The sequence below is a fragment of the Grampus griseus genome, assembly GCF_964374135.1.
Source record: "Grampus griseus genome assembly, chromosome: 4".
Lineage (NCBI taxonomy): Eukaryota > Metazoa > Chordata > Mammalia > Artiodactyla > Delphinidae > Grampus > Grampus griseus.
This window is the reverse complement of record NC_138997.1, coordinates 57660201-57732289: the sequence shown is the minus strand read 5'-3', so window position 1 is coordinate 57732289 and position 72089 is coordinate 57660201. Positions and strand designations below refer to the sequence as shown.

The 72089-nt window shown below is 34.2% G+C and overlaps 2 protein-coding genes across 2 annotated transcripts; both read left to right on the top strand.

Annotated features, from left to right (window-relative positions):
* Window positions 1-35660: 35660 nt before the first annotated feature.
* CSN3 (casein kappa) lies at window positions 35661-40039 on the top strand (the record flags this gene model as incomplete). Its single annotated transcript, XM_082654009.1, has 2 exons — window positions 35661-35717; window positions 39581-40039. The coding sequence occupies 2 exons, from the start codon at window positions 35661-35663 to the stop codon at window positions 40037-40039; spliced, it is 516 nt and encodes a 171-aa protein (XP_082510135.1).
* Window positions 40040-67589: 27550 nt separating this feature from the next.
* Window positions 67590-68779, top strand: CABS1 (calcium binding protein, spermatid associated 1; the record flags this gene model as incomplete). Its single annotated transcript, XM_082653741.1, is given in 3 exon segments — window positions 67590-67754; window positions 67758-68676; window positions 68679-68779. Coding segments are annotated over 3 exon segments (1185 nt in total).
* Window positions 68780-72089: the final 3310 nt, after the last annotated feature.

Below are 72089 nucleotides of genomic sequence, written 5' to 3'. Positions count from 1 at the left end.
GTAAGAGCTTCTTACGTATTCTAGATAACATACTTGGCCCAATAAATGTTTTTGTGAATACTTTTTCCAGTCTGTAGCTTGTCTTTTCATTCATTTCTTAGCGTGGTTTTTGAGGATTGGAATGTTTGGTTTTTTTTTTTTGGTGTAGTTAAATTTGTCAGTTTTTTGAAGGTTAGTGTCTAGTGTGCTAATAAAGAAGTCTTCACCTACCCCAAAGTAATGAATATATTCTCCTATGTTTTCTTACAGAATTTTTAATGGTTTAGCTTTTACATTTAAATCTATAGTCATTGATTTTTGTGTAGAGTGTGAAGATAGGGGTCAAGGATAATTCTTTCCATAAAGATATCTAATCATTCCAGGATAATTTGTTTAAAAGGTTATCTTTTCCTTATTGAATTGCCTTTGTATCTTTATTGAAAATCAATAGACTTTATGTATCTGCATCTATTTTTGACTATTTTATTCCATTTAACTGCTTTTCTGTCTTTGCATCAACACTAAACAGTCTTTATTACTATAACTTTATGTCTTTTGCATTTCTATATAAATTTTAGAAGTGGATTGTCAATTTCTACCCTGCTAAGTTTTAATGGATAGTGTTGAATCTCAAGACCAAACAGGAAATACTTGGCATCTTAACCATATTGAGTATTCCAGTTCAGGAACATGGTATATACTTATTCAGGCAATAATAAGAAAGAATTTTTTGACTTTAAAATGCTTATATAAAAATAGAAGAAATGTTTAGAATCAATGATCTAAGCCAGGGGTTGGCAAATTATAGGCTGAGGGTCAAATCTGGCCCATGTCTGCTTTTTTGTAAATAAAGTTTTATTGGAAGAGAGCCATATCCATTCTCTGACATACTATCTATGGCTGCTTTCACCCTACAATGTATGAGTTGAGTAGTTGCAACAGACTGTTTGGACCACAAAGACAAAAATATTTACTATCTGGCTCTTTCAAAAAAAAAAGTGGCCAGATAGTAAATTTATATTTTATATAAATTTTTATATTTATCTCTGAAACGTTCTGTGGTTCTCAGTGTAGAGGTCTTGCACTATTTGTTAATTATTTTTCTAAATATTTTTATGTTTTTAAATTTTATTTTCTATTTTTAGCATATAGAAAGGCAGTTGATATTTTTTTTATATATATAGCAGGTTCTTATTAGTCAACCATTTTATACACATCAGTGTATACATGTCAATCCCAATCTCCCAATTCATCACACCACCACCACCACCCACCACTGCTTTCCCCCCTTGGTGTCCATACATTTCTTCTCTACATCTGTGCCTCAATTTCTGCCCTGCAAACTGGTTCATCTGTACCATTTTTCTAGGTTCCACATATATGTGTTAATATGCTATATTTGTTTTTCTCTTTCTGACTTACTTCACTCTGTATGACAGCCTCTACATGCATCCACATCTCTACAAATGACCCAATTTCATTCCTTTTTATGGCTGAGTAATATTCCATTGCATATATGTACCACATCTTCTTTATCCATTTGTCTGTTGATAGGCATTTAGGTTGCTTCCATGACCTGGCTACTGTAAATAGTGCTGCAATGAACATTGGGGTGCATGTGTCTTTTTGAATTATGGTTTTCTCTGGGTATATGCCCAGTAGTGGGATTGCTGGATCATATGGTAGTTCTATTTTTAGTTTTCTGAGGAACCTCCATACTCTTCTCCATAGTGGCTGTATCAATTTACATTCCCACCAGCAGTGCAAGAGGGTTCCCTTTTCTCCACACCCTCTCCAGCATTTGTTGTTTCTAGATTTTCTGATGATGATGCCCATTCTAACTGGTGTGAGGTGATACCTCATTGTAGTTTTGATTTGCATTTCTCTAATAATTAGTGACGTTGAGCAGCTTTTCATGTGCTTCTTGGCCATCTGTATGACCTCTTTGGAGAAATGTTTATTTAGGTTTTCTGCCCATTTTTTGATTGGGTTGTTTGTTTATTTAATATTGAGCAGCATGAACTGTTTATATATTTTGGAGATTAATCCTTTGTCTGTTGGTTCATTTGCAAATATTTTCTCCCATTCTGAGGGTTGTCTTTTCGTCTTGTTTATGGTTTCCTTTACTGTGCAAAAGCTTTTAAGTTTCACTAGGTCCCATTTGTTTATTTTTGTTTTTATTTCCATTGCTCTAGGAGGTGGATCAAAAAAGATCTTGCTGTGATTTATGTCAAAGAGTGTTCTTCCTATGTTTTCCTCTAAGAGTTGCAGTTGATTTTTGTACATTGAACTTGTATGCAATGATCTTGCTAAATACACTTATCAGTTTCCACAGTTGCTTTGTAGATTCCATATTATCTTCCACCAAAAAAAACCCAAAAAACAAACAGGTTTTCTGGAAATAAAAATAATTTCACTTGTTTCTATTACTCTGTACATTTTTTATTCCTTTCCTCACTTTGTTACTCTGACTAGGGTATCCAGTGTAATGGTGATTAGAAAGAATAAAAGTGTATATACTTGCATTGCTACTGTTATTAGGAGGAAAGCATTCATTATTTAACAATTAAGTATGATGTCAGCTGAACATTTCCCATAAATTACCTTTAAGGATTGTGGAAATTCCCTTTTGGTGAGAAATCCTAGTTTGGTGAGAATTTTTATTATGAATGAGTGTTGACTTTTGTTAAATGACTTCTCTGCATTTACTGAAATAAAAATATGAATTTTCCCCTTGATTTGGTTAATGTAGTAAATTATATTGTTTCACTTTTAAATGTTCAATCAACCTTTCACTCCTGGAAAAAAAAATGCTAATTTGTTATAATGTGGTATCTTTTAAAAATATTGCTTTATCTTATTCACTAATATTCCATGAATGATTTTTGCATCTGTGTTTGTGAACACTACTAGTCAACAATTTTATTCTCTCATAATGTCCCTGACAGTTTTATATTGGGGTTTGGTTTCATAAAATGAGTTGGGAAATGTTCTATTTATCTATATTTTAAGAGAGTTTGTGTATTACTGGTATTATTTCTTCTTTAAATGTTTGACAGACCTCACTGGTGAAACCATTTGAAACTAGAACATTCTTTGGGGGAATATTTTTCATTATAATTCAATTATTTTATTAAATATAGGATTGCCTCAATGCTTAATTTCTTATGTAGTTTTAGCAAGTATGTCTTTCAAACAACTTGTCCATTTCTCTAAGTTGTCAAATTAATAGGCATGCAGATGTTAATCAGGCAACTTTATTTTCCTTTGAATGTCTGTCAAATCTGTAGTTATGGTCTCTTTCCATAATCTCTACTTCCTCTTCTTTTTTATTTATCTATCTAGTTAGGAGTTCATCAGTTCTGTATCACATTTAAAAAAAGTTTTGACTTCATTGAATTTTTTGTTTGCTCAGTTTTTATTTAATTGATTTTTGTTTCTTCTTATTTTCTTTATTCTATTTGCTTCTTAAGACAAACGCTTGTAATAGGTGTCAGTGAACTTTTTTTTGAAAGGGCCAGATAGTAAATATTTTTGGCTTTGTGGTCCAAACAGTGTGTTGCAACTACCCAACTCATACATTGTAGGGTGAAAGCAGCCATAGATAATATGTCAAAGAATGGATATGGCTGTCTTCCAATAAAACTTTATTTACAAAAATAACAGACATGGGCCAGATTTGACCCTCAGCCTGTAATTTGCCAACCCCTGGCTCAGATCATTGATTCTAAACATTTCTTCTCTTTTTATATAAACATTGTAAAGCCAAAAATTTCTTTCTTATTATTGCCCTCCTTTTTAACTCATGAGTTAGAGAGAAATATGTTGATAAATCTCTAAATACTTGGGGATTTTCAACATATGTTATTGTTAATGATTTGTAATTAAACCCATTTAAATCATATTCTGTATCATATGAGAACATATTTTATACCATTTTATTCCTATGAAAGTTATTGATCCTAGTCAATGGCTCAGACTTTGGTCTGTCTTGGTGACTATTTCCTGTGCACTTTAAAAACAATATATATTCTGAAGTTGCTGATCCCCATGTTCTAGAAATATCGCTTAGATCAACTTGATTAATTGTGTCATTCAAATTTCCCCTATTTTGTCAGTTAAATATAAAAGTGAAAGTCTGAAACTGCAATTGTTGATTCATTTATTGTGCCTGCTTCTGTCAATTTTTTCTTCATATATTTTGAAGCTCTGATTTTATGTACACATCTGGGACTAATATGCTCTTGAGGAACTGACCTTTTAATCATTATGACATGACCCTAATTAATCTCCAATAATATAATTCATTTTGAACCTTATTTTGTCTAATATTAATGGTGACATGCAAGCTTCTTCTGATTAGTGTTTACATAATATATCTTTAGCATCCTTTTCTTTCAGTTTGTCTTTATATTTAAAGTGTGTGTCTTATAAACAGCATATAGTTGGTTCTTGTTTTTTAACCAGCCTCAACATTTGTCTTTTAATTGAAATGTTTAGTCTATATAAATTTGGTGTAATTATTGGTATGATTGGGTATAAGTACACCCGTTTGCTTTTTGTTCTCTATTTGTTACCTGTGTTTTTGTTTTCCTGTTTCTTTTTTGAGTTAAACATGTATTATTATTTTTCCTATCCATCTCCTTTATAGGCTACTTAGCTAATAGATATGTATCATTTAGTGTTTCTATGAAAATTATACTATATATCCTTAACTTATCATGGTCCATCTGGAATTAATATCCTCTCTCTTTACAGGTAACAAAATTATTTTACAATAATATAATACCATTTACATCTCTATTGTCCTTTGTGCTAATGTTTTCATGTATTTCACTTTACGTCCATAAATTTTTAAAGATTTTAGAAAAAAGAAAAAATATGTTTATACTTACTGACATATTTACCAACTTTAGTGCTATTCCTTACTTCCTATAGGTATGAATTTTTATCAGTATAATTTCACTTTAACCTCAAGAACTTTCTTTAAATTTTACTTAGTTTGTGTCTGATGATTGTTAATTTCCTCCACTTTTATTTCTCTTAAAATTCTTTTATTAAGCCCACATTTTTATAGATTATCTTTCTGAATGTAGAATTCTAAACTTACAGATTTATTTCTTTTTACACTTTGAAGATGTCATTACATTATCTTCTGGCCTCCACCGATTCAGATAAAAAGTCAAGCATCAGTCATACTGATGTTTTCCCATATGAAATTGCCTTTCTTCTTGAGCTGCTTTTGAGACTTTCTCTATATCTTTGGTATTAGGTGGTTGATTATAATAGGCAAAAGTGTTGTTATCTTTATATGAATCCAAATTGCTGTGCACTGACTTTCCTGGATTTGGCATTGGTTTTTGACCAAATCTGGAAAAAATTTTCTCAGTTCCATTTTGACTATTTTTCTGTTCCATTTTCTCTCTTCTCTCATTCTAGAACTTCAATAATGTGTACATTAAATTACTTGATATTATCCCTCAGATCATTGAGCCTTTGTTAATTTTTTTTTTCTGAGTGGTTCAGTTTGGAAAATTTCTATTGACCTTCTTCAAATTCATTGCTCTTTTCATCTATTATATCTAATCTGCTTCTACTATTAATCTCTTCCAATGAATTTTCATTTCAGGATTTTAAAATTTAAGTTCTGGGATTTTCTTTTGATTTTTCAACAATTTTCTTATCTTTTCAGAAAATTTCCAACATTTCACTCAATACATTAATCATATTTCTATAAATCCTTCAACATGTTTAATCCTATTTACTTGAACATTCTTATATGTTGATTTCAATAGATTGTGGGTCTGTTTCTATTGACTGATTTTACTTTAGAGTATGGGTAACATTTCCTTGTATGATGGCTAATTTTATCTGTCAGCTTGACTTGCAGCAGAGTATCTAGATTAAATATTGTTTCTGAGTGTATCTGTGAAACTTTTTCTGCACAAGATTAGCATCCAACTCAGTGGACTCAGTAGAGTAAATTGCCCTGTCCAAAATGGGTGGGCAGCATCCAATCTGCTGACACCCTGAATAGAACAAAAGGCAGAAGAAGAATACTTTGTGGTTAGTCTAAATCTTCTCTTACTCAAATAAAAATGTATTATCTTTTTAATATATAGTTGTTTAAAGTATATAAAACTAAAAGACTATCTTTTTTACATGTTGTAGCCTTTTGTCCAAACAGGTTGGAATGTAACCCCTTTTGATATAAAAACAAATTTTTAAATAACAGATTATATAACTATTTAAAATCTCTACAGCTTCCTTATGATTCACTAAGTAGATTTTTCCCTAATTCATTTCCTATTACTTGTGGTTAGGAACTGACTAATTCTGTATTCCAGTTACACAGTTTATTAGATTTATGATCTTAGATATTTAACTTCTAAGCCCCCTTTTCCTCATCTGTAAAATAAGAATAATTGCATAGCTTATCCCATAGGGCTATGGTGAATATATACAATGTATTTCATGTAAAGCATTTGTCAGCTTCTAACACATAATCTTTTTGACAATGGTAATAGTGAGTAATGTAAAGCTAACAGAACATTTTCTAATTGTGTGGATCCTTTAGGATTTAGTATAATTAAAATCTTTATTAAATACAGAAAACTTTTTATATTTTGATAATTCAAGAATAAAAATAAGGGGGGAAACTTGAAATTATGGACCATGAACATGGTAAAGATCAGATATGTATCTGAAGGAGATTCACAGTTTGACTTTTGATTGTAACACACTGCCATATAGAAAACAGCATTTTTATTTAAATTGTTAAAGCTATGAGGCAAACAGGAAACAAATGTTGTCATTGTTATTTTAATGCTGAATAAATGTGTGGTTATAAAAGATTAAGAGACTTGTCCAAGTTAAGTGGAGGAGTATGATTCAGATCCTGGATGCAAGACTTTGTAGGCCACTTTCTTAACCTCTACATGAGAAGAACCATCGGCAGAAAATGTCTACTCAAGAGGAACCACAGGAAGTGTCTACAGAGCTGTGTGTAACACAGACAGGGTAGCAGTACTGTAAACCATGTTTTATATCAAACTATTTAGGTTCTGCTTAAACGGTTTAGAAAAAAATGTAATAGTTCATAGAAGGAAGTCATTGATTTTTTAAGGTTTCTTATTTAACCATTACTAAGTTGAATTTTAGAAAAGAAAATATTTATTTTACAGAGGGAAAGGGAAACTTTTGGAATGGGCTACATAAGCTGTTTGTAATATAGGTCAAATACAGCAATGTGGGCTTTGTAAGCCGTTTATTACATATATCAAATATGAGGATTTCCATCATTTGATCCACACAAAAATAACAAATTACTAATAGAACTTGGTATAAAATTCAAATTATCCTGATAAAATTATGTCTCATGAATATAGGGCAAAGTAAATAAACAGAGATTTTCAGCAGTTGGCCTTTGGACTTCAAGCTATGGTGTAATTGATAAAGAACACCAGGAAATAACCAAAGCAATTTCTGAAAAACCTAACTTGTTCTCTCAGTAAGTATTTATTAAGCACATACTGGGTGCTAGTGTGAGCCAGGCCCATTCCAGGGAACAGCACGGTGGACATGGGGCTGTCCGGCCATGACTATGCCACTTGCTGGTGCTGACTCCAGGCATAAGAACTCTAGGACCACTTTCCTTTTTAACAGCTGGGGGTCAGGTGTGCCATAAAGACTGGGGAATTGACAACCACTCAATTCTACAACATTGACACATAGATTCTGATTCTATTACAGGAATCCACAGTCACTAAAGTCACTTTTAGTTAGATGTATAACATTTTCAGAGGCTTTGAAGAGAATTCAGATTTGTCTGCATCCATTCTCTTAGAGGGAAGACATCCCAGACTTTTTAATATAAAATTCCTCCTGAGCATTGATATGTATGCAAGCCTATTAATAGTTAGCTCATTTCTCATGGCTTTCAAGTCACAAAAAAAGAGAGATAATGCCTAAAGAAAATATATGTACTAAATTTCTACAAACTATTTCTAACATATAGCAAATTTATATATATTACAAGATGTGGAAAATAAGATGTGGAACAAGATATTTTTGCTCTCTTATTGAAGTAATAGTGAGTTAATCCACTGCTAAGCCTTCCCATAGTGTGGCTTACAATGTGTATTTCCTTACCACTAATTCTAATCTTTGATGAGAATACACCTATGGGATTTTTTATTTTATTAATTGTTAAACTTGTTCTAGCAGGAATTTTCATCTCTGTTTAACACCCAGTCTGAGAGTATTATAACTGAAAGAGTACAGAGAGCTCATCTAACCAATTCCATTGGCTACGCAAAAATCCCCTCTACTACACCTCAGCTTGTGGTCACTCAGCGTTTCCTTGAATATCTGCAGAGATAGGTGGTTTTAACTTAAAACAATTTTTTATAGGTTATTTTTAATATCTTGATATATTAATGTTTCACTTCTGCCCTCTGAGTTCCCCACAATGAACCTAAAGTCTCTTTCCTACGATAGACTGTTCGGCTTCTGAAGACCACTCAATGGACAAACATTCAGGTTGCTCTTCCTTGGGTTATCCTTGCCATTTGAAGGACAGCCAGGTGCTGAAGACTTTGCACAGGAGATTCTTGTATCTATAATTTTTGTTCTGTTAGGCAAGGGTGATTTCTGTTTATTAGATTCTAGGCATTTGAGTTCAGATTAACACGAGAAAGGAACAGCAGCTTCGATTGCCTGAATTCAGCCAGCGTTACAGCTTGTTAATACGTGGTGGGTTGCTGTGTGGAGAGTAGTTAGAGCACCAACCAGAAAGAATAAAATTCCCTCCTGATACTGCTTGACTTCAAAATTCCCTACTTATTTTCAGATTTAACTAACATATCAAGCCCTTATCTGGTTCTAATTACTACATAAGGTGCTTCCATATACCTTGATATTAGCCAAAAAACCTAATCATCTGAGGAACCCTAGGATGTGTGGCAGGAGTCTGATTTACTCAAAACTTCAGATCTGATGCTGATGAGCCATCATTTATGAAGTCAGACTGCATGCTGAGTGTTTTTATACATTTCATTTCACTTAATTCCCAATTCCAGAGGTAATTATCTTTATCTTCACTTTAAAGATAAGAAAACTGAGACTCAGAGAGTATGACTTTCCTACTCATAGCCAATAAGGAAGATCTAAAAATATAAACACCAGTCTCAAATCTACAACTCTTTCTAACTCATGCAGCTTGTGGGTATTTATGGCTGACATCTTCATTATTCCTGCCACATAGTAGTAGCTAGAATTTCAAGAACAGGATAACCATGGCTTTATGCAACTTGCTAGCTTAATCAGGACTACTTGTGGGCCTACACAAATGGAAATCAAAGATTAGGAAAGAAAAAAGTTCTCATTAGAAAGGCAAATACTTCATTATCTTGCTTATATGTGAAAACTAAACAACAACAACAAAACTCACAGAAACAGGACTATCAGGGGTTAGGGAGTAGAGGAAATGGGCAATGGTTGTCAAAGGGTACTAACTTTCAGTTGTAAGATGAATAATTTCTGGAGATCTAACGTACACCATGGTGACTACAGTTAACAATACTCTCTTGTATACTTGAAAGTTGGTGAGAGAGTTATATCTTAAATGTTCTCACAACACAAACACACAAAGCTAACCATGTGAGGTGATCCATGTGTTAACTAACCATATTATGGTAATCATTTCATAACATATACATATATCAAACCATTACATTGTACACCTTAAACTTACCCAATGTCACATATCAAATATGTCTCAACAAAGCTGGAAAAAATATTATGTATTTTAAAATATTTATGAATGAAATTATTATTTTTAAAACACTTTTTCAGTTGTGTGTGTGAGTGTGTATACTCAGTTATGACATATCATGCATTTTTTTCCTATGAGTTTCATTTTAAAAGGTTTAAAAGCCACTTTGGAAGAATATGATGAAGATGGGTTGGAGAGAGGAGAATATTGGAGACAGAGAATCTAATTAAGAGGCTATAGTAACAATCCAAAAGAGAATGAAGGACTAAATTAAGGAAATGGCAATAGAATGGAAGAGATTGAGTCCTGGAATACACAAAAAGGAGAAACTTAATTACCTTTATGCCAAAGGGAAGGGACAAGGAATGGAAAGGATAGAGTGAGTCTTAGATTTCTGGCATGGATGAATGATTGACTAATGACCATCGACCATCAGCTGAGGAATTAAATAAAAGTGAGGAGAGATTTGGAGGGGAAAATAATAGGTTCAGTTTAATTCAAACTGAATATATATATATATATATATATATATATATATATAATTCATACCCATCAGACATCTAAGTGGAATATGCAGTTAGATTAAGACTTCAAGCTAAAGACATAGGTCAGGGAGTCAGAAGTAAATTACATTATGCAGAGCACATGTAGACTAAATAAATAAGTGGTCATGTACAACGAACTGAGGAAAAGAATCAGCAAAGTCTTAAGGGTGCTATCAAAAAAGCTGAAAAGGAACAAGAGAAGTGGTTTTAAGAAACCCAGGGAGAGAAAACTAGTTTTCTAAGAGGGAATATTCGTCACTATTAAATACCAGAAAAATGTCCATAACGTGAGGTCAGAAAAGCATTTATTATTTCCACAATTAAGAGGTAGCTGGCAGCTTTGGTCAGAACAATTTCAGATAGGTGTAAGAAATTGAAACACACTCGTAAGATAAGGAAGTGAATAGTATGTTATACACACGTGCATACAAGTACATACATACACTTGCATGTGCACACACACACGCACACACACACAACCTGTTATCCTAGTCCTGGGGAAACTGACTCTAACCCCAGCTTGGTTAAAATGAAAAATGATATCCAACAATATACTAGTTTTAATAAATTAGGTTTCTAACCGAAGCAGTTTTCTTTGAATCAGTGAGATGAGTTTGAATGTTCAATTATAGGCAAAGAAAGTTTAATGTTTCTCTAGTTTTGCACTGATTTTTCTAACCTTCTGCTACAGTGACAGTACAAAGCACTAGTTAAGAGTGTGGGTTTTTAGAACCAAATTGCTGGTATTCAGTACCATCTCTGCCAGAGTACTAGTTATGATACCTTAGACCTGTTATTACTGCTCAGTCTCTTTATCTGTAAAATGGGGATGATGTTGATAATAGTACTTTGCTTTTGGAGTTGGTTGTTTTGAGGATTAAATGTTATAATACATACAAAGTGCTTAGATTTGTGCTTGAGCACTTAAAGTCCTCAAGAAATGTTAGCTGTTACTGTTTTTCTGAATTCTCTTGAGAACTAATTCTAGAAAGAATAAAAGGAAAAGAAGGGACATTGATGCAATGCTACAATTTGGTTCATATAAAACTCTGCTGAAATAGAAATTGAATGCAAGTATGCAATATTTTTGAGGGCTCTTAAATAAATATGATAAAAAGCCTAAGTTTTATGCATGTACATTTAAAGTGATTCTTGAATTTTTTGAGGGCTCTAGTTTTTAGTCCTATGTTTGATGGTTGTACACCTTATGTTGTGTTAAGTGCATCTTTAATTGAAAAACAGAATATCGTGTTTCATAAGGTAACCAAGATGCTTTGATGCTTCCAAATATGGTGCATGAAACTCCAACCCTGCTCAATAAAATCAAAGAGCTGAAAGTAGAATCATGCAAAAGGTTTTAAACCCATACTTAACATTTTTAAGATTATTTCTTTTCTTAAAATTACAACACTACCAAAAAACTTTCCAATAGATTATAACCAATACCAATAGGATGTTGAGAAAATAAATTTTTAATCATAGAAGTTAAAGAAAAAAAATTAAATAAGAGCACAGAGCAACATTACATGAAGTGACAAGCTTTGAATACACAAATCATACAAATTTGAAAAGAAACCACAAATATTTGCATTTGGTAGTCACTCAGCCAAAGTTTCAATGAAACGGTAAATGTCAATTATTCCCCAATTTCAACATATTGTGATAGTTGATGATTCAACAAATAACTGATCCCAGGGAGAGGCCCTCAAACCGCAGACTTCTTCATTCCATTCACTTCTGAGTATATAAAATAGCTGTGATATTCCAGGGCCAGTCACTTTCCATTTCTTATAACAGCATCCAAGAGAAGGAACTGACTGGGAAGTTTGAGGTAAGAGAGATCTTAAGTATCATTCATCTTAATATATCAAGATAAATTATATACCTTTATATAATATATATTATCTAGATAGATAGAGATATATACATGTATCCAGGAAACTGTCAAAATTAAAATTATTGAGACTGTCATGTAAAGGTTGCTTGAATTTGTAAACTTTAAGTAATTAAACAATCATTTGGGGTATACATATTTGATTTTTCTTAAAATCACCACCAAGCTATAGTAAGTGCATATTTTAGAAGGACCATAAATAAATCTTTGCAGGGCTGGAGTGCTGGTGGCACACTGAGACTGTAAACAAGAGTCTCAGTCTCATCAGTTTTAATTTTATGGGTTTAAGTCAGCAAATAAAGGGAACATGCACTACCAGATATTCTCTGAAGTATGAACAGGTGCCAATTTATTTGTAGCCTCCTGTTTTATCTTTAAAATTTGCTATATTTACATTCCATTCTATAATATATCATGTTGACTTTAACATAAAAATGACTTGGGTTTTCCTATAAATCCTTGAATGAAACTGATGCTCCAGGAAGATGCATCTAATTTATTCGGAGACATAGTATGTATTCCCCAGCATACGGCAATATACTGCTATGGGTACCACAGCTTGAGAAGTAGAAAAATAAAAGGTCGTAGTTAGCAATTATGCTAGGTCCTGACTACAGGATATGGTCTGGAAGAGTCTGTGATATGGTTTATTTACCTCATTGCTTAAGGTGGTTTTAAATAATCCTTGAAATCAGTTTATAGTTTCCCTATTGTATATGTTCAGCTTGAATTCTACCCTCTCCAAAACTATTTCCTTGATTTATCTCTGTTTTATTCTATATGTTCTCAGTATTTTGTAATTTCTAGGTATAGTATTTATCACAACTTGCCTTACATTATAAAAGTATCTGTCTTTTCTTACTAGCTGCCAGAGGGCAGAAATTATGTCCCTGACAAGCACTTAGCACAATGCTTTGCACTTAGAAGTTATACTATGTGTGTGTATGTGTGTTTGTGAAATGTATGTGTGTGTGTGTGTGTGTAAAACTTTTATTCTTAGTTACCTATACTGCCCATCTTCCTATAGAATTCTGAACTTGACTGGAATTTTAAATTCCTGTCTTGTCACAATAGTAACATCATCTGGTATTTTTTTAAACCCATTTTGAATTTTGATTAATATGACAAAAAGTAAAGACAAAGTTCAAAACTTGAGTACATTTTTTCTTTTACACTTTATTTTTCTGTCTCATAGATATTTAGAAAACATCAAGAGGTGGTGAAATCCTCCTAGAATCTCCATTAATCACCTCAAAGCCACCCTCAAATAATAATAATGATATGGGCAATTGGCATTTTCCTCAATGTAAAATTAATTAAATAATCTTTGTAATGTATTGACCTATAACAGTGTGCTTAGTAAGGTCCATGAAAGCAGGGACGTTCTCAACTGCCATCTATAACCAATACCTAGAATAGTGTTTGACAATCAGTCATCAAGAAATACTTTATGAATAAATAACTGAATAAATATGAGGGCAACGTGAAGAAAAGTCCCCTAGCCTAGCCCACTTTCCAATCTGATTGCCTTTCCCAGACCCCTCCTATGTTCTCCAGTGTTGCCTGCATCTACACCATGACAAAGAAGAGAACTAACAACTAATGATACCATCCTATAGGGAAAACTGCCCATTTGTGTTTGAAGTCAAATATTATATACATGTGTATTGTATTCATGACAAAATATTTTAAAATGCAAGTTTCTATGTTTTATTGTCTACTTCTCTATTATATAATATGATCATTAGTTAAATATTTAATTTAGCTAAGATTTCTCAAACATTTATTAGCAATTATAACTGACATAGTATAACAATGTGTATCAAAAGATAAGGAGCCTACAATAGATATTAAAGTAGAACAAAATGCTTTGGAAATGTCCTTTACCAAATATCAAAAATAGATCCCTTCGAACAGCATGGAATTTTGGGGAGGTGCCTGGGAAACAATGCAAATAATCTGTCACCTAAATTAATTTCATGGTCATTATTATATGGAATGTTTTTTTGAACTTATTGAGATCACTAAGTAACTGCTTATCCCCACACTAATAGTCTCTGTATAAACCAAGGCCATATTTCTTTCCAGAAGCTACTTATTACCGTGTACAGAGAAGTATTATTCTTAAATAATATGTGAATATATTTTTTAAAAGAATTGAGGCAACATCAAAATTGCAAAATACATTTGATTCTACCTAAAAAATAATGTTCTCCAAATAGGTCGATGCCCTAAGATTGTTAAGTAACTGGTCCAAGGTCAAAGAGCTATTAATAACATAATTTGTACTACAACTAGATCTTCTGAATTTGTGTTAGCAAATAGGTCTTTCTATTACTCTGAGAAAACTTCTGAATATGATGAAAGTTCTCCTTCTGCTCACAGCCATCTTGGCAGTGACCATTGGTTTCCCAGTGAGCAGTTCTACATTCCAGAGTATTTATTGGTTTTTTTTGGGGGGGGGTAGTGTTTTCTTTGGTTCATGTTGATTCATGAATCTTAGAAATTTTTTTCTATTTTAAGCATGTCTAATATTTGGCTTTTTAACATTGTATTCTATACAATTTATAATTCATATACTGTTCAGTGTGTAGATTAATTCCACATAGCCTTGGTGCAGTGGTGAATTTGAGGCATTTAGAATAAATATTAACACTTTTCAGAAAAATAATTTCTACAATATTTTCTGGAAGCTCAAATTCTAGATTTAAAAAAAAAGGATACTATGAAACAATATTAGGTAGTGGATAGTCAAATTCTTTCTTTCATGCATATGTATATGTTTTTCAGTTTGTGTGTTTTATTAGCATGAGATGAATTAACTTCACTATTTGATCTTTAGGTCTCTCAAGACAAGGAAAGAGAAGAACGAAGTGTAAGTTACACTTTCTCTTTTTAACATGTAAGATTTCCATGTGAAATATCCATAAATGTGGTTAAAGATATTCCTTTATCCAAGCTTCTCAAACTCTAGAGAAATCCTTAAAGAGTTTGGGTATTAGACTCAACAGAGGTTAAGCCTTCGGGGATTTGACCCCTGCTTGTTAGAAAGAGAATTACCTCAGCATCTTAAAAAGTGGGACCAAATTGAAATTTGAATCACTTTATGATGAATTGGATTATAATATTTTTTACTAAAATTATCTAGCCTAATAAAGGTGCATAATCACTCATGCCTTCGCTCTGCTTTAACTCTACAAAACCCAGTCCAGAGAAGGTAATAATAACAATAATAATAATAACAAAAACTTGAGAATTAGGAAATATGGGCTTGCTTTGATGACCCCACCAGTGGCAATTCACTAAAGTCTTATTTTTGTCTAAACAGTTAATTAAAAAATGTTTAAGAAAATAAAATTTGAAACGGGAATGTCTTGTTTAGGAACTTGTTTACACTCAGATAAATCTTATTATCTGAAAAGAAGCATGATTTTGAGGCCAAAACTATAGAGTATTAAGAATACAGAAATTGATAGGAATATGGATGGAAGGTAGAGAGGGAAAGAGTGAAGGGAGAAAAGAAATAGGAGAGATTATGTCTAAAAGACTTTGGGTAAAGACCTTGTATAAATGCAAAGAGAGAAATCTGACATCTCCTCATCAAAACCCTCCCCTTGACCTTATATTTACAGAAGCAATTATCAGGAAAATTTGGCTATGAGTAGAAAGGTACAAGAACATTGTTATCTCTAAGTAATTTCCTAAAATTTTCTAAAATTATGCAAATTAATCAAATCCCTCTTCATAGTTTACACAGAAATGGTAAATGATTTCACAGATTCTATAACATCTACTTAAAAATTAAGACCTACGTGTTCTTTTAATTTCTTTCTCTCAACAGGTCAGTGGGAGTGATGAACTACCTTCACAGTTTTTTTGCCCCCTTACCAGTATCCATTTCACCCATATCCACAATTCCTATAACCATGGTGGGCCTATTTTTATCCTCCTATTCCAGTACCTGTGTCTGTCTCTACAACTACCCCTCTTAATGAGCATTAAACAAGAAAGAGAAGTCCCAGTGCAATTTAAGATGAAATAGTTGGTAAGTATACAGAGTACAAAGCATGTATTTTCTTTGTTTGTTTTTATTTTTGTTTTTTGGGTTTTTGGCCTGCAGGATCCTAGTTATCCCCTGCACTAGGAGCACAGAGTCTTAACCACTGGACTGCTAGGGAAGTCCCCAGCATGCGCTTTTTAACTTTGTTGTCTGTGGATCAGAATACATCATTCTATGAAAAAAAAAATGTTACAGGGTTTTCACTTAGCCCCATTGTTATAATTTATTTCAATCTTTTTTTCTGGTAGAAATTGTTACGGTCTCTACTCAGAGGTACAAATGTGTATACTTCCACGATCCAACCAACACAGCAGTTTAAATCCCTCACTTGCCGTGATATAATAGAAATAAACTCTTTCTTATTAAAACATTTTTACAAAATATTTTTAACATTTCTACTATCATCAACAATGGTGCTTATGTATATGTATAACTGATTCACTTTGTTATAAAGCAGAAACTAACACACCATTGTAAAACAATTATACTCCAATAAAGATGTTAAAAAAATAAAATAAAATAAAAACAATGGTGCATTTAAGGACTGAATCAGAGCACTAAAGAAGACAAAACTTTAACCAAAGTAAAGAACATAATTGATGAACTTGTGGATCTAGGGTCTAAGGTAGACTTCAACCTATTCCTTAGAAAATCATCCATTTTTCTAGTTAGTATTAAAACCCCAAACTTAACTTCTAATTATCACATTGAAATAAAATCCTAAAGGCTGAATGCTCCATCTGAAATAGAGGTCCCTATCATCTCATCATCTCAAAAACACACTGATAATCTGTTAATTACCAATGAATTGAGGAAATGTAGACTATACTAAAGACTATATTAGGACCCAGAGGACAAAAACTTTCATCTAATACCAACCACTAAAGCCTCTGCTTTCTTTCCTGCATCTACTCAGTCTTCTTGAGCAGAAAGTCTCCCAGTCCTTGAACTAGATATACTTTTCAGGCAATATTTATAATTAAAAACAAAAAACTTACATGTTCACAAGCAAATAACCCATTGAGATTAATAACTTTATGCCTGTGATTTATTTCAGGTCACTGTAAAATTGAACGTGAGCCACTTCTTTGAAGAATCAATATTCTTGTTAAGCAAAGGAAAATAAATGTGATTGAAGTAGCATTCAGTGTTTTCTGGTTAATATCTTTTGCCGTCCTCTTTAGTAAACATGAAAGAGAAGATCTTGGTTTCCCATTTTCTAAATTTGCATTGCCAGTAGGAATACAATATAAATTTTAACAAATTTTAATATACACTTCCTGATGACTAACTATTCTAGGGTAAGTACTGGAATGGAAGTAACCAAAATCCACCAGCCCTGGAATTACCTTGACTGAAAGTCTATTCAGTAACTTTTGCTGTGTGGTTCCACTGCTTGTATCAATGAGACTAGAAGATGACTTAATTTAATTCAAAAACATGTTTGAGTAATTGAGTCTGAATTACTCAATTACTCATTTGAGTCTGAAATCTATATGCTGAAGCATATTATACTTGATGTGTTGGTAAAGGATATCAAAAACAACAAAGTACAGCCTCTAACTTCAAAAAAAAAAAAAGGATAATGGATGGGATCCTAATAAAATCATTTATATCATGCTTATAGGTTAGAGTTCCTTTTCAAATCATTCTATCACCAAATCTCCACATAATCTCAGTACAGTAATCACATTTTATATGTGGGAAAATTGAAGATCATGAAAGTCCTATGTCCTACATGGTCATAGACCTAGTATGTGGCAGAAAAGAAGTAAAACCCAGTGTCCAAGTCTTATGCCTTTGTTTCAGCAGTATATCTAGTAAAATAAATTCTGTATCCAGGACTCCACAATGACAGTACCAAAGACTAGTTAAGTCCATCTCTTTTCACTTTGTTTCAGGAAGAGAAATTAAATTCATGCTAATAAGGGTAAGTGACCTCAGCCCCTCCTGTGTTAATCTAGCTGCCAAACTGCCACTAGAGTTAGCTTTAAAAAACATACAATGACCTATATTTCTGTTTTGCTCAAATGCCTGTAAGGCTTCTTTTGCCTACAATAAGAAGTCCATCTTCCCCCACATGGCATTCAAGGCCTCTACATACTAACCTCCAGCTTCTTTTCAAATCCCCCAGGGCACCCCCCCAGCCTCCCTTGCATCCTCTACTGTCACACCAGGCCACTGCCATTCCCCACCAGTGGATGTCACACTCAACTGTGACTTTGTTTATTATGCTCTGTCTTCATGGAATGTCCATTCCTCTGTGTCATTGCTTAAACCCAATTTATCTCTCAAGGTTCAAATCCAATATTATGACCTGCCTGAAAACTTTCTTCTATCTCTCCGAACAGAATGAATCACTTATCATTTTGACCCCACTCCCACTGCATTTTTTCCACTTTTTTATGAATCTTATTATACTTTACCTTCTAATAAAATAAATCATTTCCACTTCTTTTCCTTCTTGAAAAGATTGTAAGTTCCTGGAGTATCACAATAATATAACTATTCCCCAGTACTTAGCATAGTAGAGAGTATTCAGTGAATGTTTGATAAATGGAATATATTAATAAAAGTTTCAAAATTCCTAATTTTCAAAAAAAAGAGCTTTTTAATATCTCTGACCTATATCACCATCTAAGTTAGCAAAAGATTCTTTCTTGTGAGAGGAAAATAAACTTCTTAAAATCAATATTTAAGTGGTGACAGTTCTCTTTTAATTACAACGTTAGCACAACAAATTGGGTAACATTGTGCCTACACATACTTTGCTATAGAGATTTGTAGGGCCCATAAAATGGCAAGTCATGAATAAAAATATCTGTCACAAGAAAATGCAAGCATCACACACACACACACACACACACACACACACACACACACACACTGTCTTAAAGCATTTAACATTTCATCAACTATGGGAAAACCAAGCTCAGAGGCTTTCAGTTTATCAAATATATCTTCTCTTCCATACAAAGTAAGTGCATATAGCAAAGGTTGGTGACTTTTATTGAGGAACAATTTGTCCTAATCATCAGTTCCCATAAATCCCATGATGAACACTCTAGAAACAAACCCCTGAAGGAGAAAAAGGTAGCAGCTGGCAAGGAAGAGAAACTTTCCTTCAGTATAAGACAGAAGTTATCCAACAAGATTCTACTTGCACAATAAGCCTTTCATTGTGTCACAAGGCAGCCTTTGTCCCACAGGTAAATTATCAGGAAATCAGAAGAATTCTCATTGAACAAAGATTACATCTCTCCACGCAAAGTTTAAATCATCACTGAGACCCTTAGCATCAGTGCAAGAAATTCTGCTATGACCCATAAGCTGGCTACAGATCAAGGTCAGCCTAATGAGCCTCTTGGCATGGCTTGAGCAGGGAAACTGCTGTCTCCCTTGGCCATTTTCAGGGATTAGAGGTTCATCAAACATTAAACATTCATTCTTTGGTATTAAAGTCAGTGTTTCCAGTTAAAACTATGTGAGTGACAGAGGACCAAACAGTCCTCAGTATAATTGAGTAAATTAATTTTATAGGAATTGTTTCCAAACCTTATAGCTGAAAGATTATACGCCATTGAATGACTGATGAAAGGCAGTCATGGGAAAGAAAGATGGAGGGACATAAAGAAGGTAGGAATTCAGAGCCTTGAAGAGGGGCCAAAGAAAATCCTTGGCTTCTCTGAAGGTTAGAAGGGCCAGCTCTACAAATAATTCACTATCTTCCCTCCTTTTCTTAAGTCTTTGATATATTCCTTAACTCTTGGGATAGAATTTTTACTTTATTCACCTCAAATTATATTACTGTAAACTTCTGGGGAAAAAAACATTGTCATCTACTTTTATCTACTAGGTTTGTGATGCAAATATATTCTATTAAAATGAATCAGTTATTCTCACAGTGGATTTGGGCAACATCATTCCTGGTCCTGACATTTTTGATTATTGTAGTTGGTGGGATAATTTCCCAGGAAACCTGTCAATCAAACTCCCACTTTCTTTTTTAATCCAATGTTGGTTAATGGAGAGCGGATCCACTAAAGCACTGTTTACTGATGTGTATTTCTTGAAGCATTAATCTCACTAGATGATCCCCCAAATAAATATTTATCCTCAAAATATCTCTTGCAAATTTATGGTATACATACACATGGTAACATTCTTGAAAATGCCAGTTTAAAAAAATCATTTTGCTTAACTACATTTTCCAAACTATATTGACCATAGGATGATCCTCATCTCATCTAAAACAGTTGGCAAATTCAGTGTGTCCCTGAATACACTATACGATTTAAAAATGTAATCAGCTATAGAGACACTTGGTACCACATTCACGTGGAGTTAACATACTAATTATTGAAAGAGGCTTCCCTGCAAAAGTAAAGAAAGAGCTAGATTCAACTCCACTATCCTGTTACTTCCTTGGGGAGAGGACTCACATGTCCCCCATCTAATCTTTCAAATTTCATTCATTCACTAAAAAACTAAATATTTTTTTTACATCAACTGTTGTGTTAAATGCTAGGGATTTGTACAAAGGATTTTTTTTCACCTTTAAGGATCTTACAGACCTGTGAGGGGAAAATAAACATGTACACAATTTCAATAAATGTAATAAGTGCTCCAATAAGGTATTCACAGACTTTTGTTTGTTTGTTCATTTGCTTGTTTTAAGCAAAGGGAAAATTAGTTCTGCCTACACAAATTAGGAAAGGTCTCACTGGTGGCTTTGAGCTGAACCTTAATGGATAGATAGGTTATTGATGATTAGATAGGCACAAATCAGATCCTCAACACATGCTTAACAAATGGACAAATTCAATACTAAAATTGGTATTTTTAACAACATTTAGCTTCAACCAGCAAAATGAAAAAAATTAGAAATAAAATAATTTAGAAGCTATTTCTAACAAATATACAAATGAGTATATAAAGTTCTCTTAATCTTAGAAATAAACTCTAGAGGGGCTTCAATATGGCAGAAGAATAAGAAATGAAGATCACCTTCCTCCCCATAAATACATCAGAAATACATCTACATGTGGAACAACCCCTACAGAACACCTACTGAATGCTGGAAGAAGAACTCAGACCTCCCAAAAGGAACAGATGCCCTCAGATGACTTATATGCAGAGGAAGTGCCATATCCAAAACTGAATCCCAGGAGCTGTGTGAACAAAGAAGAGAAAGGGAAATCTCTCCCAGCAGCCTCAGGAGCAGCAGATTAAATCTCCACAGTCAACTTGATGTACCCTGCATCTGTGGAATAACTGAATAGACAATGAATCATCCCAAACTGAGGTGGTGGACTTTGAGAGCAATGATATATATTTTTTTTCACTTTTTCTCTTCTTGTGAGTGTGTATGTGTATGCTTCTATGTGCGATTTTGTCTGTATAGGTTGGCTTTTACCATTTGTCCTGGGTTCTTTCTGTCCATTTTTTTTTTTAATATAGCATAGTATTTAGCACTTGCTACCATTGGTGGATTTGTTTTTTGGTTTGGTTGCTCCCTTCTTTCTTTCTTTCTTTCTTTCTTTCTTTCTTTCTTTCTTTCTTTCTTTCTTTCTTTCTTTTTATTACTTTAAACAAACTTTTTTATTGTTAATAATTATTTTTTATTTTAATAAATTTATTTTATTTTTTTCTTTCTTTCTTTCTTTTTTTCTCCATTTTATTCTGAGCCGTGTGGATGACAGGGACTTGGTGCTCTGGCTGGGCGTCAAGCCTCTGCCTATGAGGAGGGAGAGCCGAGTTCAGGACATTGGTCCACAAGAGACCTCCCAGCTCCACATAATATCAAACAGCGAAAATCCCCCAGAGATCTCCATCTCACTGCCAAGACCCAGCTCCATTCAACGACCAGCAAGTTACAGTGGTGAACACCCTTTGCCAAACAACTAGCAAGACAGGAAAACAACCCCATCCATTAGCAGAGAGGCTGCTTAAAATCATAATAAGTTCACAGACACCTCAAAACACACTACAAGACTTGGACCTGACCACCAGAAAGACAAGGTAGAGCTTCATCCAACAGAACACAGGCACTAGTCCCCTCCACCAGGAAGCCTACAAAACTCTCTAAAACAATCTTAGCCACTAGGGGCAGACACCAAAAACAAGAGGAACTACAAACCTGCAGGCTGTGAAAGGAGACCCCAAAACACAGTAAGTTAAGCAAAATGAGAAGACAAAGAAATACACAGCTGATGAAGGAGCAAGGCAAAAACCCACAAAACCAAATAAACGAAGAGGATATAGGCAGTCTACCTGAAAGAGATTTCAGAATAATGATAGTAAAGATGATTCAAAATCTTGGAAATGGAATGGAGAAAATATATAAAACGTTTAACAGGGACCTAAAAGAACTAAAGAGCAAACAAAAAATGATGAACAACACAATAAGTGAAATTAAAAATTCTCTAGAAGGAATCAATAGCAGAAAAACTGAGGCAGAAGAACGGATAAGTGACCTGGAAGATAAAATAGTGTAAATACTAATACTGCAGAGCAGAATAAAGAAAAAAGAATAAAAAGAATTGAGGACATCCTCAGAGGCTTCTGGGGCAACATTAAACACACCAACAGTCGAATTATAAGTGTTCCAGAAGAAGAGAAAATTAAAGGGACTGAGAAAATATTTGAAGAGATTATAGTTGAAAATTTCCCTAATATGGGAAAGGAAATAGTTAATCAAGTTCAGGAAGCACAGAGAGTCCCATGCAGGAAAAATCCAAGGAGAAACATGCCAAGGCACACATTAATAAAACTATCAAAATTTAATATGAAGAAAAAACTTTAAAAGCAGCAAGGGAAAAACAACAAATAACATATAAATGAATCCCCATAAGGTTAACAGCTGATCTTTCAGCAGAAACTCCGAGAGCAAGAAAGGAGTGGCAGGACATATTTAACATGATGAAAGGGAAAAACCTACAACCAAGATTACTCTACCCAACAAGGATCTCATTCAGATTCGATGGAGAAATTAAAACCTTTACAGACAACCAAAAGCTAAGAAAATTGAGCACCACAAAACAAACTTTACAACAAATGCTAAAGGAAATTCTCTAGGCAGGAAACACAAGAGAAGGAAAAGACCTACAATAACAAAACCAAAACAATTAAGAAAATGGTAATAGGAACATACATATTGATAATTACCTTAAATGTAAATGGATTAAATGCTCAAAACAAAAGACATAGACTGGCTGAATGGATACAAAAACAAGACCTGTATATATGCTGTCTACAAGAGACCCACTTCAGACCTAGGGACACATAGAGACTGAAAGTGAGGGGATGAAAAAAGATATTCCAGGCAAATGGAAATCAAAAGAAAGCTGGAGTAGCAATTCTCATATCAGCCAAAATAGACTTTAAAACAAAGACTATTACAAGAGACAAAGGAGGACACTACATAATGATCAAGGGATCAATCCGAGGAGAAGACATAACAATTGTAAATATGTATGCACCCAACATAGGAGCACCTCAATACATAAGGTAAATTCTAACAGCCATAAAAGGGGAAATCAACAGTAACACAATCATAGTAGGGGACTTTAACACCCCACTTTCACCAATGGACAGATCATCTAAAGTGAAAATAAGTAAGGAAAGACAAGCTTTAAATGATACATTAAACAAGATGGACTTAATTGATATTTATAGAATATTCTATCCAAAAACAACAGAATACATATTCTTCTCAAGTGCTCATGGAACATTCTCCAGGATAAATCATATCTTGGGTCACAAATCAAGCCTTGGTAAATTTAAGAAAACTGAAATTGTATCAAGTATCTTTTCTGACCTCAATGCTATGAGACTAGATATCAATTACAGGAAAAAAAATCTATAAAAATTATAAACACATGGAGGCTAAACAATATACTACCTAATAACCAAGAGATCACTGAAGAAATCACAGAGGAAATCAAAAAATACCTACAAAAATATTACAATGGAAATACAATGATCCAAAACCTATGGAATGCAGCAAAAGCAGTTCTAAGAGGGAAGTTTATAGCAATACAATCCTAACTTAAGAAACAAGAAACATCTCAAATAAACAACCTAACTTTACACCTACAGCAATTAGAGAAAGAAGGAAAAAAAAAAACAAAGTTAGCACAGGGAAAGAAATCATAAAGATCAGATCAGAAATAAATGAAAAAGAAATGAAGGAAACGATAGCAAAGATCAATAAAACTAAAAGCTGGTTCCTTGAGAAGATAAACAAAATTGATAAACCATTAGTCAGACTCATCAAGAAAAAAAAGGAGAAGACTCAAATCAATAGAATTAGAAATGAAAAAGGAGTAATAAAAACTGACACTGCAGAAATACTCAGGATCATGAGAAATTACTACACACAACTATATGCCAGTAAAATGGACAACCTGGAAGAAGTGGACAAAATCTTAGAAAAGCACAACCTGCCAAGACTGAACCAGGAAGAAATAGAAAATATAAACAGAACAATCACAAGCACTGAAATTGAAACTGTGATTTAAAATCTTCCAACAAACAAAAGCCCAGGACCAGATGGCTTCACAAGCGAATTCTATCACACATTTAGAGAAGAGCTAACACCTATCCTTCTCAAACTCTTCCAAAATATAGCAGAGGGAGGAACACTCCCACATTCATTCTACGAGGCCACCATCAATCTGATACCAAAATCAGACAAAGATGTCACAAAGAAAGAAAACTACGGGCCAATATCACTGATGATCATAGATGCAAAAATCCTCAACAAAATACTAGCAAACAGAATCCAACAGCACATTAAACGGATCATACACCATGATCAAGTGGCGTTTACCCCAGGAATGAAAGGATTCTTAAATATATGAAAATCAATCAATTGGATACATCACATTAACAAATTGAAGAATAAAAACCATATGATCATCTCAATAGTTGCAGAAAAAGTTTTTGACAAAATTCAACACCTATTTCTGATTAAAACTTTCTGGAAAGTAGGCATAGAGCATACTTACTTGAACATAATAAAGGCCATATGTGACAAGCCCACAGCTAACATCATCCTCAAGGGTGAAAAACTGAAAGCATTTCCACTAAGATCAGGAACAAGACAAGGTTGCCCACTCTCACCACTGTTATTTAACAAAGTTTTGGAAGTTTTAGCCACGGCAATCAGAGAAGAAAAATAAGTAAAAGGAATCCAAATTGGAAAAGAAGTAAAGCTGTCACTGTTTGCAGATGACATGATATTATACATAGAGAATCCTAAAGATGCTACCAGAAAACTACTAGAGCTAATCAATGAATTTGGTAAAGTAGCAGGATACAAAATTAATGCACAGAAATCTCTGGCATTCCTATACACTGATGATGAAAAATCTGAAAGTGAAATCAAGAAAACACTCCCATTTCCCACTGCAACACAAAGAATAAAATACCTAGGAATAAACCTACCTAAGGAAACAAAACACTTGTATGCAGAAAACTACAGTACACTGATAAAAGAAATTAAAGATGATACAAACAGATGGAGAGACATACCATGTTCTTGGATTGGAATAATCAACATTGTGAAAATGAATATACTAGCTAAAGCAATCTACAGATTCAGTGCAATCCCTGTCAAACTATGAATGACATTTTTCACAGAACTAGAACAAAAAATATCATAATTTGTATGGAAACACAAAAGACCCCAAGTAGCCAAAGCAATCTTGAGAAAGAAAAACGGAGCTAGAGGAATCAGGCTCCTGGTCTTCAGACTATACTACAAAGCGACAGTAATCAAGACAGTATGGTACTGGCACAAAAACAGAAATACAGATAAATGGAAAAGGATAGAAAGCCCAGCAATAAACCCATGCACATATGATCACCTTATGTTTGATAAAGGAGGCAAGAATATACAATGGAGAAAACACAGCCTCTTCAATAAGTGGTGTTGGGAAAACTGGACAGCTACATGTAAAAGAATGAAATTAGAACACTCCCTAACACCATACACAAAAATAAACTCAAAATGGATTAAAGACCTAAATGTAAGGCCAGACACTATAAAACTCTTAGAGGAGACGACAGGAAGAACACTCTATGACATAAATCACAGCAAGATCCTTTTTGACCCACCTCCTAGAGAAATGGAAATAAAGACATAAATAAACAAATGGGACCTAATGAAACTTAAAACTTTTGCACAGCAAAGGAAAGCATAAACAAGACGAAAAGACAACCCTCTGAATGTGAGAAAATATTTGCAAATGAAGCATCTGAGAAAGGATTTATCTCTACAGCTTACAAGCAGCCCATGCATCTCAATATCCAAAAAACAAACAACCCAATGCAAAAGTGGGCGGAAGAACTAAACAGACATTTCTCCAAAGCATATATACAGATTGTCAACAAACACATGAAAGAATGCTCAACATCATTAATCACTAGAGAAATGCAAATCAAAACTACAGTGAGGTATCTCCTCACACCAGTCAGAATGGCCATCAACAAGAAAACTACAAAGAATAAATACTGGAGAGGGTGTGGAGAAAAGGAAACCCTCTTGCACTGTTGGTGACAATGTAAATTGATACAGCCACTATGGAGAACAGTATGGAGATTCCTTAAAAAACCAAAATTAGAACTACCATATGAGCCAGCAGTCCCACTACTGTGCATATACCCTGAGAGAAGCATAATTCAAAAAGAGTCATGTACCACAATGTTCATTGCAGCTCTATTTCCAAAAGCCAGGACATGGAATCCACCTAAGTGTCAATTGACAGATGAATGGATAAAGAAGATGTGGCACATATATACAATGGAATATTACTCAGCCATGAAAAGAAACAAAGTTGAGTTATTTGTAGTGAAGTGGATGGACCTAGAGTTTGTCATACAGAGTGAAGTAAGTCAGAAAGAGAAAAACAAATACTGTATTCTAACACATATATATGGAATCTAAAAAGAAAAAGAAAAAATGGTTCTGAAGAACGTAGGGGCCAGACAGGAAAAAAGACCCAGACATAGAGAATGGACTTGAGGACACAGGGAGGGGGAAAGGTCAACTGAGACAAAGTGAGAGAGTGGCATGGACTTATATATACTACCAAATGTAAAATAGATAGCTTGTGGGAAGCAGCTGCAGAGCACAGGGAGATCAACTTGGTGCTTTGTGACCACCTAGGTGGGATAGCGAGGATGGGAGGGAGACACAAAAGGGAGGAGATATGGGGATATATGTATATGTATAGCTGATTCACTTTGCTATAAAGCAGAAACTAACACACCATTGTAAAGCAATTATACTCCAATAAAGATGTTAAAAAAAAAAAGAAAGGAAGAAACTCTGACCTGAGAAAGAAAAGGAATGGTAATAAATATCTTAGTAATATTCTTGTTTAGTATATAACATTTCTGTTATACAAATATAGAAAACAAATATCACCTGATGCGTTATTTTCGTATACAATTAGCTAAGATTTCCGAAAGGTAGTATTTTCCCAGATTTCTGTATGTCAGTTTATTAATACCCAGGCAGAGTTGAAACTTCCTGCCAAAGTTGCATCAAATCAAGGTAGCTGAAGGCAGTTAACAGCAACAAAACAAGGTGGAAAGTGAGGCATTGACAGCTGAAGTGCCCGTCCCTCCCGTAGCTTAAGAAAGCCTCCAGTTTCCCTCAACAATCCAAGACTTTGGTACTGGAATGAAAAAATCCAGAGGGCCACACTGAAATCCAGCTGCAGTCACTCCAAATGAGAGTCCAGCTTGAGCCCAGCTTCCCCAGCAGTCAGGGGAAGTCAGTTCTAATGTTTTCACAGAAAAATTAATCCCAGAAAATTCCATCACTTAACTGCATACACTAGCTCTTCAGTGAAATAAATTAGAATTCCAGGGGAAACAGATAATATGCTTGTCCACTTTAGAAGTTCTTCATGACTGGGTTCTGACTTCATCAAGAAGAAAGTGATTTCCAAACTTCCATCTGAACAAAAAAATATTTAGACTCTTAGTAACTGTGCAGATTTCCAGGGACACTTCTCCACCTAAAAATTCTTACTCAGTAGTGTGGAGTGAGGCCAAAATTTTCAACTTAAACAAATAGTCTATATAATTAATCATTTCTGCAACAAATATTTGAGTGTCTCATATGTGCCTGACAAAGGTCTAGGCACTGGGAAAGCTATATCCTAGCTTTCCTTTAAGTCATTTCCTTTTCTTCTTCTCTGTGGAAGAAGACAGAGAAGAGTAAACAAACATATACAAAATTTTAAAATCATTTCTTTTTGTGATAAGTTATGAAGAAAATTATAAAGTAAAATAATAGAGTGATGAAGAAAAGGAAATGACTACTCAGAAAAAGTGCCAAGGAAAGCATCTCTGAGAAGAAGATATTCAAGCTGAAACCTGAGTAATATATGGGAGACAGTAGTGAGAAAAACTGGGGTAGGAACATTTCTGAGACTATGAACACAAGTGAAAAGTTCCTGATTTTCCCAGAAATCCCAGAGTTTGGTATTTTCTAGGAACAGAAAGGTTGTTGAAGCTGGCATGTACTGAGAGAAAGATTGGTAGAAAATAAGATAAGAGGAATAAAAAGAGACTAGTAGGCTCTGATAAAGGGTTTAGAACTTATTCTAAGTGCTATAGAAAGCCATTGAAAATTTTAAGCAGGAGAATAATCATATTAGATATATGTCCAAAAATAACATTTTTATGGCTATGTAAAGAATGATTGTAAGATGACAAGAGTGAAAGTAGTGAGATCAGACAGGGAACTGTTGTGATAGTCAGGTGTGCAATGTCAGTAGCTGGGCCTCACTAGGTAAGACTAGAAAGTGGTGGCAGATTCAGCATATATTGTTAAGACAGGGCTTATCGTTCTAATGGATCTTAAGGGAGGTGGGACAAAAGATGACCCATAGGATTTTCTCTTGAGCCACTGGGTATCATATCACCATTTATTAAAAAGGAAAAGACTAATGGAGGACTTATTTGAGACAGGGATATGTTTGTAGATCAAATATTAGGTTTTGTTCATGGTAAATTTGGGGTGTCTAATTCAAATACAAACAGAGGTGTTACAAAACTCTTAGATACTTAAATCTGTAGTTCAGTGAAGTCAACTGCATGTAGATGATATTTAAGGCTATAGGAATGGAGTAGGTCAACTAGAATGATATTAAAGATAGAGACTAAGGGGAAAGGTAGAGGAGTGGTGAACTCAGGAAGGATCTTTGAAAGTTTTCCTAACTTTAAAGTTTGAAGAAAATAAAAGGAATCAAGAAAGAAAGTAACAGCAGCCAGTAATTTGAGAGGAAAAAATCAGAGAAAGAAATCTTACAAGTCTGAAAGACCAATCACCATTCGAAAGGCTGCTGAGATTGACTAAGCAGAAGATCTAAATGTTAGCAGTGGATTTGGCCACATGGAGGTCAAAGTTGACCTATCTGTTTTGAATGGCCAAAAAGGAATAAAAGACCTATGGGAGTAAATGTAAGACAGAATTACTGAGAGCCCTAAGACCACAGTGGCTAATTAACACCTTACAGAAATGAAAACTTTTCATTTTTTCGTGTTTTTTTTTTTTGCGGTACACGAGCCTCTCACTGTTGTTGCCTCTCCCGTTGCGGAGCACAGGCTCCGGACGCGCAGCCTCAGCGGCCATGGCTCACGGGCCTAGCCGCTCCGTGACATGTGGGATCTCCCCAGACCGGGGCACGAACCCGTGTCCCTTGCACCGGCAGGCGGACTCTCAACCACTGCGCCACCGGGGAAGGGAAGCCCTGAAAAGTTTTCTTGATTACCTCTTGTATTTTGTAATCTGTGTCTTTAAATGGGACCCAGAAACCCTGGAAAGTCACTAAAGCGTGAAATTATGTGTGCATTAATGCTAATGTCAGAATGACACCCCCTTCTGGGCTCCAGATGACATCCAATGTCTCCTCATAGTCTTCCTATCAATGTCCACCTGAAAACATGTTCTCTTTAGATGTTTCCTGCAAGTAGAGATCATGACTATCTACTCTATTCCCCAAAGTATCTTATTTTTTAATAAGAACTGTATATGTCTGTGCATTTTTTATTTAACTGAATGATCTACAGGAGAGCAAACTTTTGATATTCCACTTTGTTGGTGTTAAAACAAATTTAAGAGCATTTTATGCTATTTTCCCATGGGTTTTACACAATGGCAATGGTTTCTGAAGCATACAAATTTCTACACTAAAATGTTACCTTTCTGATGTTTTAAGAATTAATAATATAGGAAGTTATGTTAGTTATTTACATTGTGACTACTATCACAAACATTGTTGTACTTGAAGCACATGGTATTGAGATCAGCCTGGTACTAAAGAAGTTGCTAAAAAAATAAGATGAGACAGAAAAAATAATAATGAAACCACGTGCAAGTTAATACCACCAAAAGAAGAGAAAATAGAAATAAAGTACATAACAGATGTAAGAAACACTAACAGAATAAGAGGAAGCTGCTATGGGTAAAAGAATGCATATAAGTCAATAATCATCTTTCCACTTATCACAAAATGTTTATTTCATAGCGCTGGAAATATGAACTTCTTACAAAATACAATAGCTCCAGTGTGTCAGAGTTATATAAATGGACACTGCTTACCAGGATCTAAACTCAAGGAATCAGTAGCTTGACTGAGAAGCCCTGCTGGTGCTCCTCCCATATTCCAGGGATGTTTCAGGAGTCCATCATGGCCCCTCAGATGAATACGTGACTAGATCAAGGCTGGTGAATCAGTTCTAGATCACAAACACAACAAGTTTGGAGACTGTTCAGCATCATACTGACACCCTGGGAGATTTCATTTTGTAGGAGATCTGATTCTTCTTTTAAGAGCTTTTCTTTGGAAAACACTAGGGTATCTGAATAGCTCCAGAATAGAATTCACCTAATTTGTCTACAACAATCACTCAAAACTCTTTAGCTCTCTTAGATTACCCAAGGTGGATATACGTGATATGGGGAATGTTCAGTGTCACTAGTATTCAAGTAAATGTTAGACTATCAGCTCCACAAGGGCAACAATCTTTGCCTGCTTTGGCTACTAATTTATCCTTAATGCCTGGAACAGTACCTGAAATAATTTAAGTGCTAAAAAAATAATATCTAGTTTTGCAAAGTTCCCAAGGGGCCCAGAAGAAATGTAGAAATGTTTTTCTTTTAGTAGGGAGAAGGATTCCTAGCATCCCCAGGTAAAATATATTATCCTGACAAAACAATGTCATTGAAGGTACTCTGAATCTCTGGTACTTGTGAATTAAATAAGTAAACTCTCAACTGAAAATCAGTATCATTTTATGGCTCTACATCAATAGCAAAGAAATTACCATGTGGAACAGAATACATTCATAATTTGAGGACTGACCAGAACATAATCTTCCAACCATCACTTGACCCAGATGACCAAAGGAAAATGATGTAACTGAACAGTCCAAATAGATTGGCTGGTCTTACTACTTTAGCAGCATGTTTTAGCAGTTTTGAAACTCTGCCATCTTTCTCTGAACTGCAGAAATCAACTATTTTGAGAAATAGAAAATCTCAACTTACTCTATACAAACTGAATAAGCATTTCAGGGCTGTGAACATCATTCTTAACTTTCTCAGACATGAAATACTTCTAAGAAAAAGAGGAACACAACACAATGCTGTTATTTCTTGTTTGTATTCTGGCAGTCCTACATTGATTCCTGTAAATACCTCAATCTGGCCAGGACTTCACAGCTAAAGTGAAGTCACAGTTAATGTTTTTTTCCAGAGAAATGTAAGCAAAAGAAAATATTTTTCCCTGAATTATCTAGGCAAATTATTTGGTTAGCTGTATTTTACCAAAATATTCCCCATATTGGTGGTTTTATGATATATATTTTGTAAGTCAGAATGAGCTGTCTTTGAAACAGAACAATTATTCTGAATTCAATACTTTAATTTTATACATCCAGAATGGTTCACCTATATTATTGAAATTTAAGAATCTAAGTGCACCTTTGATTCATAAGAGGTTAATCAATCAACAGGTGCTTATTGCATGCTTATACCATGAACTTACTGAAGAATAAAATGCAAATGGATCCCTACTTTATATTGATTAAACTATTTTATATTTGGATATAACTTGTAAGAAGTTGTTCTTGAGTATATAAGAGATGGTCAGTTTTCTAGTTTTTAAATATTGATGGTTGTAATTCTGGAAGAATATGACCAACCACAGCCCATAATATATATAGGGTCACTTGATACCCAGGGTCTTAAATTAAAAAGAAACATTTGAAATGTAAAAGTGCTGTGGTTAGCTATTTTTCATTTTAATAATAGCTTTAAATTCAAATAGGTATAGTTAGTTGATTAAGAATGCAGTTAATATTTTTAAAACTTCTCCATATCTTTTCATAAAATATAAAAATTCATTCTTTAACTCGTGTGAATAATCTCTTTCCAAACCTTATGAATGACAGCTCTATTTCCCCCTCTGCATTTCATTAACCGAGATAGACGCAAAGATGGTCCTGCTATCATCAAATCTTTCCTTTCTGTCATCTTCCTATTGGGTACAATGTAGAAGGAATATAAATTGCATGACGCAAGGCACTAACACCCTTTAATTAGTCTCCAGTTATTTACCTTGGGTCTTCCCTACAGTTGAGAGGCCAACTCAACCTACTGCCAAGCAAGACCTGACGGGCACAAGGAAAGGTAATCATATTAAAACGTTCAGAGAGAATGATTCTTTATCACAGTAGTTACTAATAACACCACCAATGTTATTTTAGAAGCACATTTTCTTCCTTTTAACTTTATTGTTAAGCTTGAATATGCCTTGGCATCATTTTGATATTAGTTTCTAACCTAAACCTTAGATTCTGTATGTTATCATCAAATTTATTTTTAACTTCACTTTGGGTTAAAGTCAAGGTTTGATACTGGCTAAACTACTGAAGACAATGTAAATTCTAAAGAAAGGTTCATTGTTCAAGACAATGAACCTATTCCTACAGACAAATGTGGAGGGCTAACTTCTTAGGAAGATGAAAGTGCATAATAATCTAGATTGATCCCTTAATTAATTTCAAAATTTTATTTATATCTAAAGGTTATAATTTTATTTGTTATAATATAGCTTTTAAAAAAAACATGACTTACATATCCTAATGAAAGCTGAATAGTTCTTCTGTTTCACAAATTTTTCTGTCTTACCAAGTGATGAAGGCAAATTCAAGTACTCATTGGTTTAAGTAACTGACAAGTGAAGTATGGTTTTATCTCTCTGATTTCTGCTTATGCTAAAAATGGAGGAACTACTATCATTTTACAGATTGTTTTTGTGTGAGTATGCTTGTGTTACAATTTTGCATGAATTGTAAAGAAGTCTGTGATTCACCATGGAAATATTATTATTCAGTCTACAGTCTTAAAAGTTAAACAGTGATTATTGTATAATATTGTTTTCTATATTCACTATACTGTATTATAATCATCAAGCTTGCTAAGGGACTAGATCTTAATTATTCCAACCACAAAAAAGAAATGATAATTATGTGACATGACAGAAGTGTTAATTATCATTACAATTGCAACCATATTACAATTATACAAATACATCAAATCTACATGTTGTACACCTTAAATTTACACAATGTTATATGTCAAATCTATTTCAATTAAGAAAAAGTTAACTGGCAAGTAAAGAATTAATAAGGAACTCCATTCTTCTCAGTGAAACTTGAGAGGAAACAACCTATGCTGTAGGTTGTTCAAATTTGATCACACATGAGTTCTTTTCCATCCAATGGTATCCCATCAGAGGTTCTGAAGTCAGTTTAGTAGACAGCATTTCTAATCATTCTTAGCTGAAAATCAAAGGTGAATGGAGTCCGGTGTGTGCTCTCTTTACCAAGCCTGAACTTTAACTCTGTAACCCTCTTTTGTAAAACTCAGTTTGTAGGTTTCAAGTCTATACAAGTATAGCAATAACAATAGCTGCAACAAGACGTAGTTAATATTTGCTTCATAAATACAATATGTATTTAAATATTAAAAGTTTGAAGTGTCATATGTATCTTTCATAAAAAGCAATTTATTTTTTTAAAAAATCAAATAAATATGTGTGACTACCCTATACTCCTTTACAAAGGTAAGGCTAATTTATTTCTTCAAATATTTCAGCCAGAGACCTGTAATTGTCATATCATATTTTTTCATTAAAATGATCAAGCTAATCACATCATTTTTGATTACTGGAGAAGCAGATTATGAAAGATGCAGTTTCAGTATACCCCCCATGTCCTCCATTTTACACATTCCAGTTAGATTAATCGTGGAATTATAGAATTTCATAAATTTCAGTTCTAACTTTTGTTTATAGGTAACAGTAGTAAGGCCCAGATAAAGGAAATTACTTGGCCAAAATTACACAAGTAGAGATAGAGCCTGAGATAGAACTCAGTTCTCCAAAGGAATGTGCAGTCACCTCAGTCTCTAATCTGAAACCACTCAACTGCTTTCCGTTGTTTAGAAAGGCATGCCTAATTCTTCAACCTAGCATTTAAGACCTCTACTTTTTCTTCCCTCAACTTTCTTTCCAACTTTGTATTTCCCTTCTTTCTATTCAAATGCCCATAGATATTCCCAAGACTTTCTCCTCTACTTGAAGTTTCTCTCTATTAATCTCTGCATGGGCAAGTCACACCTATAATGCTATCTCCTACAGAAATAATTTGTTGATTTCTTAACTGAAAACTTCTACCTGTAGAAAACCACTTTTGTGACATTTTCTACTTTCTTTCCTCTAACAGTGATTTGTGTGTGTTGCAACTCTCTTCCTAAAATTGACGTTACTTGGCAAGACCAATTCACCTTGATAATTTCAACACTTGACACAGTGCTTTGTTCCTAGTAGGTTCTTGGTGCATGTAAAATGAGTATATGATTAACCTTATAATGGTATTTTCAGTAATATAACCAAATATTAAATTCATTCCGTTTATACTGTTTGGTTTTTCTAAAGCTTTTGATAAAATAGATTTTCCACATTGGCTAAATCTACCCCTAAATCTGACTCTTTCTTTCCCCTTAAACCAAAGATAACATTGTTCCAAATCACTCTTAAATTATTAGCAACAGACCCTTTTAATGTAATGGGGTTTTTTTGTTTGTTTTTTTGCGGTACGTGGGCCTGTCACTGTTGTGGCCTTTCCCGTTGCAGAGCACAGACTCCGGACGCGCAGGCTCAGCGGTCATGGCTCATGGGCCCAGCCGCTCCAAGGCATGTGGGATCTTCCCAGACCCAGGCACGAACCCATGTTCCCTGCATCGGCAGGCGGACTCTCAACCACTGCGCCACCAGGGAAGCCCTAATGTAATGTTTTTAATTTTTATTTTTAGGTGCAATGATGAAGAGTTTTTACCTAGTTGTGACTATCCTGGCATTAACCCTACCTTTTTTGGTGAGTTAATTTCATCTGATCAGTTTGTATCAAAACTTTTTAAAAAATTTATTTAAGGTCTCTAATTATGTAAATTTCTAAATATAGTCATATTTTATGGAACAAAACAGCTGCATACTAACTATATTTTCCTAATAGTAATTTATTTTTACATTTATTTCTCTTATAAAATTAAAGTCATGTTCTTCTGAATATACTTCTGGTTTCCAGGAATCAAGAAATCATACTTTATCATGTATAGAAAACCTTTAAAATTCTCATATGATAGAGAAAATACATTTTGGGGGAAAAAACAGTAAATATTTTTAAATTATAATGTGATCTAAAAATTCACAAAAAATAAATACAGAAATCATAGACCAGGAGCAGAAATGTTTTTAATTAAATTCCTATCTCGTGCAGACTCCAATCCCTTAAGGGACTAAGTTCTTAAAAGATTAGGAGCTCGTTTAAGCTTTTTTACCAATTTCAAATAACTTGACAGGTACTTTTAACATTCAAACATATTGTAATTTTTGTTATAATCTTTCCATTATGTCAATTGAGACTCCTTCTCAGGGTTTATATCTACAAACAACTCTATGATTTTCAGGCATTTTCTTGAATTACATGCTGTGTATCAAGGCTATTGGAACAAGAAAAATGTTTGGAATGTTTTTTTCTTTTAATTTTTTCGACTTGTTTTCCTTATTGTTTTGCCTATTGCTCTGTTTTATTTTCATGTTCATTTGGGGATCCCAGGCACTTATTTGCCAATAGCAAGTACAGAAGGCAAACATCTCATGTTTTGTGACCTCCTCTTAGATTTTAAAATATGGGAGGATGCTAGTCCTTGTTTCATAATTCATTTATTATTAAATTTAGATTTTCTTTTAAGTTAATATCTCAAATAATTATATTAGGTAAATTCTTGGAGTCAAACTTTTTAAATATTTGAATTACTATGGCTTTCACATTTATTTTCTTTCATTTATTCTCTGAAATTTGATTTTATTGTGGCCACCTGCATATTTAGAACTTGGGTTTTCTCTTTGAGTGAAAAGGATTAAAGTTTAAATCAGAAAGTGATCCACAACTGCCTGACCTATAGCAACCTCTTCTTGAGCTACTTGAGCCTGCTCTAGCCCCCAAATACTCCTTCTGGTTTTCACAAAGCTACAAGCCCCACAGACATGAAGAAATAATTCAAAAGAAGAATGAAAGTTTATAGATTGTACCATCCAATCTTATGAGCAATCAAAATTATACAAATTAAAACAGCAATATGATAGCATCTTTTATGTGCTAAATTTATTCCTTCTCTCCAAAATAAAAATAGTTAAGATACAATTTATTACTAGCAATTATAAGATGAACTGCACAATCTTATAGCCTACTGGTGGCATTATAAGTTGGCATAAATTTTCTGTACAGCAGTTTAATAATTTCTATCGAAGAATTTCTCCCCCAAAATCACATTTTTGAAAAACTGTCTTAAGAAATCAATTAAAACTATTTAAAAGGCCACTGATATCCAGATGTTATTCATCTCTCTATTTATAATAAAACATTTTTTGGAAAAAGCTTTAATGGTTAACAATAAAGAACAAACATTTCATGACATAGTCATTGATTATTTATATTTCTACTATGAATATGTAAGTATGAAAACTATGATATAATGGAAAACTGCTATGAGAGATCAAACTTCTTTTAAAAGAAGTAAGATACAAGATACTAAAATGAACATATACCAGGAATACATAATACATATAGATTGGTATTATATTTAAATGTCTAGATTATCAGGATTTTTGAGTATAGGCAAACTTTCAATATTTATATAACTTTCTAAATTTTAAACTAGTGATTTAATAAATTTGGAGAAAAATAAGTCTCTGTCTCGTATTACACACCAGTATTTTTTTTCTAATCTCTGATTTTCTATACCTACAACTTCCAAAAGTTTTGTAGAGTCTTTTATATCCAAGTGATATGTGTAAAGTCTTAAACTAGAACTGTCATTTTTAAAATATTTACCATTATGAACTCACTCAAAAGTTTATAAAACTTTTGTGAGTTTTAAAGCTTCATAAAATTGCTAACTCCTGATTTCCTATGAAGGTTGTAATCCAGAATTAAGAAAAACACTATAAATACACAAAATTTGATTTTTTAAATGGTATTATTTATACACTTATATACTGACGTTTTGTTAGATATTTTTAATCAAGAAAACCTCATAAATCATCTTAGTAGGAGAACAAAAACAGAAAAATATGCTCAACGCTCCTCTTATTTTTAACAATGTATATTCAGTACAAACTGAATATAGGTTGTTCATGTTCTTCATTTAAGCAAATATCATGTATTACATTTGTTGGGGTCAAATGATCATATTCTTTTCAACCTTGAATTTTTCTCCCTAAACAGTGATTTTTAAAGACAACTTATCCATGGAGCTCATTGTTACTATTTTAGTTAGTATATTTATGTCACTTCTTGAGTGGTTCACAGACTATGGTTAGTTAACCATGGAAAGTGCTTTATAATATTTTACAATACTAAAATAAAAACAAAAAAATGTTTTGTCTTTGATATAAAAGACATTTTTAAAACCACAAGAAAATCTAGACTCTTTCTTGCTTTTTTTTAACTTCTTATTTCTCATTCTTTCTCTGAATCTCACCAGAGTGCAGAAGGGCAAAACCAGGAACAATCAACAGTAAGTTCAAATGTTTCCCATAGAGATATGAACTCCAAAGTATAATATTATGCAAAGTTTAATGATATTAAAATGCCTCTGTCTAAACACTAAGTAAATATTTAAACTCCATGAAATAATCTAATAATCCTTGTAAAAAACATCACTTCAACAACCAATCATATGAATCAACCTCAATGTTTATCTGAAAATCTCAGTATCATTTTGTAGGCCAAGTCATGTCTTTTGATTTTCATATGTATTTAGTAACATGAGAAAACCCTCTCAGAATTTAGTAGTGGGAAAAAATGAAAACAAAAGCAAAGTTTAATATTTCTCCTGTCTACTTTTTAAGACTTGGGGAAAGATCCCTCTCTGACCCTTCTTTGAATACTTCTCATACACTTGTATTTACTTTTACCTTTTGTTTCCCCAATCTGTTTGAATGAATAGGTCTCCATTCATGAGAAAGGCTTGCTTTGCCGTGTAATTTTGTTGATTTGTTTCTATGTATATGGAAAGATCTAACGACGTATTTTTATAACTGCACATAATTAATAGAACTGAAGCAAATAAAAATAGAAAATTTCCTAACTGATCTTTAATGGATAAAACTAGGCTGAAAAAAATCCAAAGTATAAATCCAGAAATCCATATCACATTATTTTACTATTCTGCTATAATTAGTTTAGAAAAAATTGTGCCCTCAGCCTAATCCTTCGATAAATAAAATACAATTACAAACATGTGGTGAGAATGTATATATACACGTATAAGGAAAAATATATACATAGTTTTTTCTGTGTGTAGTATGTTTGTATACTGTATGTCAAAGCACTCTATGAGACTGGTCTAGCTGTGGTACTTATAATGTACAGCATTTACTGAGCACTTTTTGTGTATGCCAAGCTCTGGTCAATATGATTTACATTATGGATTAGCTCATCTAATTTTTTTTAACTAATATTATTTTTAACGTTTGTTGAAAATCAAGAAGTAGAAGGGAAGTGTACAAATCCATATCTTGTAAAATAATATGGTTGCTGGGTTCACTATGTCCAATGTTGTACTTACTTAACATCAAATACTGTAATGTTGTATTTCAAAAAATTCTGATTTAAGACATCTCTTCATTCTAGCCTACAATAATACTATTCTGCATAATTTATTCTTTTTGCAGCGCTGTGAGAATGATGAAAGATTGTTCAAAGAAAAAACAGTAAAATATATCCCAATTCATTATGTGCTGAGTAGGTATCCTAGTTATGGACTCAATTACTACCAGCACAGACCAGCTGTACTAATTAATAACCAATTTATGCCTTACCCATATTATGCAAAGCCAGTTGAAGTTAGGCCACATGCCCAAATTCCTCAATGGCAATTCCTGCCAAATATCTACCCACCTACTGTGGCACATCACCCACACCCACGTCCATCATTTCTTGCCATTCCACCAAAGAAAACTCAGGATAAAACAGTCATCCCTATCATCAGTACCATTGCTACTGATGAGCCTACACTTATACCTACCACTGAACCAATAGTGAACACTGTAGTTACTCCAGAAGCTTCCTCAGAATTCATCACGAGTACACCTGAGACCACCACAGTCCAAGTTACTTCACCTGTGGTCTAAAAACTAAGGAAACATCAAAGAAGACAACACAGGTAAATGAGCAAAAGACAAAATGAATAATAGACAAGATTCATGGATTTATCAAAACAATCATAAAATCTAAAATAGTATAGATGGATAAATTAAATCTGTTACAGGAGCAGGGTAATTATAACTTTAATTTGGTGGTGCCTTAGCATTGATACACTAGATTCTTTTCCAACAAGAAATGAAAAATAATCGTATTTTACAAAATGAAGAAAAATTGGGAACTTTTTTATCAAACTTTTTTCAACAACTGGAACACTCCTAGAATCTATTTGTTTTATTTTATTCCTATTCACAGACAAAGACAGTGGAGTAAATAACTATTAAACTCATGATTTTTCTTATCTCAAAAATGCAACTCCTTAGAACAATGTATATAGGATATGAGTTTAAATACATTTTAATTGTATAACAGTGTTCTTGCATTCAACAGTGTTCTTGCACTCTAATTTTGGTATGAATAGAGTGAAAGGAAATGATAGGCTTCCCATGTAGCTTTTTGATTTAAAATACAACTCAGTGTGACATAGTGGTAACAGCATTAAATCAGAGAAGGCTGCTTCTTCCATTGTGTGATCTTAGGCAAGTCATTACTCTCAACGAACTTTCAGTTTCTCATAATTTTGGTTGCTATGAGGTTCAAGTGAGAAAGCATATTGTGAATGAGTTGTAAAAAGTGATCAGTCATGAACTGTAATGCTTTAGAAAAGATAAAGTAAAATTAGTAAATACTAAAATTTATTTTCAACTAACATCTCAAGTCCTTACTAAATTATCAAAACTACATAACTATCTCAGTTTATTCCTGTAGCAGCCATGTGGAATGGATTATATTACCATCCTGAATTCACAAAAAAAAAAAAGCCGATAAATGCAAGTTACTACAGCTAGAAAGTTCAAAACTGGGAACCAAATCAAACCTGCTTGATTTCAGATAGTGAGGCTTCATTAGTATGTCGCCTATTTCCATATGGGCTAATTTGCAAAAAAAAAAAAAACAGAAAACAAACTATAATTTCCCAAGATCAGCATATGTGTAAATTTTATTATTGAGTTATGTTTAATAAGACTTCTGGTAAGAAAAAAAAACATAAGTTAATAAATCTTTGACTCATTAAATTTTTGGAAACAAAAGGAGAAAATTAATGGAGACAACATGAAAGCAAGTAACTGAGTATTCAATTGTCGATTTTATTGATCTAAAATACATTATTACATGATTGTTTTTAACAGAATAATCATTATCTCAGTAGTTACATTTGTTCAAAACTAATGAACCTAGATTTCTAAGTTAAAACCACTGTATAATATCACTTATAAAAAAGAATGTATAGGACTGTGTCTTTCTGTAAATATCAGGTGAAGGCAGTTATTTCAGTTCACTATATGTGGAATTTAAATATTTAAATTTAGATATTTAATTTGATAGACTCCTTGATACAGACATTAGGCAAATCGGAAGCTAAATAAAAGTCTACATATCATGAGAACGGTTAGCACATTATGAACTAAATTCCTAAACTGTCATTTTTATAGGTCTTTCTGAAACCAAGTGACTGCTTCACACTGTCCTTTAGCCAGTTGTCTGCCTTCAGTGAAGAGAGAAAATGATTTTCACAGATTCGGCTCCTTTCTCTTCTCCCCTTACATTTTACATCCATGCCACATTTAATTTTTTGATTCCTGCATAATAAAGCCAATTGAATGCAATGGATCTCTTAATTTGAAATAGTCTGTGAATACACCTCAGGGATATTTGAAACTTTGAAATTCCAAGATAAATTTAGTGTGAGTTTGAGTACACACATTTAATTGGAGGCAAAGTTCATAATTTTGTCTGATTTTCAAAGTGGTCCATGGTTTAACACTGATTAAGAACATCTTCTGCAGGATGACACTGGAACATCTAAATTTATGGCTAAGTCATTGGGACCAGAGAAGAACTAAGCTATAGTGTTCAACTCCAGAAGACCACAAAGTGACTCTTGGGAGCCATGAGAACTCTAGAGGTAGCATTAAATTTAGGTGTCAAAATGTAATGCTAATTTTAGTCTAGATCATTCCCAAGAGCAAATTCCAGATACAGACAGGTTACAGATGACCACAACTACAAACACAGATAGATATATGGCAAAATAAACAAGAGTTGACTCTTGACCTGCATGAACCAGTTTCCGCCAGACTTGAAGCTATAGTCTCACACCTGTCAAACTCACATTCATACAAACACACACACACACACACACACACACACACACACACACACACACCAGGAAGCTTATGGAATTGAGGTCTTCCAGTCTACAAAAATTGGTGAATACTCAAAGTCCAAAAATATGGCAGTTTTTCCCTTAATGAAATATTGCAAGTAAAATGAGTGGGTCATGTATGTGCTTGCTCCATATTTAACACATCATGCCAGGAAAAATACAAATCACTCAACCCGTACAAAGGGCTTACTGTCACTCTTTTGCTGAAACCCTCAATAGATGTTCTATTGTTAGGAGTGGTTTACAAAACTTTACCTTCTCTCTCACTCAAATGCTAGAGTCTGGAAGAGAGGGCTGGTCAGGAACATGGCATGGCTGGGCTTCATTTGCTATGATCTTTAATAATATTACTAATTTCTAGAAAAATGAAGTTAAAGGATGGAAGAAATAGAATTTATTTCATTAATTAATAAAACATTTATCTCAAAGTACTATAAGAATTATTATGGAATACAAAACAACAATAATAATAATAAGCAATCAACAGTTATATATTATAGACCATAGGCCAATTTTCTCTTTGCTCATATATATTCAATCTTTTAATAGTTACTCATGGACTACATATTATTATTATTGTTACTATTATTATTATGAAAGAGAATTGAAGTAATTTTCTCCAAGTGGAACTGGAATTGAACACGGATAATTTTGCTTTAAAATCCTTGTTTTTAATCTTGTGAACACTACTATGAAAGCATTTCCACACTGGGTGGTGAAATAAAATATGAAACAAAATATTGTGAAACAGGAAAAATATTCTTGTCTTAATATTGGCTCATATTAATACAATAATATGTCTAACTAAAATAACATTAATAAAAAGAGTTGTTAAAAGTAGGATTTTAAATAAAACACTTACCTCCCTGATATGACATTATCTGAACTTTTGTACCAATTGGATTAACCAGTTAGAGTTTACTGTGTAAGTAATATGGCAGAGTAAATCCCTCAACTACTATTTACATGTTAAGAAAATACATTGGTGAGTTGGTTATTTTGGATTTGGATAAATTACTTTCAGATGCAAGGGTCCATTCACGTGAAGGCAGTTTATATGAGAAATTATATCTTTAGCACAGAAAAGAAATGGGATCTGGAGATTTACACATATTCATTTTTCAATTATTTGCCAAATGCCCACTATGTGAATACAGCATGTTTCCTCCCCGCCTCTAGGACCTCACAGACTAATGAGATTAGAAAAACATCTTATTATTCAGTCTTGTAACACAGCCTTATCTGAAAGTTCTCAGGTCTTCCACAAATGCAGTGATAAGTTATATAATAAATATTTATTTAGCACTTTAAAATGTATAAAGAGCTTTCACACATAGAAACCTCTTAATCTTCATCAATAACCTCTTAAAATAATTTCTTATTAATCCTCATTTTGTATATGTGAACACAACTTTAAAGTAGTTAAACATAAGAGAGTGAAAATTTATAGGCCTTAGATTTAGATAGAACTGAATTAAAGGTTTAGCTCAAAATTGCTTAACTGTGTGACCCTAGGTAGCAGATAAATAAAGTGGACAATAACATTTTTTGATTTATTGATATACGTGTTAGGCTCTGTATCAAGTATTTTACAGGTTTTACTTTATTTATTTCACATAGTACTCCCTTAGAGAGGCACTATTATTATGTTCATATATAAACAAGGAAACCGAGACTCAGAGAGATTAATTTGCCCAAGAACAAAAAGCCACTACAGGGCTTCCCTGGTGGCGCAGTGGTTGAGTCTGCCTGCCGATACAGGGGAAACGGGTTCGTGCCCTGGTCTGGGAAGATCCCACATGCCACGGAGCGGCTGGGCCCGTGAGCCATGACCGCTGAGCCTGCATGTCCGAAGCCTGTGCTCCGCAACGGGAGAGGCCACAACAGTGAGAGGCCCGTGTACCGCTAAAAAAAAAAAAAAAAAAAAAAAAAGCCACTACATATATATACTACCAGATGTAAAATAGATAGCTAGTGGGAAGCAGCCACATAGCACAGGGAGATCTGTGCTTTGTGACCACCTAGAGGGGTGGGATAGAGAGGGTGGGAGGGAGACACAAGAGGGAGAGGGAGGAGATATGGGGATATATGCATATGTATAGCTGATTCACTTTGTTATAAAGCAGAAACTAACACACCATTGTATAGCAATTATACTCCAATAAAGATGTTAAAAATAAATAAATAAAATAAAATGAAAATAATTTTAAAAAAATTAAATTTAAAAAAGCCACTAAATGGTAGAGTTTTGTTCTGAACTCTAGAAATTCAGTACACCAGCTTTTGTTATCTTACTACTTGGACAAAAAACTTTTAGTCTAAGACATTCATTATAGTACCCTACTTTCACTGGACAGTCAATAAATTTTTATTTCCTTATTTGTAAAGAACATTCACTGTCCGCAAGACAAGGCCAATTTTCATGATCTTACTAATACTACCTTCCTATTTCATCTCTCCCCATTAGATCCTCATACCATTCACCCCAGTGACTCAGAAACTCCCCAGATGACCCTAGCTGTATTAATATCAACACCAGTACTTTTCTGAAGCTGCTCAAATCCTTTGGGTAATTCCTATCATGTAACCAAAATTTGACTCCTTGGCTTAGATATCACATCTTTAAGAAAAACTTTCCTTAACTTCCGAGATCAAGTGCTCGACTCATGTGCTACCACAGCATCCTTCCCCCTACCTATTCCTTTCCTACTTGTTATACCTCCCTGTCCACCTCTCCTGCTGGGATGTAAGCCCTATGAGCCCAGGAACTATGTTCTCCCACCACTGCCTCTCCAAGGTAAGGCCCAATACATTATAAGAGCGAAATAAATGTTTGCTAAACAAATGAGTAAGTAAAGGAATAAAAGGGTTTTTAATAATTGAAACTGAAATACCCATTTAATAGGATTAAATAATCTAGACGTTCCTTACCAAAATCTAGGGGAAAAAAATGTTGACCTTAGCAGTTTATTACTGATCATAAACCAAATTACCAAAGGCCAATTTAAAACTCAAGAAAATTACTGAAAATCATACCAATCACAGCAATTTAAGGTATAAATATATAATGCTTTTTATAACTTAATCTCAGTTTTCAAGGAAGGTAAGCTGAATGCCAACAGAGCGATAACCAAATTGCTGTATCAATATTACGTTATCTTAACTCTACCACACTATTTAGAAAAAGGAAATGATGGCCTGTCCTCTTCCTAATCTTCCTAATGTGATAAATGGAGTAATGGCCAGATGCCTATATTATTAGAATAAAGGCTATAAATGTAATAAATGGGACAGATGAACAAAAATGGACCTGAAAGTTTGTGTATTCTTTTTTCTTCTTTTAACATGTTTATTGGAGTATAATTGCTTTACAATGGTGTGTTAGTTTCTGCTTTATAACAAAGTGAATCAGCTATACATATACATATATCCCCATATCTCCTCCATCTTGCATCTCCCTCCCATACTCCCCATCCCACCTAGGTGGTCACAAAGCACCGAGTTGATCTCCTTGTGCTCTGTGGCTGCTTCCCACTAGTTATCTATTTTACTTTTGGTAGTACATATAAGTTCATGCCACTCTCTCACTTCATCCCAGTTTACCTTTCTGCCTCCGCGTGTCCTCAAATCCATTCTCTACGTCTGGGTCTTTTTCCTGTCCTGCCCCTATGTTCTTCAGAACCATTTTTTCCTTTTTTTTTTCAGATTCCATATGTATGTGTTAGCATATGGTATTTGGTTTCCTCTTTTTGACTTACTTCACTCTGAATGACACACTCTAGGTCCATCCACCTCACTACAAATAACTAAGTTTTGTTTCTTTTTATGGCTGAGTAATATTCCATTGTATATATGTTCCACAACTTCTTTATCCATTCATCTGTTGATGGACACTTAGGTGGCTTCCATATCTTGTTTACTGTAAATAGAGCTACAATGAACATTGTGGTACATGACTCTTTTTGAATTATGGTTTCCTCAGGGTATATGCCCAGTAGGGGGACTGCTGGGTCATATGGTAGTTCTATTTTTAGTTTTTTAAGGAGCCTCCATACTGTTATCCATAGTGGCTGTATTAATTTACATTGCCACCAACAGTGCAAGAGGGTTCCCTTTTCTCCACAACCTCTCCAGCATTTATTCTTTGTAGATTTTTGGATGATGGCCATTCTGACCAGTATGAGATGATATCTCATTGTAGTTTTGATTTGCATTTCTCTAATAAGTAATGATGCTGAGCATTCTTTCATGTGTTTGTTGGCAATCTGTATATCTTCTTTGGAGAAATGTCTATTTAGGTCTTCTGCCCATTTTTGGATTGGGTTGCTTGTTTTTTTAAAATTGAGCTCCATGTGCTGCTTGTAAATTTTGGAGATTAAGACTCTGTCAGTTGCTTCATTTGCAAATATTTTCTCACATTCTGAGGGTTGTCTTTTCATCTTGTTTGTAGTTTCCTTTGCTGTGCAAAAGTTTTTAAGTTTCATTAGGTCCCGTTTGTTTATTTTTGTTTTTATTTCCGTTACTCTAGGAGGTGGATCCAAAAAGATCTTGCTGTGATTTATGTGAAAGAGTGTTCTTCCTATGTTTTCCTCCAAGAGTTTTATAGTGTCTGCTCTTACATTTAGGTCTTTAATCCATACTGAGTTTATTTTTGTGTATGGTGTTAGGGAGTGTTCTAATTTCATTCTTTTACATGTAGCTGTCCAGTTTTCCCAGCACCACTTATTGAAGAGACTGTCTTTTCTCCAAAGTATATCCTTGCCTCCTTTGTCATAGATTAGTTGACCATAGGTGCATGGGTTTATCAAAAGCACTTGATCCTTTTCCATATTTCTATATTTCTGTTTTTGTGCCAGTACCATATTGTGTGGATTACTCTAGCTTTGTAGTAAAGTCTGAAGTCAGGGAGTCTGATTCCTCCAGCTCAGTTTTTTTCCCCTCAAGACTGCTTTGGCTATTCAGGGTCTTTTGTGTCTCCATACAAATTTTAAGATTTTTTGTTCTAGTTCTGTAAAAAATGCCATTGGTAACTTGATAGGGATTGCACTGAATGTGTAGATTGCTTTGGGTAATAGAGTCATTTTCAGAATATTGATTCTTCCAATCCAAGAACATGGTATATCTCTCCATCTGTTTGTATCATCTTTAATTTCTTTCATCAGTGTCCTATAGTTTTCTGCATACAGGTCTTTTGTCTGCCTAGGTAGGTTTATTCCTAGGTATGTTATTCTTTTTGTTGCAATGGTAGATGGGAGTGTTTCCTTAATTTCTTTTTCAGATTTTTCATCATTAGTTTATAGGAATGCAAGAGAGTTCTGTGCATTAATTTTGTATCCTGTAACTTTACCAAATCCATTGATTAGCTCTAGTAGTTTTTCGTGGCATATTAGGATTCTCTATGTATAGTATCATGTCATCTGCAAACAGTGAGAGTTTTAATTCTTCTTTTCCAAGTTGTATTATTTTTATTTCTTTTTCTTCTCTGATTGCCATGGCTAGGATTTCCAAAACTATGTTGAATAATAGTGGTGAGAGTGGACATCCTTGTCTTGTTCCTGATCTTAGAGGAAATGCTTTCAGGTTTTCACCATTGAGAATGATGTATGCTGTGGGTTTGTCATATATGGCCTTTATTATGTTGAAGTAGTTTCCCTCTATGCCCACTTTCTGGAGAGATTTTTATCATAAATTGGTGTTGAATTTTGTTGAAAGCTTTTTCGGCATCTATTGAGATGATCATATGGTTTTTCTTCTTCAATTTGTTAATATAGTGTATCACATTGATTGATTTACATATATTGAAGAATCCTTGCATCTCTGGGATAAATTCCACTTGATCATGGTGTATGATCCTTTTAGTGTGTTGTTGGATTCTGTTTGCTAATATATTGTTGAGGAATTTTGCATCTATATTCATCAGTGATATTGGTCTCTAATTTTCTTTTTTTTGTAGTATCTTTGTCTGGTTTTGGTATCAGGGTGATGGTGGCCTCATAGAATAAGTTTGAGAGTTTTTCTTCCTCTGCAATTTTTTGGAAGAGTTTGAGAAGGATGAGTGTTAGCTCTTCTCTAAATGTTTGATAGAATTCCCCTGTGAAGCCATCTGGTCCTGGTCCTTGTTTGTTGGAAGATTTTTAATCACAGTCTCAATTTTATTACTTGTGATTGGTCTTTTAATATTTTCTATTTCTTCCTGGTTCAATCTTGGAAAGTTAAACCTTTCTAAGAATTTGTCCATTTCTTCCAGGTTGTCCATTTTATATGACACAGGGTTGCTTGTAGTAGTCTCTTAGGATGCTTTGCATTTCTGCGGTGTCTGTTGTAACTTCTCCTTTTTCATTTCTAATTTTATTGATTTGAGTCCTCTCCCTCTTTTTCTTGATGAGTCTGGCTAATGGTTTATCAATTTTGTTTATCTTCTCAAAGAAGCTTTTAGTTTTATTGATCTTTGCTATTGTTTTCTTTGTTTCTATTTCATTTATTTCTGCTCTGATCTTTATGATTTCTTTCCTTCTACTAACTTTGTGTTTTGTTTGTTCTTCTTTCTCTAATTCCTTTAGGTGTAGTGTTAGATTGTTTATTTAAGATGTTTGTTGTTTCTTGAGGTAGGATTGTATTGCTATAAACTTCCCTCTTAGAACTGCTTTTGCTGCATCCCATAGGTTTTGTGTCATCGTGTTTTCATTGTCATTTGTCTCTAGGTATTTTTTGATTTCTTCTTTGATTTCTTCAGCGATCTCCTGGTTATTTAGTAACGTATTGTTTAGCCTCCATTTGTTTGTGTTTTACATTTTTTCCATGTAATTGATTTCTAATCTCATAGTGTTGTCATTAGAAAAGATGCTTGATATGATTTCAATTTTCTTAAGTTTACTGAGTCTTGATTTGTGACCCAAGATGTGATCTATCCTGGAGAATGTTCAGTGTGCATTTGAGAAGAAAGTGTAATCTCCTGTTTTTGGATGGAATTCCTATAAATCTGAATTAAATCTACCTGGTCTATTGTGTCATTTAAAGCTTGTGTTTCCTTATTAATTTTCTGTTTGGATGATTTGTCCATTGGTAAGCAAGTTTTGAAACATGAAAAATTCAGTAAAATCTATTCATTAAACATAACTGCAAATAGGCCTTTGCAATAAGTAAAAAGTGAGGGCTTCCCTGGTGCCACAGTGGTTGAGAGTTGGCCTGCTGATGCAGGGGACATGGGTTCCTGCCCCAGTCCGGGAGGATCCCACATGTCACGGAGCAGCTGGGCCCGTGAGCCATGGCCACTGAGCCTGCGCATCTGGAGCCTGTGCTCTGCAACAGGAGAGGCCACACAGTGAGAGGCCCGTTTACCACAAAAAAAAAAAAAAGGGAGACTTACAGTGCTTTTATGTTTTTTTAATAATGTTCTATCAAATACAAAAGTAAATATGTTAGCCAGGAACTGCTTGGAGGTCTTGTTTAAATAAATGAGAAATTATTTTATGAAATTGGTAAAATAAAGAGGTCATTTAAACCATGTTGATCTCATCAATTTTTTTTTTTTTTGCGGTACGTGGGCCTCTCACTGTTGTGGCCTCCCTCATTGTGGCCTCTCCCAGAGCACAGGCTCCGGACACGCATGCTCAGTGGCCATGGCTCACAGGTCCACCTGCTCTGCAGCATGTAGGATCTTCCTGGACTGGGGCACGAACCCATGTCCCCTGCATCAGCAGGCAGACTCTCAACCACTGTGCCACCAGGGAAGCCCTCATCAATTATTTTTAACTGTCATCAACAGTGTTCTTTGAAACCACATTGTGAAGCAAATGATCATAAAAGAAATCATATTTTCCAAAGGAAAAATTAGACTGGAGTTCATATTTTTTAGCACCAATAAATTCATATGACCAAAACCAAAGCCAGAATAAATATTATATAGCTCTAAAAATTGTTAAAATATTGTCAAAGAATAACTTTGAGAATTTAGTTATTTGCATGAAAGTGAGGGGCACTGTTTTCAACAAACAAAGGAAAAATGAGAATTGTGATAAGAAGAAAATAGAGGGGAAAAAAGATGCTGTCTTGAAATTGTAAGTTATATTTTACATTTTGGCAGTAAATCAGCAACTCACAAGGGGGTCAGCCTAGACAGGCACCACTTGAGTAGTTTCACTAGGGTCATCAAAAATTGATTATATGTTATTTGGAAAGTGAGAATGGGATGGTTCTTTTGTGTAAAATCTTCCAATGACCCTCCATTAACATTTTCAGCTTATTTAGAAAAGTTTGTGCCTTATCATTTACCAGAATTGTTTGAAACTATAATTATGCATTAAATTTTTAAAAAGTAAAATAAGGTTATTAAGCACATTGATTATACAGAGTCCATCACAGAACAGAGATTTATAAAGCACATAAAATATAAAATTATTGAATCAATATTTGACCCGTTAATTTTGTTGTAAATTATTAAATGTTATGTAATTATTAATATAGTTAACATTATTAGAATTTAAAAGAGGATCTTTAAGATAAATTTGAAGCCTCAGGTCCAATTAAGACAAAATCTGCCCAGTGACATCTGATCTACTAAATTGATTTTCTCTCTAGAAAACCTAGAAATCTAAAATGAATCAAATCTTTTAAAATAATTCCAGGAACTGTATTGTGGGTAGCACTCCAAGTTCAAAATCATTCTTGTCAAACATAAAGATTAGAGCATCTAAATATGTAGTTATAGAAAGAATATCAATTGGGAAGAGTTTAAGGAAAGGCTCATGGATTTGATTTTTTTTTTCATATCCCCAAAACATAATTGGTAACTGACGTGGGAAAAGAGAGTCAATGACACTCCTTGTTTTATTGAAATTGAGACAGTTGATGAAGAAAAATAAGCTAGGAGAGTATTTCTTTTGTTCAATATTTGAATATGAACCCCATGGCATTTTGATGGAACTGGACTCAGTGTCACTAACCATCCCCTAATCACATGAAGTCTTGATTCAAAGGATTTAAGAAGGGAAATTTGGAATGTAAATAAGTAGTAGTGTGAAGGGGAGGCTGCAGTAAATTATTTCACATATAAGAATGTTTATATAGTACTTGCTAAATATTTTCTTACAAAGGTAAAATAATTTTGTTCACTTGGCTATTTTGTTTTAATGATTTATTTAGAACACTACTTTTTTCACACTTAATAAAAAATTAAAGTATCCCATCCCCTGTGCAAATTCCCACATTCTGTATATAATTAGAGCCAGGAAGTTTTATACATATTATGATCTTTTAATTCTAAGTTAGACAGCTTTCTATATTTTAAGATTTCTGAAACTAAATTGTTTTACAATTAATGATTTATGTTAGTAATTCTTTCCACTTATAATCTGTCATTTAGTTAATGGTTCCTCATATAATAATTGACATTCTAAAATTAAAGACAATGGTATTTTCTTGATTCTCACCTGTTATTTTTGCCACAATATAAACGGGGAAATTCAAAGCACCAAACTTGCCAAACTCACAAGCCTAGAAAGTGGCTGATGTGGGTTTGAATTCAGGCCTCTCTGATTCCAAAACCTGCAAACTTTCCATTATGTCCAATTGCCACTTTTATGTGACATGAAAGAGCTTTTCCTGATATATTCCTACTAATGATAACAGTCATAATAGTAATAAATAAATTTAGTTTATTATACACCATGAAATATTCTAAATGCTTTACATATATTAATTCTTTTAATCATCAGAAAGAATTTATGAATAGAATATTTCATTAGTATTATGAAGAGAATACTACTGTAATGCATATATGTAGGCTGAGACACTAAGGTCCTTTTTAGATGTTGCTTTGTTTTTATAATAAAAACATTAATTCCTTATTTATTTAATCTTATTCTATTTTTGTTGTCTTTTAGCTATAGTAATGAATAGGAAAACCTCTGTGCAAATATGATTTGGTCTTAGCACCAAGGTAAGCTTATTATTTGTGCTTGATGTTACTGAATTACAATTGAATTCTGATGGAATTTTTTTCTTTTAACTTGACAAGGGTCAAGAAATACCTGATCAGCCACCATGGCATGTATCTTCCAACCATTCACCTAACTTGAACCTCTCATTATGGATTGGACCTATCTGCGTTGTGCCATATTGACCTCCATCTCAACTATACAAATCTACCTCATCCCGACCACAATCATTTGACAAGATCTATTCAAATGACAGCAAATTTAACAGCAAATATTCCCCTTCCTTAGCTGTTTACATCAATTCAAATTCTACCACACTGATCAAAACCTCTAAATTCTCCAAGACTACTAAACCAAGCTCATCCTCGTTCAACTCAATTTAGGGAAATTCAGCAACCTCAATTTCAAACAAGAATAGCCCCAGCAGATCTAACAAGAACTAAATCTTCTCAGCATGATAGGTTTCAACAATGTGTTTCTATAGACCAACTATGTGTCTTAGAAACCTACCATGTTAGAATTCTTACTTACAAAATATTCTTAAAACATTTTCAACTGCTTATTCTAAGCCATCTCCTTCTGTTACCATGCCTATCCAAAATCCAACTCCTAATACCATTACTGAGTATAACATTGCTATTATCACTGCAACCACTCCCACGTCACCAACCCTACTACCACCACAGAGCTCACTATAACTAATGTTCTAACACTGGCAAGAGTACTGTAATTCCTATCTGGTTTGAAGATATTTTGTTTTTTTATGCCTAGGACTATGTTAATGTGTGTGTGTGTGTGTGTGTGTTTATGTGTTTGTGTGTGTATTGAGGGGAAGGGAATAAAAATTATAAAGCATGATCTCTTCCATCAAAAAGTTGAAACTCTAGGAAGTCAAAGGTACAAATTTCCAGTTATAAAATGAATAAGTGTTGAGGATGTAGTATACAGCATGGTAACCATAGTTAATAATACCATACTACATATTTGAGGGTAGATCATGAAAGTTCTCATCACAAGAAAAAAAAAATATAAGTATGTATGGTGACAGATGCTAGCTGGACTTATCATGGTGACCATTTTGCAACATATACAAATATTGAATCATTACATTGTACATCTGAAACTAATACAATGTGATTATTATTTCTAAATTAATATTACCAAAACTAATGTTACATCAATTATACCTCAATAAAAAATTAAACCTCTAGTTAGAGTTAAAAACCAATACACATTTTAAAAAGTTTTAAAATTTTGTACAGACTTGTAGAAGAAGGCTTCATAGGGCTGGAATTTAGTTATAGATGGTGATTAAAAATATATGTTCTAAGTAAAGAGAACAACATGAGTGAATAACCCAAAATAAGAATAAGTAAGAGACATAAGACTTGATGTCCTAGAGTTATTTCATGTATAGGACTAAACACAAAGCCTCAATATACTAAGCAACAAATGCTTACTATCATTGTTATTTCATTACATGGCAGGTTAAACAAAAATACTGTCAAATAAGTAGATCCAGGTCATATTAGGAAGGCTCTAGAGCCCTAGGCCAAGGTTTTAGAAATTAAGTATAGAAAGCATGTAACCATTTTATTTGGTTGTTTTAAAAAGTAGCAACATCTATTTTGGCAAAGTGCTGGTCTTCTCAGACTTTATTTCCTATTTACTCATTCCTACATGAAAGTAGATTACACTTTTTCTGTTTAAATGACCACCTTATCCTGCTATTCCTAGTTTGCTGTTTATTTCTTCATCTGAATTTTCACTGTGTGAGAGCCAAGCATAATATCCTTTTTTAAAAAAATCAGCAAATAAATGATCAGAGAATGCCTGTCACATTCTCAAAAAAATGATTCATTCATTAAAGAGAGGGAAAGACAAGCCACTTCAACTGAATAGTTTCAATGAATGATTTTGAATTATGGTATATATTACATACCCTCAAGATTCTAAGAGCATCATTATGACACCTGATTATGTTATGGCACTTTGTGTACATTAGGTGCTGCTTGAAAGCCCTAAATCAGAAAGTCATCCTGCTGGGATGATGCTTCATGATAAGGTGGTGCTTCCCTTGAATACCACTTAATTTTTGTTACTCTAATTGGATCCTTCAAAATACTCCTTAATCCATTGTAATTAAATCTCTAACCTAATTATTACCATAAAAATTATTAGCATTTATTCAGTAGTTAGCTATATTCCAGACAACGTGTTAAGCACTTTATATTGATTTATTCATTTAATACTTACAACAATTCTATCATAATGCAGAAAATGAATCAAGGAAAGATTAAGAATGGCTAGGAATTAAATCCAGGCAGGCTTACATCAAAACCTAAGCACTTTACTATTGCAATGTTTCTAAATAAGTCTTTCTACATTAAAACTGAAATTTCTCGTGACTCCAGTTTTTCAAGAAAAATATATTAGAAATGTTAATAATATCTTATTGAAAAGATAATAGAAAATACAGTAGATATGTACCACGACTTCAAGAAACTTCAGTTTATCCTTGAATATTTTTCAGCTACTTGTTTTATGTCAAAATAGTAGTAAATTTCATAAAACGAACATATAAAGTACAGTGAGGTTTCAGATGAGGGAAAGAGTACTTCAAGTTGGGCATATAGGAAGGCTTTCAAGAGGTGAGGCTATTTGATCTGGACCTTAAAGGACATGAAGATCATTTAGATCCTTAGATTAGAAGGTTAAGGACATTCTAGACAGAGTGAAGAGCATCATAGAAGCAAAAGACCTTTAGGGGAAACAGGATGTAGTTTACATAATCAAGAGTATATGGTTCATGGTGAAAGTAGTACAGAGGAAAATAAGGTTAGAAAAAAAGGTGGGGTTCATTTCACATAGAATTTTGAACGAACCTTTTTTTTTTTTTTTGCGGTACGTGTGCTTCTCACTGTTGTGACCTCTCCCATTGCGGAGCACAGGCTCCGGATGCGCAGGCTCAGCGGCCATGGCTCACGGGCCCAGCCGCTCCGCGGCATGTGGGATCTTCCCGGACCGGGGCACGAACGCATGTCCCCTGCATCGACAGGCGGACTCTTAACCACTGCGCCACCAGGGAAGCCCTGAACGAACCTTTTTTACAGTATAATAACTGGTACTTGTGCTTCTGCCACTCACAACCTGCTAATTTCTGTCATTTCTCTAAGCACAGATACTACTGTCACTACTACTTCCAAGAATCTACCGAGTGTCACCACCTCAAGTCCCACTGCTGTTCCTACCCCCAACAAGCCCCTAAACCTATCATTTCCACAAGGACCAAATCATCACCAATATACACCCAAAGTTACCCACCACGTCTCCTTCTGACACATGGGTCACTGTAACATCTGCATCAGCCAACAAAATTGACACTAAGTTTAGCACAAATGGATCTACAGGAAAAATGGGCACTGGAAAAATACTGGACCTAAGACTTCTTTGAATAATGAGAAGCCTAGCAAACCTGGAGCTTCCCTGAAACTTAATAAGTTCAGCACTAACAGTGATGATGATCATTTGGATTTTGATATTGATCTCAAAGCTGAAACCATTTTTGAAAAAGGAACAATTGCTACTTCTCCAAATGGTGACAATCCCAATAATGATTATAGTTCTATATAATATATGCAGTGAATAAGGCTGCAATCACAATTTGGAAAAAGGTTTGCAAGAGTATGTGTCAAGGACCAAGCTAGAGAACTAAATGCATAGCACTATAGCAATTAAGAACTAAACTTCCATTTTAAGCTCTCTATTGACTTAATGCTACAAAATAATAAAAATAAAATAATTTACTATAATTTTCTATTGCCGTATAGAGTGATGCTTTCAACCTCATTTAAAAAAAGACCTACTTGATAGATGAATTACTTAAGGAGATGCTACAAAAGACTTCAAGCATATGTTAATTTACAGTAACTAATAAAATCTACATCATCCCCCAACTTCATCTGAAAACATACTTTTCTATTTGGGGGGCCATTATTTCAAAGTTCTGTTGTTCTCCAAATCTCTATTAACAGAATATATGAACAGAAGACTGCTGTTGCTCCTTCTCCTACTACTAATAACATTAATAATAATAATAGGTAACACCTCTGTAGTACTTACTATGGCCTGGACACTGTTGTAAATATTTCTAAATATATATAGATCCATTCAGTTTTTTAGAAGAAAAAATAGATAAATATTTATTAAATCTTGGGATGCAGAAGAACTTTCTTTTTTGTTAATTAATTTTTATTGGAGTATAGTTGCTTTACAATGTTGTGTTAGTTTCTACCATACAGCAAAATGAATCAGCCATACATATACATATATCCCATCTCTTTTGGACTTCCTTCCCATGCAGGTCACTACAGTGCATTAAGTAGAGTTCTCTGTGCTATACAGTATGTTCTCATTAATTATCTATTTTATACATAGTATCAATAGTGTATATGTGTCAATCCCAGTCTCCCAATTCCTCCAACCCTACCCCCGCTTTCCCCCTTGTTATCCATACATTTGTTCTCTACATCTGTGTCTCTATGTCTGTTTTGCAAATAGGTAGATCCACTTAATTCTTACAATAATTCTGTGGAATAAGAATTATCATTATCCTTATTTTACAGAGAAAACTGAGGTATGGATAAAGCAAGCCACTTATTCAAGATCAAACTTCTAGTAAGCAAGGCAGATATGAATTGAACTCATCTGTTATAGTCTGTGTGTCTGACCACTGTTCTTACAATCAACCACTCAACCTAAATATCCAACTAGAAATATTCATAATCTGGTGGCAATAAGGCTTTCAATATTGTTTCCATCATTATAAGGATATGTTCTGCAAACAAGATTCTTTTAACTGAGTGTAATTTTATTATAAACTATCTTACTGGGAAAAGGGCAAATAATTAGTTGAGCTTTCCATGTTTCTTTTATATAGCTCAGAGAATAAAAATTAAAATTTCAGAATAAAAATATTGAAAATAAAAATAGTAGTTAGTGTAGCCACTATGGAAAACAGTATGGAGGTGCCTCAAAAAATTAAATATAGAACTACCATACGATCCAGCAATTCCAAAGAAAACAAAAACACTAACTCAAAAAGATACCTGCACCCCCATGTTCACTGCAGCATTCTTTACAATAAATAATATTTACAATGGCTACAACCTCAGTAGCCATTGATGGATGACTGGATAAGAAAATGTGGCATATACATACAATGGAATATTATTCAGCTATAGAAAAGAATGAAATCTTGCTATCTGCAACAACATAGATGGATCTTGAGGGCATCAGGCTAAGAAAATAAGACAGAGAAAGACAAATACTGTATTATCTCACTTATATGTGGAATCTTAAAAAAGTAAAAGAAAGAAAGAAAGAAAGCTCATAGATAAAGAGAACAAAAAGACTGGTGGTTGCCAGAGCTAGGGGTGGGGAAGGGTGGGCAGGGATTAGCTAATATGGGCAAGGTGTTCAAAAAGTACAAACTTCTAGTTTTAAAATAAGTGTAATGAGATTGTAATAAGTCATGGTGACTATGTTTATTTTTTCAGGAATGGAAACAAAAGAACCTGTATCAATATCAGGTTAAGAAATTTTACTAGTATCTCAATTTATAGACATACTGGAGTAATATATGCACATAAATATCCTATAACTTTTATCTAGAGATCTCAAAATATACACTGTTACAAGGGGGGAGAAATATAAATATTTCTTAGAGATTCAGTAACACCTGTCTTCAATTTGAATGCACTATAGTTTTAGGACCATTAAATTTTCCCCTGCATTTTATCAACATACTTTCAAGTTTCTCAAGAATAATCATCATGCTTTAGCAAAACTTCTAAAAGCAAATTAATCTTTGAGTAAAGCAACTGTAAATAACTGGATTAAACTAAAATTATATGTCATTTATATTTTAATTTTAAATATTACTAGAAGAGTGACCTAAGTTTATGCTAAAATTTTGGAAAATACAAGAAAACCCAACAAAACACCATTATTCCTTAAACACAAAGGAGGAGGGGAAACAGTCTTCTAATCATAATGTATACACCTTTCATTGTTACAGTGCTATTTTCTCTACTTACATAAACAATGTATCATTTAACAGCGACATCTATAAAACTTTTTTTGTTTGGTTTTAGGGACTAATGCAGCCATTGACTTTTTTTTTTAAACATCTTTACTGGAATATAATTGCTTTACAATGTTGTGTTAGTTTCTGCTGTATAACAAAGTGAATCAGCTATATGTATACATATATCCCCATGTCTCCTCTCTCTTGCATCTCCCTTCCACCCTCTTATCCCATCTCTCTAGATGGTCACAAAGCACTGAGCTGATCTCCCTGTGTGATACAGCTGCTTCCCACTAGCTGTCTATTTTACATTTGGTAGTGTATATATGTTAATGCTACTCTCTCACTTCGTCCCAGCTTACCCTTCCCCCTCCCCATGTCCTCAAGTCCATTCTCTACGTCTGTGTCTTTATTCCTGTCCTGCCCCTAGGTTCTTCAGAACCCTTTTTTTTTTTTTTTTTTGGATTCCATATATATGTGTTAGCATACGGTATTTGTTTTTCTCTTTCTGACTTACTTCACTCTGTATGACAGAATCTAGGTCCATCCACCTCACTACAAATAACTCATTTCATTAATTTTTATGGCTGAGTAATATTCCATGTATATATGTGCCACATCTTCTTTATCCATTCATCTGCCAACGGACACTTAGGCTGCTTCCATGTCCTGGCTATTGTAAATAGAGCTGCATCTACCTAAGGAGACAAAAGTCCTGTATGCAGAAAACTATAAGACACTGATGAAAGAAATTAAAAATGATACAAACAGATGGAGAGATATATCATATTCTTGGATTGGAAGAATCAACATTGTGAAAACGACTATACTACTCAAAGCAATCTACAGATCCAATGCAATCCCTGCCAAACTACCAATGACATTTTTCAGAGAACTAAAACAAAAAAATTTCACAATTTGTATGGAAACACAAAAGACCCTGAATAGCTAAAGCAATCTTGAGAAAGAAAAATTGAGCTGGAGGAATCAGGCTCCCTGACTTCAGACTATACTACAAAGCTACAGTAATCAAGAGAGTATGGTACTGGCACAAAAACAGAAATATAGATCAAAGGAAGAGGATGGTTCCACTACTTTTGCAGACAATCCCACAAGTGAGTTTGATTCACTTCCCTCAGTAAACAGAGAGTCTATTGACACTTCTAAAATTGAGACAGATGAAATATATTCTGAACCTCACAGAACAATCATGAAAGCCTTTTCTCCTATAAATGTCTCTCAATATAGAATCTATGAAGAAGGAAAAGTAGCTAATTTTCCTGATCAAGAAGATTCAGCTACTAAATTCAATTTAAGTCACATTACAAATGCAACTGGTCTCAGTCCAGCTGGAGAAAAAGTCATTTCCTCAGTAACTGAGTCTCATACTCTGCCCAAGAGTGACAACAATGTGGAAGAGAAAGTCAAAATTTCTGAAACAGCCAATTTGTTTTCTAAAAGATGCAAATACATTGAAAGAGAATTCTTTCACTGTTAAATATGTTGCTACTTCTTCTAAACCTCAAGCACATTCCAATTTAAAAGGCATCTCTTCAGTTGGTTCCACATTAACTCTTCCAGAATCATCTAGGTCTAATGATCAAAGTTCTTCTCCTAAAGTCACTACTGGAGACGGGACAATTGCAAATACTCCCACTGCAACATACAGGCTATCGTCATGGAAACCAACTCCTCTTCCTTCTGATTTCACAACATTCATGAGTTCATCTATGTATTATGAACTTGATCCAGTTTTCAAAATGAAAAAAGGCATCACAGCAAAAACTAATAATAATCATATTCCAGGCTTCCCTGGTGGCACAGTGGTTGAGAGTCTGCCTGCCGATGCAGGGGACACAGGTTCGTGCCCCGGTCCGGGAAGATCCCACATGCCGCGGAGCAGCTGGGCCCGTGAGCCATGGCCACTGAGCCTGCATGTCAGGAGCCTGTGCTCCGCAACAGGAGAGGCCACAACAGTGAGAGGCCTGCATACCACACAAAAAAAATAATAATAATAAAATTAAATAAATAAATAAATAATAAAATAAAATAAAAATAATATTCCACCTGAAGAAAGCAATACCTCATCTGTCAAAGTCAATGTTTCCCCTACTATCATTATTTCAACAAAAGGCATTATAAACACAATTGATAACAATAAATTTGGAGAGAAGACTGTTATAGAGAAAGATACAGCCATGGAAGTAGTTCTTTTTACATAAAATATTTCAGAAGAGCACATGACACCATTTTAGCAGGACAAAATATTCCAAATAATAATGATATAGTAACTATTGAAAACGCCCTTGAATATGCTGCAGATAACTACATCTTTGAACTAGTTAAGGAAGGAAATGGCCCCCTTATATGAAAGGTCACACATACTAGTGACTCCAGTGTGTCTGAGTCTCATGTACCTTCTGCCAGTGCTGCAGTCTCTGAACATTTACCCCAAGGATCTGCAATTGATATCAAAACTAACAAACACCAAATCTTGGTCCCCAAAGACGAAATTCCTAATTCTGAAAATGATCCTACTCTTCTCAAAAGTTCTACTGTCAGTTTTAACACAAAGGCTCCCAGGTCCATGATTTATTCTCTAACTGACTCAAGTTGGACTTTTTCACCTCAGTTTCTAGATGAAACAGTTATAAAAAAATAGTTGTCTAACTAGAAATAACACCATCATCATTCTTGCTAAACGCAAAATAATGAAGTACCCATTTGTTCCAGACCCAGCACTAATGAAAAGAATGGGAGAGAGCAGATTAGTCACAACTGATTCCATTGATCCTGCTGTGATCACCAATCCTGTGGAATATAAAGACCAGTTCAACAGGAAATGTATCTCGTCTATTTTGTATAATAATGCTGTCCCAGATGGTGCAAAAACCACCATATTAGCCAGATCCAATGCAAATAAACATAAATCAAACTTGGCAGATATTCCCCATTCACAGAACAACATTACTCCTTTCGCTGAGTTCAATGTCACTCCTGATGATATTTCCTTCATTAATAAAAATACTGAGGACACAAACAGAGCTTCAATGTTTTCCTCATCTATGAATAAGGCAGCCAGCACTGTGGCTGATTCTGTTGTTCTTTCCACTGAAGGTAGTTATGAAGGAGGTGATTCTATGTTACCTGAAGAAGATAAAGTTAAGTCTAGAGGATTCTCTCTGTTAACATCTGCTCTGCTCATTCCTAATTCCTTAACCGAAAATCCTGAAACTTCTGGCTTAATGACAGATAACTCCTTGTCTGAATCTTTATTACCTAGGTTAGAAATGTTAGAGAGAGCAACTGAACATGCTGACGTCATTAATGAACGTGATGTTCCAGAGGGGCGGATCATAACAATGCATGCCGACATTCATTCCTACCCGTTGGCCTCAAATGTTTTTCTAACTGAATCACCTACTTTTTCACATATTCCCACTAATGGTGACATTGACTCATTTTTCTCTCTGAATAGAGATGCTCCTGAAAATTATAAAATGAAGACTGACAGAATATATTCCAAGTCTCAAACAGCCATGATGATAAGCATTTTCCCCCGGAGAAGGCTCTCAAAATAGTGTCCATGAGAGAAGGAAAATCGCTATTTTCTTTGATCAAGAAGATCCAGCTGCTATATCTGAATTATGTAACTTTATAAATGCAGCAGTTCTCATCCCAGCTGTGGGGAAAATCCTTCCATCAGGAATTGAGCCCAATCCTTTCACCAAGTGTGACAACAATAAGGATGATCCTTTCACTGTTGAATTTGATGCTACACACGTCAAACCTCAAACACCATCTAATGTAAAAAATATATTTTTAGGTGATTCTACATTAACTCTTCCAGAAGCATCTAGGCCTGCCTCTCGTGATAAAGTCACTAACACAGGAGGATCCATCACAAACACTCCAACTGAATTGGATGCCCTACAATATAGATCAATTTTTCCTCCTTCTTATTTCAAAACATCCCTGGGAACTTCCAAATATTCTGAACTTGTTCCTGTCACTACTACAGGAGAATATACCAACAAAAAGACTGATTATAACATTCTACCTGATGAAATAGTTATTCCATCCAAAAAAGTTATCATTTTGCCTAATACCATTACCTTTGAAAAGGATACATCAAGTACTTTTAAAGGGAATATATTTGAGCACAAAGATTTTATAGAGAAAGAAATAGATGCTGAATATAAAATCATTTATTTTACAGAAGACTTTTCAGAAAGGGTGGATGACATTTCTTCTGCAGGCAAAATCACTCCAGCATATGTGGACTATATAACTATTACATCTGATGACAGTTGTTCTGAGTATGTCCCAGATAAGCATACCTTTAAATTAGGACAGAGAAAATAATTCTCTTATAAAAACAAGTACACTCATACATGCCCCAAAGACATGTGTGTCTCATGTACCATACACCACAGTTGCTGCTTTAGACAGTCTATCTAAAGCAACACCCCCAGAGTTCAAAGCTAGAGAAAATTACCAAGCTACGATTACTAGACAGGAAAACAAGAACTTTGACACTGATGTCATTGTTCTCAAAGATTCTAATGCCAATGTCAATACCAATAGACCCACAACTCATTTCCTAATTGATTCAACTAAAAATTTTTCTTCTAGTTTTTCTGACAAAACATCTGTGTGAAAAAACACCGTAAATGGTGATGATGACACCATAATTACCCCTGAAGACTTTGACTTAGGAAATAAAATAATTGATTATTCCCTTTTTCTAGACACAAAACCCATAACTGACAGCAGGACATTCACAACTGATACGAATCCTGCTTTAAAAAACAGTGATAATTTCCTCAGGAAAAGCATATCACCTACTATTTATAAAGTAGCTACACCCAGAAGAGCAGACACCACCACATCCAGCATATCTGATTTTACTGAAGGTGAAACAGGTATAGCTGCAGTGTCTGATTCAAGGTTTAATAATTTTCCTTTAGTTCAGCATTCCAGTGATAACGTCTCCAATGTGAATGAAAACACAGAAGGTACAATCAACACAGCTCTTAATTTCTTTTATCCCTTGAAAAAGCTGTCCACCCATATGCCAAATGTTCCTACCTCTACTAAAATCAAAAATTACATTGGCCATTATAACCTTCCATCATCAGAGAGTGTCATGTCTCCAAGACTTACATCTATGGGATTACCTGAAACTCTAATCCTAACCTCTAATGCTCCTACTAAAGAAACTGCAGCCACCAGACTTGCAAAAGATGCAAACTTATATCACCCAACAGTGTTAATATCAGAGACACTGGAGCCTGTGTCTATAGACTCTGCTTACTTTAATGAAGGCATTGTCTCAGAAGGGCAAAGTACTAAAAGTCAAAGGGTCTCAAAGACTCTACCCTTGGTCTACACTGTTCTTCAAGTTGATGCCACTGGTTCTTCAAACAATATGGTAGATATCAAACATCTGCTGCTATTGTCACCAAGAACAAAATTTTTGATATTGATGATTCTGGTGATCAAAAAGAATGCAAGGAAACAGCCATCAAGTTTTCTACTCTTTTGCTTAATGAATACAGTAAACCAAATTTCTATTACACGGGGGAGATAACTAAGCTTCTGCAGTGAAAGACGTAGCTACTGAATTTGAAGAAAATCACCTCACAGATACAAATATAGTAAAAGGAAATGATCCAGTTATCCAAGTGGGAACAAACTTTCTAAAAGATGCTGACCTAAAGCCTTACCTTGTGAATAAAAATGTCATTACTGATAATAAATCAGTCAATAAGGATTATGACAGTGCCCCTGTAGCAGCTTATTCAAGCTTTCACATAACCAAGCGTTCTCTCCCAGATGGATCTGTTCCTCAGGAAACCCATTTCATGGCTGTGAACTCATACTTGCTCCCAGAAGTAATTATCATTATTCCTAAAGATGAAAAATCTTCATCTAACATGGATATAATTTCCACGGTAGAAGGAAATTCTCAGTTAAAATTTAATGCAGCCAATCTCAAAGCAACAGATACTGAATTTCAAGCTTCAGGAAGCAGAAGTGCTACACATGAATCCATTGTTGAGATAGAAAAAATGTTACCTAAATTTGAAGGAATTCCTATTGTACCACAAGCTAACAAGGAGGCTGAGATAGATACTTTCTTTAAGACTGATATTCCTCAGTCACATATAGAAACAATTATCCCAAAGGATATCCATGAGGCACCTACAAACAACAAAACAGATATGAGGGTTGTGACTGACGCTGCTGTAAATACCATCTTCCCTGGAAACAAAGAAATAGTGACCTCACAGGCCAACACACTTCAATTACAATTTCCTTACTCAAGTACCCAACATTCCAATCACTGGAAGGGAAGAGAAAAAAGTGAATGCTGTTACAACCAAATCTCAAAATGTAATGCCTCCTCTCAGTTCCTTCACTGTTTCTAAGGTGGGAATTCTTTAGTGAATGAAGATGTTGAAACTGAAGCTTCCACAGCAGCTGCATTCTAGTAATGATTATAATCCTGTCAATTAAGGTTAAGTACTATATTTTCTCCAATAAATTTATAAACTCTGAAGATATAAAGACTCTTTCTAAAGCAGGAATTCTGTTTCAGTTGATTCATTTAAAACTACACATGGCATTTCTTCTGATAACTCTCAAGATATTCATGATACAGACAAAATCTCAATAGTGGACATCCCTATGATATCAGCATTTTCAAAGTCTATATCTGAGAATTCTTCCTAGTCATGTATTCCTGAAAATCATAAATGTGGCAGATGACCTTCCTGGGGACTTACTGCAAAATCTCCCCCTTTGGTTAGCAGTTTCTACTTTTCACTAAAAAAAGAAGAACTAATTGAAAAAATTGTTACCTAAAAGGAGGCATAATCACCAAGCCAAACACCTCAAAGTTCAGAGCAAATGAAACATTAAAGAAATGTTACCCCAGCAAACTTGCTATAGCTGCCAAAATAAGGAAGATATATAACTTAAAATACATGTCAGTAGATATAAATTTAATACTTTTCTGGGAAAAGACAACATTTTCTCCTTAGTGTATAGACACTAAAACAATGGAAGAAACTACTATTCAGATAAAATGAAACTTACTTATAGAATCTGATCCTCTGTTAAGTCAGATAATATCTTTGCTAGTAATGATCTATTGGTTAAATAAGTGTATACTATATTCCCTACAGCAGATGACCCCAGTTATACCCTCAAGACTGCTAAGATTCCAGCAGTCCCACAAGGACTTTCTTCATGTTTCCTGTTTTTCAATGGATGACACACTCTCAATCTGAAGTGTCCTTTTTGAGGTCAATGGTGAAAAAAAACACATATAATAGTAAAATTATTCTCCATAGAGAGAAAAGCTTTATTATGCTACAATCAATGTGATTCCACCTCACAACTATATTAGTAGGAGAGCTGATGTGATCACAGAAGTAATCTTTAAAATGAAAGACTATTTGACAATTATTATTTGTGAAGTTGATATTTTACCTGACATTTCTAACTGGAGATTAAATGCTCATAAAAATGAATATTTTGCTCCTTATTTTTACTCTAGACAACATAACAAATACCAAATACTCCAAGATAACTTCTAGCAGTTATACACCTAACACCTCCATTTTTACCTGTTTTGTACACACACACACACACAAATTCCCCCCAAAAAACACCAAGTCTTCTGTTTATAGCATGCTTTATCCTGACTTAAGCTTCACAAACACCAAATGATGAGAAAGAAAAAAGTAGAGGTTAAAAACCTCCCACTAAGCTAGCCAACACAGAGATTGGCTTTACCCTCTGATTTCCTTCACTGCTGCTGGAACTGATTTTATTTCTATTTAGAAATAAAAAACCCTGTCACTAACTTGAGACTTCCTTCTCTGTCCCAGATGCTGACAGCATTCCCTAAATCAACAAAGACATTGGAGCCCTCAATAATAGTGATATCCCCTTGAAGCAAAAACATTTCTGAGAAGCTTCCCATATCTTTAAAGTGAAAATTATCCATCGTAAAACCTATCTGCTATTTCTACAGGGTATGGCGATATATCTATCCCAGACCAATCAACTAAGAGAAAGCACTGCTAAGTTTGAGGTTGAGTCCATATCTAATGAAGAACAAGCATTTGTCTTTGAGATGGAAACCACTACTCTGGCTCATGCTGCTGCCCTTTTTCAGATTTAGCTCTGCCTGAGTCTGAAAATTCTCTTTCTTCTAACAACACTGGGAAAAGATTAACACCAGACTATAATCCCATTTTATCGAATTAGCTAAAGCTTAAGGATGTTAACAAAGTAATGATGACTGATATAACTAACATCATTATAGAAAATACTCCCTCTGAAATTGAGGATATAACTATTGAGGCTAATACAGTTATTCCACACCCTGATCTTGTTTCTGGGTGGATTTTGACATATAACATGAACTCCCTGCCAGAAAAGCCATTTGGGGTTGAAATAATACTCTCTACAGAAAAACATTCCTAAAGAAATTAAACCTACAAAACCTGACAATCTCACTGTTATTCAAGTTAATTCAAGAAAAACAATTACAATGAAGAAGAAAACTGCCAAGACCTTAATAGGCCAGTAACATATTTTTTATTATACCTACTGAAAAAGTGAGAATTCCCTCTCTGAGGAAAAGAACTAACTGAAATCTCTGCTACCTAATTACCTTCTGCAGCTACATCCACTGTCAAAAATGCCATTAATTTGTTTTAGATATTTAAATAGCATGAAGCTCAAGAGAAGATGCTTCATCTCAAAAAGACACTGTTACTTACTTGAGAGACAGGCAACTTGAAACTAATGCTGATAATCCGTGGCTCCTGGTGTTTCCTCCATTGACACTAAACCCATAAAGTACCTGGCAAACTCTGCTATGTCTGTTTCAAGTGACACTAGCCACATGTTGGAAAGTATATCCCTTATAAACAGAGACATGGTAAATCCCAAGTTCCTTGCAATTGTATTATTTGGCTGTGAATGTTGATTTCATAATCAGAGGGGACTCTATTGTCTTTTCATCTAATACAAGTAATCATAACAGTGCCCAATCAGAGCACAGAAACAACCTCCAAGGAGAGCCAGTGCCATTGGCCCTGTGGTTGATGCAACAATCACCATGATGACCAATGCTTCAGTCACTATAAAGAACACCACTCTCCTGCCTAGGGATACCACAGAGCCCAGGGAAAGACCTCTGAGTGTGCATGGTGACACTTTTTCCCATGGCTAAAGATAGTTTGCCAAAAATTTATTCTCATCCTCTAACAGAAAACACTAAGACAATAACTGAAGCAACCATTTTCTTTGGAACTAACAACACTATTATTAAATCAGAAACAACTATTACTTCAGAAGGAGACCACATTACTTGAGTAAATGACTATGTGCTAGAAAGTGATTTTTCAACAACTACAGGCAACAAGTTTACAGCTCCAAAGGAAAGACGAAAATTAGAAGGTGAAGTTGAATCCCATCTGGAGAAAGAAGTTGCCACTCTGACAGACACTAAAAATCCAATGACTAATGGGTCTATTACTGAAAACTTCATGCCCATGAAAACTGGTAATATATCATCACCAGCTCCTATTTCCTTAATAGATTTTTACACTGACATGGCAAAAGAAGATATTCTCTTGGATACCATTGACCCAGGGTATGAAGATGTCTCACTAACTCCTGAAGTCTCTGGCACACTAAAGGAAAGCACAGCCAGCATTGCTGATACCCCTATCCTTCCAGCTACAATGGGTGAACCTGGTATTAACAATTATGGTTCCACAGTTAAGTTCAATGTCACTGCTGATGAGGCTGTTGATATCACTGACTCCTCTATCCCTGAGGCTGAAATCGCTCCAGCTACTGAAAAAAACTTCACCACTGTTCCAGACATAATCACCCTTACAGAAGAGAAAATAACTGAAATTGACCTAATTCTTCCTGAAAATGACCCCAATGCTGTGCCTAAACTAACTGATTCTGATGAGGAAAAGTTCATTGCTGTGTTTGAACTCACTATCACTGGTGAAAGAGAAAAAGATAACCCAGAAGATATTCTGCTAACTGATGAAGAGTCTACAGATGGAGTCAGTGTTTGGATGGAGAGAGATATGATAAATGAAGCAGAAAGCCATCCCGTTTTTCTTACTGCTGTTGAATCCAGATATGACTTCTTTATCCCTGCATCAGTAGCTACGAACCACGTGGAAGATTCACCTACTATGACAAAAGAAGATTTGTCTGAAAATAATAGAACAGAATCTGTAACAAAGGACACTGAAGCACTGTCAGGAACTACCCCGATCTAGATACCCTAAACCATAAGAAAGACACTTTCATAACTGAAATGGGTGTCTTTAAACTACTGAAAGAAGAACCATATGAGTTCCTGATTTGAAAGCAATAAAAAGAACAACAAAAATGCCACAGAGAATTGCGCAATAGTCTAGATAGCTAGTTTTAACATCTAAGAAGTTTGTCCAGCAAGCAAAACTCTTAATAAATGAAAAAATGTGAGCATTGAAGGCAAGTATAAAACTTAGAAAATACAGATGTTTAAGAATAGTGGTCATACAGCACAATATATTTATGGAAACTTTAAAAACTCAGCGATACAGGAGTTCCCCTACTATCACAAAGTTTAATTGAGTTATTCAATAATTACTTATTTTAATATAAAATCTTTAATCTCAGTCTTCAGGGGTATTAAGAGAGAGCAATAAAGAAAGCTCACTCCCTGCTGCATCTAGCCTTAATAGTATATTTTAATGTGAGTTAAAGAGACAAAGATAATCAAATTAACAATGTATCTCAAAAACAATTATTGTAGTATTAAAAGACCTTAAATGCTTATTCTAAACAGATATTTTATTAGTATGCAACCAATGATTCTCTTTTATTAAAAATATATTTCCAGTCCTCACTCATAGAAAAATTAAGGTTATTTAGTAATTGTTTAGCATCCACTTGTAAGAAACATAAGAAACATTACAGGGTTCCTGGCTCATGTTGGATGCAGACTAAGGCAAAACTGATATTTTACAAATGTGTACATTTGTCAAAAACAATATTGTATATAAACATGTGAATCAATTTAATTTTTTCTTTAAAATTTCTTTCCTGAATTTTTGTCAATATTTTTCAGGTCTTAAGCACTGATACAGCACTCTTCTTATACTTTTGGTTAGCAATTCAAGGACATACATCTTCATTCTTTTCTGATATCAACTTTTAAAACTGGTCTGTTTCCACTTTGCTGAATTTTCTTAAATAAATCTTGTTGACAGCAACTGGCTTACTGTGTGTAAATGTGATTGATATTCTAGACCAGAATTCTCAAATTAAGAGAGATATGAGTAAAATGAAAATCCATTGTTTGTTTAAAGAATAACTTAATAATAGCTCTGGATACCAAGAATAGAATTATTCTTTAAGGACTCATGATTTTATTATATTTAAAAAAGAAAAACAATGCCAAAATACTAGTTGAAATTTAATGGTACATATGTGGAAAGTGGACAGAGAGGGATAGGGATTTACACCATTAGATAGACTATAGACTAGAATAATGTTAAACAAGTAAATGTCTAACTACAGATTATGTTAGATATACAAGCAAAATAATAATAATGATAATAAGAGATTATAGCTTCAGGCTTCACACAAATTCAAGTCCAGGGAAGTTGTGTCTGAGAAAGTGAGATTTAAACTAAAGATTGAAAAATGTGGAGAGTTGGGGACACTACATGCCCAAAGCCCTGAGGCTAGAAATGGCTCAAATTATTCAAGAATATGAACAGACTATGTGGTTGGAACATGTCTTCAGTTGGAAAATGACACAAGTTGAAATGAAAAAGTAGACAGGAGGCAAATCATGCGGTGTTTGTTGAACATTCTGGATTCTATTCAGAGTATATTTGAAAGTTATTAAAGGTTTTAATCATTTTATCCTCAAATCAACCTGAGTACTGAAATACGAAGCAAGCTGAAAAGCATCATTATTTTAAAAACTCCAGCTATAGTTTCTTCCAGGGACTTTGTTTAACGAGGGAAGATCTTTCCTTGCTTCTTTCTAGCTTCTGGTGGTTGCTAGCGATCGTTGACTTTCTTTGGCTTATAGACATATCACTACAATCTCTGCCTCCTTCATCACATGATGTTCTCTTTTGTGTCTCTGTGTCCAAATTTCTCCTGCTTTTGGGACACTGGTCATTGGATTATGCCCCTTAATTCAGCAGGACCTCATCTTAACTTGGTTACATCTGCGAAGATCTCATATCTGAATAAGGTCACATTCACATGTTCTGGGAGTTAAAACTCCAACATATTTGAGAGTGGGAGAAAAGACACAATTCAACCCATAACACCTGTTTGTACAATGTTTATCTTTCCTACTCATTTATATGTTGGATATTTGGATGATCACATAATTTATCATCAAAACTGGAACACTTCTGAGACTGAAAGAAGGCACTATTAATAATGACTCCAAAACAAGAGGCATAAACTAGAGTGTCCTGAGTAAAGAGATCTGATAACCCCATCCTAAGGGAAGAGATCATATCCCTCTTTTCCACTGCTCAATTCTGAGAGCTTTGAACACAATAGAAGTTCAATAAACATCTGTTAAATGAACGAGTTAAATGAAATAGTGAACGAAGATTTCATTTATTAGGCTATGAATGCTCTCAGAGGAAGGATGGTATAATCCGGATACTTACAGATGAAAATGAGTTTACCAGGACAAGAAGAGTATCACTGGTTTCAAGCTGAGGGAGGGGCAAGGACAAAGGTCCAGAAGCATAAAAAAACTTGGTGTGCTCAATAATATTGAAGAAAGGTTAGAGCACAGTGGAGCTGAGAGAGAATGGTAACATATATATCAAAATGACTGATACAGCCTTACAAAAGGAAAAATTAGCAAACTGTCAGATCATGTATATAAGTTAGAGCTCCCCAGAAAAACAGAACCAATGATGACAGATAAATAGATGAATGGATAGATAGATAGATATATGATAGATAGATTTATTTTAAGAAACTGGATTATTATAACTGTTGAGACTGGCAAGTTTCAACTCCATAGCACAGGTTGATATGCTGAAAATTGAGTTAAGAGTTGATATTGCCGTTTTGAATCCAAAATCCACAAGGCAATTCCCCAGGCTAGAAACTCAGAGTTTCAATATTTCAGTCTCAAGGCAGAATTTCTTCTTTTTGAAGAAACTTAAAACTTTAAGAAATCTTTGCTTTTAAAGCCTTCAACTGATTAGATGAGGTTTATTCACATTATGAAAGGTAATCTGCTTTACCTAAAGTCAACTGATTGTTAATCACATCTATAAAACACCTTCACAGCAACATCTACACTAGTGCCTGACCAAACAACTAGGCACCATAATCTAGCCAAGTTAACACATAAAATTAAATATTGTACTATGTGTATAGCAATTTAGGGTTAACATTTCACATAACTAACAGCTTACATTTCCTGAGTTAGTTTTGCCAAAATTAATAGGGCTTTTTGCAGGAGTTCAAAAGATTTTCATGGTAAAGTACATTGATACGTTGGGGTGAATTTTTTGGAGTCTTTAAGTGAGAATATGTTTAAGTGTACATGGAGCTATATTTTCACAGAGCTCCAGTAAATCTCTTTAGTAACTAATGCTCTGTGTAACAGTTTGAGAAATGCTGATGTGAAAATGAGA